The sequence below is a fragment of the Lampetra fluviatilis genome, chromosome 40 (genome assembly GCF_964198595.1).
Source record: "Lampetra fluviatilis chromosome 40, kcLamFluv1.1, whole genome shotgun sequence".
In the NCBI taxonomy this organism is placed as follows: Eukaryota; Metazoa; Chordata; class Hyperoartia; order Petromyzontiformes; family Petromyzontidae; genus Lampetra; species Lampetra fluviatilis.
Genome location: NC_136314.1, coordinates 5408790 through 5474265, shown reverse-complemented (window position 1 = coordinate 5474265; position 65476 = coordinate 5408790). Strand labels below are relative to the sequence as shown.

At 58.2% G+C, this 65476-nt stretch overlaps 3 protein-coding genes across 7 annotated transcripts; all 3 read left to right on the top strand.

Moving 5' to 3' along the window:
- The first annotated feature begins 6214 nt into the window (after positions 1-6214).
- LOC144946283 (uncharacterized) lies at positions 6215-12148 on the top strand. Its single transcript, XM_078875173.1, has 5 exons — positions 6215-6284; positions 7925-8308; positions 8902-8961; positions 9119-9308; positions 10491-12148. The coding sequence occupies exons 2-5, from the start codon at positions 8235-8237 to the stop codon at positions 10599-10601; spliced, it is 435 nt and encodes a 144-aa protein (XP_078731299.1). The 5' UTR covers positions 6215-6284; positions 7925-8234; the 3' UTR covers positions 10602-12148.
- Positions 12149-12862: 714 nt separating this feature from the next.
- Positions 12863-48873, top strand: COG5 (component of oligomeric golgi complex 5). Its single transcript, XM_078874954.1, has 22 exons — positions 12863-12948; positions 15493-15632; positions 16390-16447; positions 18805-18859; positions 20458-20527; positions 21033-21153; positions 34505-34635; positions 36282-36444; positions 37161-37276; positions 37711-37788; positions 38805-38886; positions 39717-39924; positions 41147-41308; positions 42086-42185; positions 42479-42589; positions 42869-42931; positions 43382-43485; positions 44280-44535; positions 44949-45025; positions 45674-45800; positions 46116-46195; positions 47666-48873. Exons 1-22 carry the CDS (start codon positions 12891-12893, stop codon positions 47781-47783), a joined length of 2478 nt encoding a protein of 825 aa, XP_078731080.1. The 5' UTR covers positions 12863-12890; the 3' UTR covers positions 47784-48873.
- An 850-nt stretch (positions 48874-49723) lies between these two features.
- On the top strand, positions 49724-59081 carry RPUSD3 (RNA pseudouridine synthase D3). Of its 5 annotated transcripts, none has more exons than XM_078874949.1 (9): positions 49724-49768; positions 51024-51294; positions 51863-51907; positions 52492-52597; positions 53428-53535; positions 56013-56097; positions 56537-56663; positions 57151-57290; positions 57462-59081. In XM_078874949.1, exons 1-9 carry the CDS (start codon positions 49727-49729, stop codon positions 57711-57713), a joined length of 1176 nt encoding a protein of 391 aa, XP_078731075.1. In that variant the 5' UTR covers positions 49724-49726; the 3' UTR covers positions 57714-59081. The 5 variants fall into 5 exon arrangements, with proteins under 5 accessions (XP_078731075.1, XP_078731079.1, XP_078731076.1 ...); XM_078874953.1 differs by having other exon boundaries at positions 57165-57290; positions 57462-57698; XM_078874950.1 differs by having other exon boundaries at positions 49743-49778.
- Positions 59082-65476: the final 6395 nt, after the last annotated feature.

Sequence of the window (65476 nt, the reverse complement as noted above, 5' to 3'; positions counted from 1 at the left end):
ACACACTGACACACTGACACACACTGACACACTGACACACACCGGCACACACTGACACACACCGGCACACACTGACACACACACACACGAGTGAAATGACACACACTGACACACACTGACACACACACCCGAGTGAAATGACACACACTGACACACACTGACACAATGACACACACACACCCGAGTGAAATGACACACACTGACACACACTGACACAATGACACACACACACACGAGTGAAATGACACACACTGACACACACTGACACACACACACACACACGAGTGAAATGACACACACTGACACACACTGACACACACACACACGAGTGAAATGACACACACTGACACACACACACACGAGTGAAATGACACACACTGACACACACTGACACACTGACACACACCGGCACACACTGACACACACACACTAGTGAAATGACACACACTGACACACTGACACACACACACACCCGAGTGAAATGACACACACTGACACACACTGACACACACACACACGAGTGAAATGACACACACTGACACACACACACCCGAGTGAAATGACACACACTGACACACACTGACACACACACCCGAGTGAAATGACACACAATGACACACTGACACACACACACTGACACACACTGACACACACACACACACACGAGTGAAATGACACACACTGACACACACTGACACACACACACACGAGTGAAATGACACACACTGACACACACACACACCCGAGTGAAATGACACACACTGACACACACTGACACACACACACACGAGTGAAATGACACACACTGACACACTGACACACACACACTGACACACACTGACACACACACACACACGAGTGAAATGACACACACTGACACACACACACCCGAGTGAAATGACACACACTGACACACACTGACACACACACCCGAGTGAAATGACACACAATGACACACTGACACACACACACTGACACACACACACACACACCCGAGTGAAATGACACACACACACACACTGACACACACACCCGAGTGAAATGACACACAATGACATACTGACACACACACACTGACACACACTGACACACACACACACCCGAGTGAAATGACACACAATGACATACTGACACACACACTGACACACACTGACACAATGACACACACTGACACAATGCCACACACCGGCACACCGACCCCCCCCCCATCCAGTCCGCGTCCCTGGCAACCCGCACCCCCCGCGGGCTCCGAGTGGAGGCGGCGATGGCGACTCCACGGGCCACCCCGCTGCTGCCTGCGTGAGGCACCATCATCAATCAACATCGTTAACATCACCACCACCACCACCACCAATATCGTTAACATCAGTTAACATCGTTAACATCACCACCACCATCAACATCGTTAACATAACCACCAACACCATCACCACCATCACCACCACCACCATCACCATCACCACCATCACCACCACCATCATCACCATCACCACCACCACCATCGTTAACATCGTTAACATCACCACCACCAACACCACCATCACCACCATCACCACCACCACCATCACCATCACCACCATCACCACCACCATCATCACCATCACCACCACCACCATCGTTAACATCGTTAACATCACCACCACCAACACCACCATCACCACCACCATCACCACCACCATCACCACCACCACCATCGTTAACATCGTTAACATCACCACCACCACCATCAACATCGTTAACATCGTTAACATCACCACCATCAACATCGTTAACATCGTTAACATCACCACCACCACCAATATTGTTAACATCACCACCACCAACATCGTTAACATCACCATCAACAGCATCACCACCACCATCAATCAACATCGTTAACATCACCACCACCATCAACATCGTTAACATCACCACCAACATCGTTAACATCACCACCACCAACGTTATCCACATCATTGACATCAACATCACTATAATCAACAACATTAATATCATCACCACCATCAACATCAGCATTATTATCAACATCACTATAACAATAATGACCATCATCACTACCATCATAAACATCACCATCAATATCATTACCATCATGACCATCAACATCACCACCACCATCATCAACATCATCATCAACTCCATCATCATCATCGTTGTCATCGCCACACTCACCACCACCACCTCACCCACTCTGGTTGTCAATCTGAGTTGTTGTCGTGGCATCAGTGGTGGTGGTGGTGTTGTTGCTAAGTGTTGTGTTATTAAGTGTTGTGTTATTAAGTGTTGTGTAGTAAAGTGTTGTGTTATTAAGTGTTTGTTAGATTGTGTTGTTGAGTTGAGTAGTTGTTAGATTGTGTTGTTGAGTTGAATAGTTGTTAGATTGTGTTGTTGAGTTGAGTAGTTGTTAGATTGTGTTGTTGAGTTGAGTAGTTAGATTGTGTTGTTGAGTTGAGTAGTTGTTAGATTGTGTTGTTGAGTTGAGTAGTTGTTAGATTGTGTTGTTGAGTTGAGTAGTTGTTAGATTGTGTTGTTGAGTTGAGTAGTTGTTAGATTGTGTTGTTGAGTTGAGTAGTTGTTAGATTGTGTTGTTGAGTTGAGTAGTTGTTAGATTGTGTTGTTGAGTTGAGTAGTTGTTAGATTGTGTTGTTGAGTTGAGTAGTTGTTAGATTGTGTTGTTGAGTTGAGTAGTTGTTAGATTGTGTTGTTGAGTTGAGTAGTTGTTAGATTGTGTTGTTGAGTTGAGTAGTTGTTAGATTGTGTTGTTGAGTTGAGTAGTTGTTAGATTGTGTTGTTGAGTTGCGTGAATTGGTTCTCGTTTGTAGAGACCATGGCCTCACGCAGAGTGCAAACCTTGCCCATCTCTATCAGCACCACCATCAGCACCATCAGCACCATCACCAGCACCACGATAAACACCATCAGCAACTGTGGTACACGCGGAGCGCGCGACTTGACGCGACAGGTAGGTCCCAACATCACCTGCACCGTGCACACCGTCACCCACACACCGTCACCCACACACCGTCACCCACACACCGTCACCCGCACCGTGCACACCGTCACCCACACACCGTCACCCGCTCACCGTCACCCACACACCGTCACCCGCACCGTGCACACCGTCACCCACACACCGTCACCCACACACCGTCACCCGCACCGTGCACACCGTCACCCGCACACCGTCACCCGCACACCGTCACCCGCACCGTGCACACCGTCACCCACACACCGTCACCCGCACCGTGCACACCGTCACCCACACACCGTCACCTGCACCGTGCACACCGTCACCTGCACCGTGCACACCGTCACCCACACACCGTCACCCGCACACCGTCACCCGCACACCGTCACCTGCACCGTGCACACCGTCACCCGCTCACCGTCACCCGCACACCGTCACCCACACACCGTCACCCGCACCGTGCACACCGTCACACGCACACCGTCACCTGCACCGTGCACACCGTCACCCACACACCGTCACCCACACACCGTCACCTGCACCGTGCACACCGTCACCCGCTCACCGTCACCCGCTCACCGTCACCCGCACACCGTCACCCGCTCACCGTCACCCACTCACCGTCACCTGCACCGTGCACACCGTCACCTGCCTCCCACGCCATCACTCGACGCCCGCACACCGTCGTCCATATCCATCACTCCGTGCACACACCGTCACGTGCTATGCTACCTCACCCCCATTGATGCTTCAGCGCTTGCTACATTCACTCCCTCGCTCGCTCAACGGCGACCAGTCGCCTCCCTGCCACTCTTCTATCGCTGCTGCTGCTGCTGCCGCCGCCATGGTCGCTGTTCCCGTGAACTCGGTCATTCCTCCACCCGTGTTGAGGACTCGGTCTGTACCAACCACTCGCTGCTTCGTGTAATCACCACACTGCAGGTCACAACACACTCACCCACTCACCACACTGCAGGTCACAACACACTCACCCACTCACCACACTGCAGGTCACAACACACTCACCCACTCACCACACTGCAGGTCACAACACACTCACTCACTCACCACACTGCAGGTCACAACACACTCACCCACTCACCACACTGCAGGTCACAACAACACACTCACCCACTCACCACACTGCAGGTCACAACAACACACTCACCCACTCACCACACTGCAGGTCACAACAACACACTCACCCACTCACCACACTGCAGGTCATATCAACACTCACCCACTCACCACACTGCAGGTCACAACACACTCACCCACTCACCACACTGCAGGTCACAACACACTCACCCACTCACCACACTGCAGGTCACAACAACACACTCACCCACTCACCACACTGCAGGTCACAACAACACACTCACCCACTCACCACACTGCAGGTCACAACAACACACTCACCCACTCACCACACTGCAGGTCACATCAACAACACCCACTCACCACACTGCAGGTCACAACAACACTCACTCACCGCACTGCAGCTCACAACAACACACTCACCCACTCACCACACTGCAGGTCACAACAACACTCACTCACCACACTGCAGGTCACAACACACTCACCCACTCACCACACTGCAGGTCACAACAACACTCACTCACCACACTGCAGGTCACAACACACTCACCCACTCACCACACTGCAGGTCACAACAACACACTCACCCACTCACCACACTGCAGGTCACAACAACACTCACCCACTCACCACACTGCAGGTCACAATAACACACTCACCCACCCACCACACTGCAGGTCACAACAACACACTCACCCACTCACCACACTGCAGGTCACAACAACACACTCACTCACCACACTGCAGCTCACAACAACACAGCCACTCACCACACTGCAGGTCACATCAACACTCACCCACTCACCACACTGCAGGTCACAACAACACACTCACTCACCGCACTGCAGGTCACAACAACACACTCACTCACCACACTGCAGGTCACAACAACACACTCACCCACTCACTCACCACACTGCAGGTCACATCAACACTCACTCACCGCACTGCAGGTCACAACAACACACTCACTCACCGCACTGCAGGTCACAACACACTCACTCACCACACTGCAGGTCACAACAACACACTCACCCACTCACTCACCACACTGCAGGTCACATCAACACTCACTCACCGCACTGCAGGTCACAACACACTCACTCACCACACTGCAGGTCACAACAACACACTCACCCACTCACTCACCACACTGCAGGTCACATCAACACTCACTCACCGCACTGCAGGTCACATCAACACTCACTCACCGCACTGCAGGTCACAACAACACTCACTCACCACACTGCAGGTCACAACACTTCTCTCTCTGCTTCTTTGCTCGTACTGCCCCACTTTGGAATTCCCCCCCCCCCCACACATTCTCTTAATAAGAATAACAACTTTGTTAATTCAACACGCGCGTTATCGTTGTCTTCTGCATTACAACTCTGATATAAATGCTCTTTATTGCTGGCCATTTTACGCATTTGGCCTTTGTATGTACTTATGTTGAACTTTTCGCACCGTACGTAGCCAAACGTGCTAGTCGGAGTTGCGCGGGAAGGACAACAAACTAAGCACACACACACAACAGCTGTGTTGTATAAATTCGTTTTCAACCCAGATTTAAAAAGTGCATAAATAGCTCCTGCGGCTTCTTCATTTCGGACGTTGTTCTACCACGTGTCAAGCATTCAGCCCTCCTCCATCAAGCCGTCCGCCCTGGTGACAGTACATCGCGTTCTTCTTGTTTTTGTGTTTTTTTCTTCTATGTCACGTGGGTTTTGTGGATTTCACGTTGGGATTATCTCCACCACAAAGGACAAAGATGCCCCAGGCAACCCTTCTCCTCCCTCATGGGGCAAGTGCTGTGAGGGGGGCAGCTGTTGACGCCGAAACGGTGCGGGGGTGGTGGCCGGCTCCACGCCCGGCCGTGTTTGTCTCCCCACTGCTGACATTTTGACACCACACCAGGTGTTCGTTTGAGGCTGACGCGACCTAGCGGAGGCCCCCAGGACCGGTGCAGATAATCACTGCCATTGATGTAGGCCGCGAGCGTGAGACGAACTTGGGTCGCCGGGTTCGCGGCGCAGCGCGCTAACCAAATGCACCCCCCCATCCCCCCACCACCCCCCCACCACCCCCCAACCCCCCACCATCCCCCCACCACCCCTCCACCACCCCCCACCACCCCCCCACTAGCCCGTCCCTCCAGGTGAGGTCATCAGGCGAAGAGACGCGGCGCCTCCCGTGGCTTGCAGGAGCCGTGCAGGTGAGCGTGGTGAGGAGGCGTGGTGAGGAGTGGTGGTGAGGAGGCGTGGTGAGGAGTGGTGAGGGGGCGTGGTGAAGAGGCGTGGTGAGAGTGGTGAGGGGGCGTGGTGAGGTGTGGGTGGTGAGGAGGCGTGGTGAGGAGTGGTGAGGGGGCGTGGTGAGGAGTGGGTGGTGAGGAGGCGTGGTGAGTGTGGTGGTGAGGAGGCGTGGTGAGGAGTGGTGAGGGGGCGTGGTGAGGAGGCGTGGTGAGGAGTGGTGAGGGGGGTGGTGAGGTGTGGTGGTGAGGAGGCGTGGTGAGGAGTGGTGAGGGGGCGTGGTGAGGAGGCGTGGTGAGGAGTGGTGAGGGGGCGTGGTGAGGTGTGGTGGTGAAGAGGCGTGGTGAGGAGTGGTGGTGAGGAGGCGTGGTGAGGAGTGGTGAGGGGGCGTGGTGAGGAGGCGTGGTGAGGAGTGGTTAGGGGGCGTGGTGAGGTGTGGTGGTGAGGAGGCGTGGTGAGGTGTGGTGGTGAGGAGGCGTGGTCAGGTGTGGTGGTGAGGAGGTGTGGTGAGGTGTGGTGGTGAGGAGGTGTGGTGAGGTGTGGTGGTGAGGAGGCGTGGTGAGGAGGCGTGGTGAGGTGTGGTGGTGAGCAGGCGTGGTGAGGTGTGGTGGTGAGGAGGTGTGGTGAGGTGTGGTGGTGAGGAGGCGTGGTGAGGTGTGGTGGTGAGGAGGCGTGGTGAGGTGTGGTGGTGAGGAGGCGTGGTGAGGAGGTGTGGCGCCACGCACAGTCACCACCATCATCGTCAGCAGGCGATGGCGTATCCCAGCGGTTCGAATCCGTTAGGCCGCTCCTAGTTAGCACTGCGATACAACCCCGTACAGGACTACTCCGCGCCGTCCTCCTCACTCGCTGCGTCAGTGGGAGTGAGTGGCAGGCCACCGCGTGGCGGTGGAGTCCTGCTCACGATGCTCCCAATTCAAAGGATGACGCCGCAAACCCCTTCAATCAGAATGACACACAGAGCAGCAGCGGTACTCACCGCCTTCTACCCGCCTGTGACACGCAGCGCCTCCTCAGGAAGAGGGCCATCCTCCAACAAAGCTGTCGACCCGCACGGGTCACTAGCCCGTATTCTTGTACAGAGAAATCTGAGTATTCAGGTCCGTACGGCGCACAGCCGTTTCAATACGGGCAATTTTATTGTCTATTTGTTTTTCTCTTGTGATGGAACTTTGTAGGATTGAGATTTATAAGGGCACGGGGTGACCAAGAAGGTCTGAATTGGTCTGCATTAAGATCGGACACTGATAATGGGTTGACAGGTGTGCTCCAACAGCGAGAGTGCCAATGTTACAATTGTTCGCATCATCAGCAGCGTCATCAGCAGCAGCAACCGCAGCTCCACTGTCATAAGCATCAACACAATCATCTCCATCGTTATCGCTCTCGTGGCCACCATTATCATCATCGCTACCATGATCATAGCTACCATCATCATCACCGCCATCAACATAATCATGACAACCATTCATCATGAGCATCGAATAAAGGCAAAGATCCCCCGTATAGCGTTAATAGACATGGGGCAAGTGTGTTAAGAAAGCAGCACCTATGATGGCCAGCACCACTCCCGGCCGCCTTTGTTCCCCCGCCCTCTCGTCCCCAGTCGTGCCCGCAGATGGAGTCCCCTCGTGGCCCCCTCGCCCTGCCAGCCCCCGGGCCCCCCCTGCTCATGTTGATGGGACCCGAGCCCCCCAAAGCCACCAAAAGGTCGCCCAAATCTTCCGAGCCCCCTAAGCCCCTCAGTCTCGCGATGCCTCCGGTGCCGACAGCGAGCCGCGGGGTTCCGCGTCCGCGAGCCCCCCGCGAAGTGCCCCCCGCCGTGGTCCCGGCCTTGCCCCCCACGGCCCCCCCCCCCCGGGCTGGGACCCCGCCTGAACCCCCTGCGGCCCCCGTGGGTGGCGCGGCGCACCGTGATGCTGGAGACGCGGGACGCGCACGCGCACAACGAGCAGCGCGCCACCTGCTGGAAGAGACGCGAGCACGACAGGTGAGGGGGGGGGCAGGTGAGGAGGGGGGGCAGAGGGGCGGCAGGTGAGGGGGGGGGGCAGGTGAGGGGGGGGCCAGGTGAGGGGGGGGCAGAGGGGCGGCAGGTGAGGGGGGGGCCAGGTGAGGGGGGGGGCCAGGTGAGGGGGGGGCAGAGGGGCGGCAGGTGAGGGGGGGGCAGAGGGGCCAGGTGAGGGGGGGGGGCCAGGTGAGGGGGGGGCCAGGTGAGGGGAGGGCAGAGGGGCGGCAGGTGAGGGGGGGGCAGAGGGGCGGCAGGTGAGGGGGGGGCCAGGTGAGGGGGGGGCAGAGGGGCGGCAGGTGAGGGGGGGGGCAGGTGAGGGGGGGGGCCAGGTGAGGGGGGGGCAGAGGGGCGGCAGGTGAGGGGGGTAAGTGTGGGGGGCGGGGAAGGGACCAGGTAACGTGGGCAGGTGAGGGGGGTTTGTGGGGGGCTGATGAAGAGGGCAAGTAAGGGGGGTAAGTGAGGGAGGGGTGGCAGGTGTAGGGGGGTTGGTGAGGCGGACAGGTGAGCTGGGCAGGTGAGCTGGGCAGGTGAGTGATCATGTGCTCACTCCCATTTGCCATTCACCCGTCCCCCAGGCAGCATCGCGGCTGGAGGAGACCGGTGTACGGGGAGCCGGGGGAGAAGGAGGAATACCGGTACCACGTGACCACCACCACCATCACCACGTGATCCTCACGAGATCACCATCACCACCACGTGACCCTCACCACCACAGTTTACTCTTTGGTGTCCCCGACGACATCTCAATGGTGTCTCTGTGGCATCCCCCCCACCCACGCTGAGGTCCTCCAGGAGGGAGATCCGCGAGTGGCTCAAGTCCCAGATGCGTGAGCGCGTGGCCCAGCGCGAGTCGGCGAGGGGCGAGGGGGCGGGCGAGCGGGCCCAGGCCGCCCTCGCCGAGAGCTGCGAGCGCCGAGCGGAGGAGCAGCGCGGCCGGGAGAGGCACGAGGCCTCCCGGGCCGTGAGGGACCACAACAAGAGGGTGGGGGCCGCCAGCGAGAGGGACGCGCGGACACGCACACGCACAGGGTGACACACAGACGGGCAGGGTGACACACAGATGGGCAGGGTGACACACAGACAGGGTGACACACAGACGGGCAGGAAGACACACAGACAGACAGGGAGACACACAGACGGGCAGGGAGACACACAGACGGGCAGGGTGACACACAGACAAGGTGACACACAGACATACAGGGTGACACACAGACGGGCAGGGAGACAGACGGGCAGGGTGACACACAGACAGAGTGACACGCACACGCACAGGGTGACACAGACGGGCAGGGTGACACAGATGGGCAGGGTGACACACGGACAGGGTGACACACAGACGGGCAGGGAGACACACAGACAGATAGGGTGACACATAGACGGGCAGGGAGACACACAGACGGGCAGGGTGACACACAGACAGGGTGACACACAGACAGACAGGGTGACACACAGACGGGCAGGGTGACACACAGACGGGCAGGGTGACACACAGACAGGGTGACACGCACACGCACAGGGTGACACACAGACGGGCAGGATGACACAGATGGGCAGGGTGACACACGGACAGGGTGACACACAGACGGGCAGGGAGACATACAGACAGATAGGGTGACACATAGACGGGCAGGGAGACACACAGACGGGCAGGGTGACACACAGACAGGGTGACACACAGACAGACAGGGTGACACACAGACGGGCAGGGAGACACAGACGGGCAGGGTGACACACAGACAGGGTGACACACAGACGGGCAGGGAGACACACAGACAGACAGGGAGACACACAGACAGACAGGGTGACACACAGACGGGCAGGGAGACACACAGACGGGCAGGGTGACACACAGACAGGGTGACACACAGACAGGGAGACACACAGACAGACAGGGTGACACACAGACGGGCAGGGTGACACACAGACGGGCAGGGTGACACGCACACGCACAGGGAGACACACAGACAGACAGGGAGACACACAGACAGACAGGGTGACACACAGACGGGCAGGGAGACACACAGACGGGCAGGGAGACACACAGACGGGCAGGGTGACACACACACAGACAGGGTGACACACACAGACAGGGTGACACACAGGCAGGCAGGTAATGTGTGTAATGTGTGGGGTGACCTGGGCGGGGGGGGGGGGTTCTGTGCAGGTGATGGAGCTGCGCTGGGAGGTGGAGCGGAGCGAGCGAGCGCGCGAGTGGAGCCTGGAGCGGGAGCTTCTCCAGATGCAGCCTCTCAACTGGAGCGGAACCCTCACCTAGCGGAGTCACAGCGTGAACCCTCGCCTAGCGGGGTCACGGCGTGAACCCTCGCCTAGAGGGGTCACGGCGTGAACCCTCGCCTAGCGGGGTCACGGCGTGAACCCTCGCCTAGCGGGGTCACGGCGTGAACCCTCGCCTAGCGGGGTCACGGCGTGAACCCTGACCTAGCGGGGTCACGGCGTGAACCCTCGCCTAGCGGGGTCACGGCGTGAACCCTCGCCTAGCGGGGTCACGGCGTGAACCCTCACCTAGCGGGGTCACGGCGTGAACCCTCGCCTAGCGGGGTCACGGCGTGAACCCTGACCTAGCGGGGTCACGGCGTGAACCCTCGCCTAGCGGGGTCACGGCGTGAACCCTCGCCTAGCGGGGTCACGGCGTGAACCCTCGCCTAGCGGGGTCACGGCGTGAACCCTCGCCTAGCGGGGTCACGGCGTGAACCCTGACCTAGCGGGGTCACGGCGTGAACCCTCGCCTAGCGGGGTCACGGCGTGAACCCTCGCCTAGCGGGGTCACGGCGTGAACCCTCGCCTAGCGGGGTCACGGCGTGAACCCTCGCCTAGCGGGGTCACGGCGTGAACCCTCTCCTAGCGGGGTCACGGCGTGAACCCTCTCCTAGCGGGGTCACAGCGGTCATTACTTAGATGGGTCCGTCAATTATAGGGGACCTACAGTTATCAGTAATGACAATGAATAATGACAATCATTTAGTAGATTTCATGTTGGTGCCATTCTCACGGAGGAGGGCGCTGCTGCGTGTAACACCGAGTGGTGATAGAATAAAGAGTTATTTGTGGCCAATTTTCTAATCTGTCAAATTGGGCGCACAGTGCGGCCGGTTCCTCGCTTTGAGAACACCTCGGGGCATTTGCTACGTCCACTGCGGTGAAGTGGACGGCTCGGATTCATCATGATCCGGCAGTAATAACCAGGGCGGCCTGCCCGGACCAACCAGCGCCGGGCGAGGCTGTGGGGCGACCAACCGCTGAGGGCTTCATCCAGCAGTGGGTTGGTCGTGGCTGCTGCTGCTGCTGCTGATGATGGCAATGATCATGATGCTTGTGGAAACATTGCAGTAATAATAGTAGTACGGTGGTGATGATGAAACTACAAATATATCGATACATCAATAAGAACGATGATTTTACAAAATAAATCACAACTTACTTGCTGCTGCTACTGCAGCAGCTGATGAGTTGGCAGCTGTGCACAAACACAAACAACAGCGAACACATTCGTGAATATGACTCACTGCACGTGGCCTCAAAATAAAATATAAATAGAGCAGGCGACTTTTCAGGCTCCTCTTCATGGCACTGAAACGCCACCTATTGTATCGATCCAGTATGTGTGTGTGTGTGCGTTTTACGGCCACGGTATTATCGACGTGTAGAGGAGCCGTGTGTGCTACTCGATGCAACTTCTCATCAAGATCGCGCAATGCGCGTGGTGATTCTGGGCACGGGAGACTTTGACATCGCTCGTGAATGTGCTGCCCTTGTAGAGTGAGTGGAGTGACGAGACGTTTCAATAAACCATCGATTCAAGAACGCAGTCGTCCAACGCAATGCGGGTTGTGTTGAACTTCTTTCGCACCGTACGCAGCCAACCGCGCTAATCGGAGGTTCTAAATAAATGCGGTTTCGATTTACAGTCGTAAAAGTGCATAGCGGCTTCCGAATATCGATATCAGCGAGGCTCGGAGATGATGATGATGTCTGCACTGACAGTGCTCATCATCATCATCTTGATTGCAGCACTGCAGGTGTCACGTGGTGATGTTGGCACAGCCCGGGGGGGGGGGGGGTGCACAGGTGGTGGCATCGGCCACTCATCTCAGTCAGGCGACCCGTGGCACCTGCTGGGTCCGCCACGTGACCTCCTGCCCAGCGGGCGTTCGACACGTCACGTGGCCTCAAGGTGCACGTAGCCTGGCCCAGGCGCCGTCGTGACGTCACCGCCACTTTGTGGCGAGTGGTGGTGTCGTGGTCAGCGGACTGCACTGCGAACCCGATGAACCCGGGTCGCGTGTGGACTTCGCCGCTGGGGAGACAAAGGCGGCCGGGCGTGGGGCCGGCCGGCCGCCCACCCCCTCGAGTGCCGTGCGGCCTTCACGGGCGCTGCTGCTCCTGCTCCTCGCTAACGGCACTTGCCCCCGACTGTTAAAGGCTACGCGGGGGACCTTTGTCTTTTGTTGACGATGTGGGTGATGATGACGTCATGCCGCGAGTGTTGACACTCGTGACGTCACGACCGGGGGGGGTCACGTGGGTGCCACGCGGAACAGGGGAGATGGCGGCGATGACGGCAGCCCCGGCCCAGAGCGGTGGAGTGCGGCTCCTGAGCGATGGTGATGCGCGCTGCCCTCACCGCTGCCCTCACCACGCTGCTGCTGCCCTCACAACGCTGCTGCTGCCCTCACCACGCTGCTGCTGCCCTCACCACGCTGCTGCTGCCCTCACCACGCTGCTGCTGCCCTCACCACGCTGCTGCTGCCCTCACCACGCTGCTGCTGCTGCCCTCACCACGCTGCTGCTGCCCTCACCACGCTGCTGCTGCTGCCCTCACCACGCTGCTGCTGCTGCCCTCACCACGCTGCTGCTGCTGCCCTCACCACGCTGCTGCTGCTGCTGCCCTCACCACGCTGCTGCTGCTGCCCTCACCACGCTGCTGCTGCTGCCCTCACCACGCTGCTGCTGCTGCCCTCACCACTCTGCTGCTGCTGCCCTCACCACGCTGCTGCTGCTGCCCTCACCACGCTGCTGCTGCTGCTGCCCTCACCACGCTGCTGCTCTGCCCTCACCACGCTGCTGCTGCTGCCCTCACCACGCTGCTGCTGCTGCCCTCACCACGCTGCTGCTGCTGCTGCTGCTGCCCTCACCACGCTGCTGCTCTGCCCTCACCACGCTGCTGCTGCTGCCCTCTCGCCGCGTTGGCCTCACTACTGCTCCCACTGCTGCTCTCACCTGCCCTCAAGGTTCTGCCCTCACAGCTGATGTCACTACTGCTCTCACTGTTATGACCTCCCGGCTGCCCTCACAGCTGATGTCACTACTGTCCTCACTGTTCTGACCTCCCGGCTGCCCTCACGGCGCTGCCCCCATTGATGCTGCCCCCCATTAATGCTGCCCTTACTGCCCTCCCCACGATGCCAGTAAGTTGACCACCCTCGCCACACGGGTTATGACGTCATGTCATCAATGACTTCCGATCGAGTCACCCCGCTCACTCTCACGGATTCTCTCTCCCTGATGAGGTCGCCACCATCGTCACCTCGTCGCCGTCCTGTGCTGCGTTCCCTTTGCCCCTCTCATCTCGTCGTGAACACGGCGCAACCCGCGGTCTCCTTGCTCCATCAACAACCATCGTCTCTGGCGCAGAACCACCCGTGACGTCTACGCAAGACAACACAAAGCAAACAATTCCCTGCCCTTCGCATATCTGTTCCTCCACATCAAATATAAACCTGATCTTTTAACACCATCCCATCAACCGCACAACCTTCGTTGGTGCTTAATAATTACAGCAGCAAGAGTCGGGCAAAGCGAAGCCTGCTGATGAGGCACTGAATGTCGAGACCGGTCCCACAGTTTGAGTTGAAGCAATGGTGCTTAAATGTGTTCCACGTGGAGGTACGGACGTGTGGTGCTTATGGACGTGTGCTGCCTATGCGAATATCAGCTTGTAACCCCCCGGCACTGTGGGGCCAGCAGCGAGGGTTGGTGAATCACACACAGACGCGGTGTGGAACTCCCTCCCGTCGGCGTCGAGGGGGGAGCCGTACCCCCGGCGCGCCAGGAGAGGGCGGCACAGCGACGCGGGGACGAATCTCCACCCCACATTGCAGATGAATGGTTACCACCCCCCCACCCCCTTCCGCGCCGGGGTTTACCCCGAGTGCTCCTGTTTCCATCTTCACGTGAAAGCCAAATGCAGCAGCATGAGCAGCAGGACCCTCCTGAAGCAGCAGCAGGAGCAGCAGCAGCAGGACCCTCCTGAAGCAGCAGCAGGAGCAGCAGGACCCTCCTGAAGCAGCAGCAGCAGCAGGAGCAGCAGCAGCAGGACCCTCCTGAAGAAGCAGCAGGAGCAGCAGCAGGAGCAGCAGCAGAACCCTCCTGAAGCAGCAGCAGCAGCAAGACCCTCCTGAAGAAGCAGCAGCAGCAGGAGCAGCAGCAGCAGGACCCTCCGGAAGAAGCAGCAGGAGCAGCAGCAGCAGGACCCTCCTGAAGCAGCAGCAGGAGCAGCAGGACCCTCCTGAAGCAGCATGACTCGAGAGAGTGGCTCCCCTGGATAGATTAGAAATAGAGCTTCATAGCTCATCGGATTCCTCCACTTCTAACTCATGATTCTGCGATGTGGAAGGGAATTGTCCGCTTTGTTTTGTTGCCCAATGCGTTGCGTCTCACGGATGACCCCGCTCGTGGGCGGTGGTCGTTACGGTGGTGGTGGTGATGGTGACAACGGTGGTAGTGACAATGGTGGTAGTGACTAGGGTGGTGGAGTGACGGTGGTGGTGGTGACGATGGTGGTGGTGGCGGTGGTGGCGGTGATGGTGGTGGTGTTGGTGAAGATGGTGACAGTGACGGTGGTGGTGGCGGTGTTGGTGACGGTGGTGGTGGCGGTGTTGGTGACGGTGGTGGTGGTGGTGGTGGCGGTGGTGGTGGCGGTGGTGGTGACGATGGTGACGGTGGTGGTGTTGGTGACGATGGTGGTGGTGGTGGTGATGGTGATGGTGACAACGGTGGTGTTGACAATGGTGGTAGTGACTAGGGTGGTGGTGGTGACGATTGTGACAGTGGTGGCGGTGGTGACGATGGTGTTGGTGACGGTGGTGGTGGTGACGGTGGTGGTGTTGGTGACGGCGGTGGTGGTGATGGTGGTGATCTCTGCGCAGACTCGTACCGCGACTTTGCCCACGAGGAGTTTGACGTGCGGGGCTACACGACCCGCGCGCTTCAGGGGGCCGACACGGCCTCGCAGCTCGCACGGCTCGCCCAGGGGGTGGCGCTGCTCGACGCCGAGTTGCGAGCACAGGTGAGGTGTGAGGGGGGGGGATAGGTGAGGGGGGGGTAGGTGAGGGGGGGATAGGTGTGAGGGGGGATAGGTGAGGGGTGGGGGGTAGGTGTGAGGGGGGATAGGTGAGGGGGGGGATAGGTGAGGGGGGAGAGGTGAGGGGGGGATAGGTGTGAGGGGGGATAGGTGAGAGGGGAGAGGTGAGTGGGGAAGAGGTGAGGGGGGAATAGGTGAGGGGGGGATAGGTGTGAGGGGGGGAGAGGTGAGGGGGGGAGAGGTGAGGGGGGGAGAGGTGTGAGGGGGATAGGTGAGGGGGGGGGGGTAGGTGTGAGGGGGGATAGGTGAGGGGGGGGATAGGTGAGGGGGGGGGTAGGTGTGAGGGGGGATAGGTGAGGGGGGGGATAGGCGAGGGGGGGGATAGGCGAGGGGGGGGACACGGCCTCGCAGCTCGCCCAGTGGGGTGGCGCTGCTGGGCGCCGAGTCGCGAGCACAGAGGCGAATCTTGAAACCTCCCAAGGAGGGGAGGGGATGGGGGGGCGAGGAGATGGGCGGGGGGGGGCCACATGGGACCCCCACCCCTGGATTAACCACTGCCTTGACCCGACCCGACCCGACCTTGCGTAACCCCGAGCAGACATTGCGTAACCCCGAGCTGACCTTACGTGACCCCGACACTTAGGTGACCCCGAGCTGACCTTGTGTAACCCCGAGCTGACCTTACGTGACCCCGACACTTGCGTGACCCCGAGCTGACCTTAACTCTCTGGCTGTGTTGCAGGTGTCCGATCGGCATGAGGACCTCTTGGCCCAAGCCACTGGAATTGAGTCCCTGGAGGGTGAGCTCACGCTCCACACGACTCGCGGGGATTGGCCCAATGGGGTTGTACATACAGTATATACAGTACAGGTATACTTACAAAGACAAAGATCTGCCGTGTAGCCTTAACAGACTGTCGGGGCAAGTGCTGTTAGCGAGTAGCACCTATGAAGGCCGGCACGGCACGCGGGTGGGTGGGTGGCCAGCACCACGCCGCATCAGGTACACACATATATGCAACCACCTCTCGAACACTGCACAGCAGCCGTGGACTTATTAGGTATGGGAGTCAATGGGACTCTATTTTCATTTATGGGTCTCTATGTGAGTCAATGGGACTCTATTTTCATTTATGGGTCTCTATGTGAGTCAATGGGACTCTATTTTCATTTATGGGTCTCTATGTGAGTCAATGGGACTCTATATGAGTCTTTATGTGAGGTGAGGGGTGGGGGGAGGTGAGGGGTGAGGGGAGGTGCGGGGCGTGGGGAGGTGAGGGGCGTGGGGAGGTGAGGGGCGTGGGGAGGTGAGGGGGTGGGGGGAGGTGAGGGGTGGGTGGAGGTCGGTGGCGGGGGGAGGTGAGGGGCGTGGGGAGGTGAGGGGCGTGGGGAGGTGCGAGGCGTAGGGAGGTCAGTGGCGGGGGGAGGTGAGGGGCGGGGGGAGGTGAGGGGCGTGGGGAGGTGAGGGGCGGGGGGAGGTGAGGGGGCGTGGGGAGGTGAGGGGCGGGGGGAGGTGAGGGGCGTGGGGAGGTGAGGGGCGTGGGGAGGTGAGGGGCGTGGGGAGGTGAGGGGCGTGGGGAGGTGAGGGGTGGGGGGAGGTGAGGGGTGGGTGGAGGTCGGTGGCGGGGGGGAGGTGAGGGGCGTGGGGAGGTGAGGGGCGTGGGGAGGTGCGAGGCGTAGGGAGGTCAGTGGCGGGGGGAGGTGAGGGGCGGGGGGAGGTGAAGGGGCGTGGGGAGGTGAGAGGCGGGGGGGAGGTGAGGGGCGTGGGGAGGTGAGGGGCGGGGGGAGGTGAGGGGCGGGGGGAGGTGAGGGGCGTGGGGAGGTGAGGGGCGGGGGGAGGTGAGGGGCGTGGGGAGGTGAGGGGCGGGGGGAGGTGAGGGGCGGGGGGAGGTGAGGGGCGGGGGGAGGTGAGGGGCGTGGGGAGGTGAGGGGCGGGGGGAGGTGAGGGGCGGGGGGAGGTGAGGGGCGGGGGGAGGTGAGGGGCGAGGGGAGGTGAGGGGCGTGGGGAGGTGAGGGGCGGGGGGAGGTGAGGGGCGGGGGGGAGGTGAGGGGCGGGGGGAGGTGAGGGGCGGGGGGAGGTGAGGGGCGGGGGGAGGTGAGGGGCGTGGGGAGGTGAGGGGCGGGGGGAGGTGAGGGGCGGGGGGAGGTGAGGGGCGGGGGAGGTGAGGGGCGTGGGGAGGTGAGGGGCGTGGGGAGGTGAGGGGCGGGGGGAGGTGAGGGGCGGGGGGAGGTGAGGGGCGTGGGGAGGTGAGGGGCGTGGGGAGGTGAGGGGCGGGGGGAGGTGAGGGGCGGGGGGAGGTGAGGGGCGGGGGGAGGTGAGGGGCGTGGGGAGGTGAGGGGCGGGGGGAGGTGAGGGGCGTGGGGAGGTGAGGGGCGGGGGGAGGTGAGGGGCGGGGGGAGGTGAGGGGCGTGGGGAGGTGAGGGGCGGGGGGAGGTGAGGGGCGGGGGGAGGTGAGGGGCGTGGGGAGGTGAGGGGCGTGGGGAGGTGAGGGGCTTGGGGAGGTGAGGGGCGGGGGGAGGTGAGGGGCGGGGGGAGGTGAGGGGCGGGGGGAGGTGAGGGGCGTGGGGAGGTGAGGGGCGAGGGGAGGTGAGGGGCGAGGGGAGGTGAGGGGCGTGGGGAGGTGAGGGGCGTGGGGAGGTGAGGGGCGAGGGGAGGTGAGGGGCTTGGGGAGGTGAGGGGTGAGGGGAGGTGAGGGGAGTGGGGAGGTGAGGGGTGAGGGGAGGTGAGGGGCGTGGGGAGATGAGGGGTGGGGGGGAGGTGAGGAGAGGTGAGGGGAGTGGGGAGGTGAGGGGCGTGGGGAGGTGAGGGGTGGGGGGAGGTGAGGGGCGGGGGGAGGTGAGGGGCGTGGGGAGGTGAGGGGTGGGGGGAGATGTGGGGAGGTGAGGGGAGTGAGGAGGTGAGGGGAGGTGAGGGGCATGAGGAGGTGAGGGGAGTGGGGAGGTGAGGGGAGTGAGGAGGTGAGGGGTGAGGGGAGGTGAGGGGTGAGGGGAGGTGAGGGGTGAGGGGAGGTGAGGGGCGTGGGGAGGTGAGGGGAGTGGGAAGGTGAGGGGAGTGAGGAGGTGAGGGGTGAGGGGAGGTGAGGGGCATGGGGAGGTGAGGGGTGAGTGGAGGTGTGTCTGTTGTTGCTTCATCCAAAGCTGTGTGCGATCGTTACAGGAGTGTTGCAGATGATGCAGGCCCGGATATCTGCTCTGCAGTCTGCAGTGGACAGGTGCTCGCAAATCATGGGGTACAACCCCACTCATCGTCAACGTCATCGTCAGCATCATCATCGTCGTCATTACGATCGTCATCACGAACATAATATTTGTTGCATTCATCATAATTGTGGTTGGCTATGTACGGTGCGAAAGAAGTTCAACATAAGTTCATAATTATAATTTTAATCACAACCATCATCACATCATAACACGCGCCATAATCACAACATCATCACATCATCATAACACACACCATAATCACAACCATCACATCATCATAACACACTATAATCACAACCATCACATCATCATAACACACACCATAATCACAACCATCACATCATCATAACACACACCATAATCACAACATCATCACATCATCATAACACACACCATAATCACAACCATCACATCATCATAACACACACCATAATCACAACCATCACATCATCATAACACACACCATAATCACAACCATCACATCATCATAACACACACCATAATCACAACCATCATCACATCATCATAACACACACCATCATCACAACCACCATCACATCATCATAACACACGCCATCATCACAACTACCATCACATCATCATAACACACACCATCATCACAACCATCACATCATCATAACACACACCGTAATCACAACCATCACATCATCATAACACACACCATAATCACAACCATCATCACATCATCATAACACACACCATCATCACAACCACCATCACATCATCATAACACACACCATAATCACAACCACCATCACATCATCATAACACACACCATCATCACAACCACCATCACATCATCATAACACACCGTAATCACAACCATCACATCATCATAACACACACCATAATCACAACCATCATCACATCATCATAACACACGCCATCGTCACAACCACCATCACATCATCATAACACACGCCATAATCACAACCACCATCACATCATCATAACACACACCATCATCACAACCACCATCACATCATCATAACACACACCATCATCACAACCATTATGGTTGTCTCCATCTCAAGCATTGACCTCCGTCACCAATGCTGTTATCACCGGACTTGATCTTCCAGACTGGCTGTTTTGTCTCGCCTACTCACCCACTGATTCGTTCACCCACCCACTCGTCCACTGATCCATTCACTCACCCAACACACTCACCCACTCACTTAATCAATCACTCACTCACCCACTCAGTCACCCACTGTCGCTGTATCTCTGTCTAGGTGTGTCTGTGTACAGCTCTATCTGAACGTATTTGTTAGGGGAGCGGTGACACAGTGGTGAGTACACTGCGTTACGAACCCGGCTGCTCAGAGTTTGATTCCTGCTCACGGGCAAAATCGGTGAAGAATACTGTATCTGAAACGGTCTTGGGCCTCCTCGAGGTCAACTCAGCCTTTACTGAATACCCGTTGCGGTGTGTAAACATCAGCATTGGGGAGGAAAAGGTGACCGGCATAGTGCTGGCCACACCACCACCGTGTGTGCCGCGCAGGCCTTCATAGGTGCTCGCTAGCAGCACTTGTCCCAACAGGCTGTTAAGGTTATATGGGGGATGTTTGTCTTTGTGGTTCAGGATACGTGTGAAGATTGTTGAACCATACAACAAGATCGTGGCACGTACCGCACAGCTGGCCCGGCTGCAGGTGAGGACCCTCACCACACTGCTCGCCACTCTCACGCGCACCACTCATGCTCGCCACCACTGAAGCTACCACTTATCCGACGACTCAGCACGATGTTCACCCTGGCACTCAAAGTACGACTCGCCACTCACACTGCCAATTGTCCTACCACTCGCCCCAGTACTCACATTTGTGCACGTGTGTGTTCGCGTGTACGCGTGTGTGCGTATGTGTGGGGAGCGGTGGTGCAGTGGTTATGGCGTTGCACTACCAACCCGGCAACCTGAGTTCAATTCCCGCTCACGGTCAACAACAGTGGCAGATATCTGAACTGGTTATTTTCCTTCCCGGGGGTCAACTCAGCCTTAAATAAGTGCTAGGGAGACAAAGATGGCCGGGCACGGTTGCATGCCACACCGCCCGCTTGTGCGCCGTGCCGGCCTTCGCAGGCGCCGCTCGCTAACGGTACTTGCCCCGACAGCCTGTGCGCGCTACACAGGGAACCTTTGTCTGTGCGTGCCCGCAGGCCGCGTGTGACCTGCTGCGCCGGATCATCCGCATCCTCTACTTGAGCAAGCGGTTGCAGGCACAGCTGCAGGGCGGCTCCCGCGAGATCAGCAAGGCAGCACAGTCCCTCAACGAGCTCGGTGAGTGGGACCCGTATACTCGCACAGAGACCCATAGACTCACATAGAGACTCGTGTACTCACACAGAGACCCATAGACTCACATAGAGACCCATAGACTCACACAGAGACCCGTGTACTCACAGAAAGACCCAGAGACTCACACAGAGACCCATAGACTCACATAGAGACTCGTGTACTCACACAGAGACCCATAGACTCACATAGAGACTCGTGTACTCACACAGAGACCCATAGACTCACATAGAGACCCATAGACTCACACAGAGACCCGTGTACTCACAGAAAGACCCAGAGACTCACACAGAGACCCATAGACTCACATAGAGACTCGTGTACTCACACAGAGACCCATAGACTCACATAGAGACCCGTGTACTCACACAGAGACCCATAGACTCACATAGAGACCCGTGTACTCACACAGAGACCCATAGACTCACATAGAGACCTGTGTACTCACACAGAGACCCATAGACTCACATAGAGACCTGTGTACTCACACAGAGACCCATAGATTCACATAGAGATCCGTGTACTCACACAGAGACCCATAGACTCACATTGAGACCTGTGTACTCACACAGAGACCCATAGACTCACATAGAGACCTGTGTACTCACACAGAGACCCATAGATTCACATAGAGATCCGTGTACTCACACAGAGACCCATAGACTCACATAGAGACCTGTGTACTCACACAGAGACCCATAGACTCACATAGAGACCTGTGTACTCACACAGAGACCCATAGATTCACATAGAGATCCGTGTACTCACACAGAGACCCATAGACTCACATTGAGACCTGTGTACTCACACAGAGACCCATAGACTCACGTAGAGACCCATAGACTCACATAGAGACCAGTGTACTCACAGAAAGACCCAGAGACTCACATGGAGACTCAACAAATCGCCTACACTACCGCTGACTACACCACTCACTACACCACTCACACTACTATTCACCTTACTGCTCTAACTACCACGCACCACTCATACTCACACTACCACTCACCACACACTTACATTTTTGCATATTTGTACACATGTGTATACGTACACATTTGTGAAGTGGTGTAGTGGTTAGCGCGCTGTGTTACTCAGACAAGCTACCTGAGTTCAGTTCCCGTTGACTACACCAGTGACGATTATCTGAACCAGGTCCTGGGCCTCCCCTAGGTCGACTCAGCCTCAAATGAGTTCCTTGTGCGGTGTGTAATCATCGCCGCTGTGGAGACGGATGATTGTGCCACCCACCTCCTCGTGTGCCGTACCGGCCTTCATCGGTGCTCGCCAACAGCACTGTCTCCATCCTTCTGTTGAGGCTATACAGGGATCTTTGCATGCACATGCATGGGTGTGCGTGTGCTGCACTTGCCCCAATCATCTGTCAAAAACCTCCACAGGGGATCTTCTTTCGTGAGTGCCGGAACGCAGGTGTGTATGTGTGTGCTACGTATGTACGCATGTACTGGTGTACGTGTGTATGTACGGTTGTGCACGTACGGGAGGGAGTCGTGGCGCAGTGATTAGCGCTTCATGCTACCAACTAGCGCGACCCGAGTTCGGTTCCCGCTCGCCGCCAACATCATTGACTCATGTCTGCACCAGTCCTGGGCCTTTCCTATTTCGACTAAGCCTGAGGTGAGTACCTGGTGCAGTGTGTAATATTTCAGCACTGGGGAGACAAAGACGGCCGGGTGTGGTATTTGCCACCCACCCCCTCGTGTCTCATGTTGGCCTTAATAGGTGCTCGCTAACAGCACTTGCCCCAACAGACCGTTAAGGCTACACGGGGGATCTTTGTGTGTGTGTGGGGTGGGGTAGATTAGGGTTTGTCTTGGTAACGCGCTGAGCTGCTGTTGCTGGGGCTGACATTCCCCCATGGTACCAGCTGGAAAAAAGCATCGCCATGGCAACCGGCCGATTTTTAACGAGCCGAGGGCCTACCCCCCTCTCCCTGGGGGGAAGATGAATTGGACTCATCGCTGCGCCAACCCCCCAACTCTCTCTCCTCTCTCGTCGCTATCCCCCGCACCCCTACACCCCCACCCCCCTTGGAACGTCCGACATCGCCGGTTCTTCCTGTGCCCGGTCGCGCTCACCTTGAGCCGTCGTCCTCTAGCGGCTGTTGTTCACCCAACCCACCCTTCCCTGGTCAGGGACCTCTGACCCTAGGTGACCGTCATGGACATTAAAGATCCCGTGACGTCGTTCGCAAGAGTAGGCCCAACGTGTGCCACCTGCGTCACGGTCCAAATTATTCAACTTACAAAAAAATTTTGCTGCAAATATCTCAAACACACCAGCGGTCATCGGACCCTACTACTGACAGACTCGTGCACGCGCGTAGGCCAGATGCCCAGTCACCTTGTGCTGCACAGGGGCAGCTGCCGTTGGAGGGGGGTGCCCCTTTCGAGCGCGTCGAGGTGAGACGCGAGCCGTGTGGAGCGCGCCAGACACGCGACCTCCCGTCTGCCGCGCGACCCTCGGTGCCGCGCGGCGTTTCATCTCTGACCCTTGAAAGACACGTGGCCCCTGCAACGACGCCTGACCTTTAATCTCTCTTGACCCTTTGACACGTGACCCTTAAGACACATGACACCCTAATCTCGACCCTTTTACCCTGAAAGACACACAACCCGTCGCACTTGAACATCTCTTGAGCCTTAAGTGGCGCGTGACCCCCCGCTACCCCCAAGTGCCCCCCCTGACCGCGGCGTAGCGCTGCGTCCACTGCGGTGGACGGCTCGGGCTCACACGGCCACTGTGGGACGGTCGTCATATTTGCGGGGCTTCTGTTGCCTCGCATTAAACCAAAATTGCCTTGGGGAGGTGGGGGGCGGTACTTTTCTTTTTAACAATTCATGCATGACGGAGGTTAACCTCCGCCATCTAAATTCATTTTATTTTCTTCCTTTGAAAATCATAATTACATCCCGAACGCGCTGCCGTTCCCGCTGCCGCCGCACTACTACACAGCCAAATGCAGCTGCTAATCTCCTAAGTGACCAATGTTATGGTTCATAACTTTCTACCAATTGCCTGAGAACGCCGGCTCTCACTGGCAGCGAAACGTCGGTGCCCAGTAGTTAAATGTCGCGAGTGCATTGCTCCCCAACAACATCGATGGTGATGATGGTGGTGAAGCGGTAGTCAATCGATCAATTGACGGCGTTCGTCTATTCTCATCTTGACCTTGACGGCAGCGACAGGATCTTCAGGAGCTAAGTGCCGATGTGGAGTTCTGCTGTTGGCCACAGCGAGAGGCCTTCGGCAGAGAGAGAGAGAGTTCGTGTCGTGTCGCTGTTCCTCCTCCATTGAAGAAGCGCAGACCACAGTTGCTTACCGCACAGTCCAAAGTTCGGGTTGTACGGCCACAATCGCACTCCCTCGGCTCTTGTTTTAATTGTCCCTTCATGAAGGAGATGCGAGCGGCCGCCTGTGGTTCTGATGCGGTTGATGGTCGCACCAGCAGCAGCGGTGTGCTCAAGGAGGAGGAATGTGAAAGCGAGGAGGTGTGCGGTGTTTGGCTCTGGAACGATGTGTTGATCCTGGACGTCCACGTTGTCCCACGCTCGTCGCCAGCAGCGTCCTTCCCCACCTGGGCGAGGTTCCAAGATGGTGGCAGCAGCAGCAGCGGCAGCGGCGGAGCTGGAGCCGTTGACGGCGTGAGCAAGGGCCATTCTTGAGGTCTTGGTTGATGGTGGTTATAGGGGGTTGTCGGTGGTTGATGGTGGTTGTAGGTTGTGGTCGGTGGTTGATGGTTGTTGTAAGTGGTTGATGATGATAATTGGTTTTTTACCCTTCTATCTGGCAACAAAACTTACACCTTTTTTTACAAGGAGTCATGTTTGCATATACCACAATACCTGCAGTCATAATGCAAACAAAAAACACAACTCTGATAATGTATGCACTGTCCTTGAAGTTGATTGGTCCACACCCGAGACAGCTTTCCTTAGAGCCTAGTCTCACATGGGTTGGACCAGATGACGCCAAAAGGCTTGATGATGGTTGTAGGTGGTGGTAGGTGGTTGATGGTTGTTGTAAGTGGTTGATGGTGGTTGTAGGTGGTTGATGGTTGTTGTAAGTGGTTGATGGTGGTGGTAGGTGGTTGATGGTTGTTGTAAGTGGTTGATGGTGGTTGTAGGTGGTTGATGGTTGTTGTAAGTGGTTGATGGTGGTTGTAGGTGGTTGATGGTTGTTGTAAGTGGTTGATGGTGGTTGTAGGTGGTTGATGGTTGTTGTAAGTGGTTGATGGTGGTTGTAGGTGGTTGATGGTTGTTGTAAGTGGTTGATGGTGGTTGTAGGTGGTTGATGGTTGTTGTAAGTGGTTGATGGTGGTTGTAGGTGGTTGATGGTTGTTGTAAGTGGTTGATGGTGGTTGTAGGTGGTTGATGGTTGTTGTAAGTGGTTGATGGTGGTTGTAGGTGGTTGATGGTTGTTGTAAGTGGTTGTAGGTGGTGGTAGGTGGTTGATGGTTGTTGTAGGTGGTTGATGGTGGTTGTAGGTGGTGGTAGGTGGTTGATGGTTGTTGTAGGTGGTTGATGGTGGTTGTAGGTGGTGGTAGGTGGTTGATGGTTGTTGTAAGTGGTTGATGGTGGTTGTGGGTGGTAGTTGTTTTTGGCAGAACGACTTAATTAATTGGCTGTGTCAGGTGGAGGAGGGTTTACGACACAAACGTTACCTGTCTTATTATTATTTGGAACTGGGAGGGAGCAGTGGAGAGCAGCCCCCCAGAAGATGACATGACAGAACTACTCGTGAGATCGCTCTCAATCTACCCACCACTATCATCGTCGCACTCGCTCGCAAGGCGTTTCAACCGCTCGCGGATCGTGACTCGCAGCGGCGACCTGTGGTAGTCGCTCGTCGTGGCCATTGGCAGCGGCTGCTTGATAATCACCCTTGGGTGGTGACTCGGAGTGTAGGTTTGTGTGTTGAACTTCTTTTCCACCGCACCTCGCCAACTGTGGCTACGAGCGGTATCCAGCATCGCGGTCACTGTTGTCGGCGGCCTTCACTCTCGCGTGGTGACGACCTCGGTGACGCAGCGCTCCGTCGTGTCGCTGAGCTGCGTGACCTCGACCCGGAGGCGCGCGAGGGCGCGACCCCCGCGCAACACCCCCGGCCCGGGGTCGGGGGTCGCGTGCCGCCCGGGGCTCGCGCCGACGCCCGCCCTCCCCCTCGGCCCCTCCCCTTCCTCCTCCCCCTCCTCCTCCACGCCGTCGGGAAGACCCCTCTCCGCCCGCCAGCCCGGCGCCCTCCCGGCGCCGTCCAACATGCGGCGCCGCCACCGGCGGAACCGAGGCCGGGCGGCGCCGGCGTCGGGGCCGGCCGGGCGCCGGCAGAGGGCGGCGGCGATGGCCTCGCGCACGCCCTGCCGCGTGAAGCCGTAGAGCGCCGGGTGCAACGCCGCGGTGGCGTAGGCGAGGGCCAGAAGCGCCGGCCTCACCCGCAGCGCCAGCGCCAGCCCCTCGTCGCCGTCGGCGCCGCCCGCCGTCGCGGCGAGCACGAGGTTGAGCGTCTGCACGGGCGCCCAGCAGCCGGCGAAGGAGCCGACGATGGCGAGCGAGGTGCGCAGCACGCGGCGCTTACGCGCGCGGCGCTCGCGGTGCCGCCGCACGGCGCGCTTGATGGCGAGCACCACCGCTACCGACGCGTGCACGCCCATGGGCGCCGGCTTGACCGCCGGCTCCAACGTCGGCGCCGCAGGGGTCCGCGCCGTCGGCTTGGCGCCGCCCGCGCCGTGCAGCCCCGACGCGAAGCGGAAGCGCAGCGCGCGCACGATCTTGCCGTACGTGAGCAGCATGGCGCCGGTCGCCAGCAGAAAAACCGGCGCCTGGGGAACGAGGTGGTCGAAGCGCAGGCGTATCTCGGAGCCGCGACCCCCGCTACGCCCAGAGCCGGCTCCGTCGATGCTGTCGTTACCGATGTTGGTGCCGGCGTTTGGGCCGCGTCGGTTGGGCTGCTGCAGGATCCAGTCGGGTCGCATGAGCGGGCAGGCGAAGGCGGCGGCAGACAGCGCCCAGAGGGAGGCGAGCACGGCTCCAGCGCGACGCGGCGTGAGGAGGCGGCTGGTGGGGCGCACGCCCATGTCGTAGCGGTCGAGCGTCACCAGCAGCACGCCCGTCGACGTGGCGACGCCCGCGAAACTGGCGCACGCCTCGTGCAGCGCGTACAGGTCGCCGGCGCCGCCGCCCGGTCGCCGGTCCCGTTGCTGACGCCCGTCCTCCTCCGGTGCGACGGGGTTCTCGGTTTCATTTTTGGCGCCGGCGCCAGTAGGTCCGGGGGCCGACGAGGAGGCGATACTCTGGCCGGTCCTGACGTGCGCCGTCCCCCGCCCCGCGGCGTGACCTCCGCGGGGCTCCGTCGGCGGCGCCGGCGGCTTCTCCGCAGCCCGACGGGGCGACGCCGGGAATCGCCGCCGGAGCATCGCCGGCCGACGCGATCGCGTCCCGGTCGACCCCGGGGCCGGTCGGCGTCGGCGGCGGCACCCCAGGGTAGAACGGCACGGACGCCAGCCCGGGCAACAGCGTAGGCACCGGCAGCAGCAACGCGGCCGCGGCCACGGGGGCGCAGGCGACGCTGATGAGCAAGTCCAGCGCGTGCACGCTCGCCGTCACCATGACGCTCACGCTCACCGCCGATCCCCTCCCGCCCACGCCGGCGCCCCCCCCACGAGGCGCCGCCCGCCGACGGCCCCCTCCGTCGCGCCGAGCGGGCCCCGTCCCTCGTGCCGGCGCGGCAGCGGCCGCAGGCTCCGCCGACCGCCAGCACCAGCACGTTGCAGGACAGCCCCAGCACGGCCTCGAGAACCAGCAGGGCGGCCACTCCGGCGCGCAACCACAGCGGCCACGGCTCCTCCATGTCGGGGGCGCCGGCCGCGGCGCCAGGGAGGGACCGTCGAGTGGCGCGTAAAGCGGACGGCGCCGTCGCTCGTGCAGCCGCTAGTCCCGTCGACGGCACCGATGCTCGTGAAGTCGATGGGGCGGTCGTCGTCGCGCTTTCACGCGGTCAGCCGAGGGTCGTTCCGTCCGTCATCTCGGTCGCCCGTGCAGTCGCTAGCACGGTCGGCCCTGCAGTCAGCCATTCTTTCAGGTCTTTCTTGAGCCATTCCTTGAGTGGTTCTCTCAGTCACTGCTCCCTTCAAGCCCTGCGCAAGGAGGGAGAGGGGTGGCCCGTGTACTGGGGACACGCCGAGTGTGGTGAGGCTCGTGTGTGTGTGCGCGTGAGACGGGGGATGGGTGTGGCCTGACCTCCTCCCTGCTCTTCCTCCCCGCTGTGGGGTGAAGGGCGGCTGTGAGAGGTGGTGGTGGTGCCGAGCGTGGGTCGTGTGCATTGTGTGTGTGTGGTGTGTGGAGTCTGGCACGGAGAGTGCGGACGCACATCCTGACATGCGGAAATCATGCACACGGACACACGGCGAAGACAGAGATCCCCCCCGTCCATCGAGTGAACAAGTGTTGTTAGCGAGCACCTGTGAAGGCCGGGATGGTACACGAAGGGGTGGTATGGCCAGAACCACGCACAGCCATCTTTGTCTCCCCAGTGCTGATGTTACGTGCCGCACATGGTACTCGTTTAAGGCTGAGTCGACCTAGAGGGTGCCCAGAATTGGGTCAGATGATCACTAATGCTGGCTATGAATTGGAAGTGAACTCGGTGCGCCGAGTTTATAGCGCAGTGCATTCACCACGACACTCGCTCCTCGTCCACGCACACACGCACACGCGTAACACATACACATACACGCTTACACGCGTAGAAATACACACAGACGTAGCTACACGCTTGCATGTACACTCGCGCAACGCATCCAGATGCAGCCTCGTACATGGACCGACACTTGCACAGACAAAGACAAAGCACACACACCACACTCACCTGAACACGCACTCACCAGCATACACACACCACACTCACCAGCATACACACACCACACTCACCAGCATACACACACCACACTCACCAGCATACACACACCACACTCACCAGCACACACACACCACACTCACCAGCATACACACACCACACTCACCAGCATACACACACCACACTCACCAGCATACACACACCACACTCACCTGTACACGCACCAGCATACACACACCACACTCATCTGTACACACATCAGCATACACACACCACACTCACCAGCATACACACACCACACTCACCTGTACACACACCACACTCACCAGCATACACACACCACACTCACCAGCATACACACACCACACTCACCAGCACACACACACCACACTCACCAGCATACACACACCACACTCACCAGCATACACACACCACACTCACCAGCATACACACACCACACTCACCAGCATACACACCCCACACGAACCAGCATACACACACCACACTCACCTGTACACGCACCAGCATATACACACCACACTCACCAGCATACACACTCCACACTCACCAGCATACACACACCACACTCACCTGTACACACACCACACTCACCAGCATTCACACACCACACTCACCAGCATACACACACCACACTCACCAGCATACACACACCACACACTCCACACTCACCTGTACACACACCACGCACACCACACTCACCTGTACACACACCACACCCACCAGCACACACACACCACACTCACCCGCATACACACACCACACACTCCACACTCACCTGTACACACACCACACTCACCAGCACACACACACCACACTCACCAGCACACACACACCACACTCACCAGCACACACACACCACACTCACCTGTACACACACCACACTCACCAGCACACACACACCACACTCACCAGCACACACACACCACACTCACCAGCACACACACACCACACTCACCAGCACACACACACCACACTCACCAGCATACACACACCACACTCACCAGCACACACACACCACACTCACCAGCACACACACACCACACTCACCAGCATACACACACCACACTCACCAGCATACACACACCACACTCACCAGCACACACACACCACACTCACCAGCACACACACACCACACTCACCAGCACACACACACCACACTCACCAGCATACACACACCACACTCACCAGCACACACACACCACACTCACCAGCACACACACACCACACTCACCAGCACACACACACCACACTCACCAGCACACACACACCACACTCACCAGCACACACACACCACACTCACCAGCATACACACACCACACTCACCAGCATACACACACCACACGCACCAGCATACACACACCACACTCACCAGCACACACACCACACTCACCAGCATACACACACCACACTCACCAGCATACACACACCACACACACCACACTCACCTGTACACACACCACACTCACCTGTACACACACACCACACTCACCACACTCACCTGTACACACACCACACTCACCTGTACACACACCACACTCACCTGTACACACACCACACTCACCTGTACACACACCACACTCACCTGTACACACACCACACTCACCTGTACACACACCACACTCACCTGTACACACACCACACTCACCTGTACACGCACTCACCTGTATGGCATCGCGTCGGAGTTCCGCGTCGCCCACGCTGGCCTGCCGCTCCACTCTCCCTCTCACGCTGTCCACTCTCTCCAACTCTGTCTGCGAGGCTGCCTCTCTGATGATGTCGCTCTCTCTCCTCGCTCTTCCCTATCGCGCCCTCCTTCACGGCTCTCTCTCTCTGATTATCTCTCTCCCCTGCCTTTCCTGCTCCCCGTGCTGTCGTGAGCTGAGTCTGCACTGCTCGGAGACTCCCCTCACTCGCCCTCCCCTCTCCCCTCGCTCGCCCCCCCCCCTCACTCCCCCCCCTCACTCCCCCCCTCCTCCCTCTAGCTGTCTGTCACTCGTCGCACTCCCTTCCCAATTACTCACTCCCTCCTCACTCCCTCCTCACTCCCTTCACTCTCCCCTCTGCACCCCCCCCTCTCCCTTCCCAATTACTCACTCCCTCCTCACTCCCTCCTCACTCCCTTCACTCTCCCCTCTGCACCCCCCTCTCTCCCTTCCCAATTACTCACTCCCTTCCTCACTCCCTCCTCACTCCCTTCACTCTCCCCTCTGCACCCCCCCTCTCCCTTCCCAATTACTCACTCCCTCCTCACTCCCTTCACTCTCCCCTCTGCACCCCCCCCCCTCTCTCCCTTCGCGCTCCCCTCTGCACCCCCCCCCTCTCCCTTCGTTCTCCCCTCTGCACACCCCCCCTCTCCCTTCGCTCTCCCCTCTGCACACCCCCCCCCTCTCCCTTCGTTCTCCCCTCTGCACACCCCCCCTCTCCCTTCGCGCTCCCCTCTGCACCCCCCCCCTCTCCCTTCGTTCTCCCCTCTGCACACCCCCCCTCTCCCTTCGTTCTCTCCTCTGCACACCCCCCCTCTCCCTTCGCGCTCCCCTCTGCACCCCCCCCCCCTCTCCCTTCGTTCTCCCCTCTGCACACCCCCCCCCTCTCCCTTCGTTCTCCCCTCTGCACACCCCCCCTCTCCCTTCGCTCTCCCCTCTGCACACCCCCCCCTCTCTCCCTTCGCTCTCCCCTCTGCACCCCCCCCTCTCCCTTCGCTCTCCCCTCTGCACCCCCCCCCCCTCTCCCTTCAATCTCCCCTCTGCACCCCCCCCCTCTCCCTTCGCTCTCCCCTCTGCACACCCCCCCCTCTCCCTTCGTTCTCCCCTCTGCACACCCCCCCTCTCCCTTCGCTCTCCCCTCTGCACACCCCCCCCCTCTCTCCCTTCGCTCTCCCCTCTGCACCCCCCCCTCTCCCTTCGCTCTCCCCTCTGCACCCCCCCCCCCTCTCCCTTCAATCTCCCCTCTGCACCCCCCCCTCTCTCCCTTTGCTCTCCCCTCTGCACACCCCCCCCCTCTCCTTTCAATCTCCCCTCTGCACCCCCCCCTCTCCCTTCGCTCTCCCCTCTGCACCCCCCCCCCCTCTCCCTTCAATCTCCCCTCTGCACCCCCCCCTCTCTCCCTTCGCTCTCCCCTCTGCACACCCCCCCCCTCTCCTTTCAATCTCCCCTCTGCACCCCCCCCCTCTCTCCCTTTGCTCTCCCCTCTGCACACCCCCCCCCTCTCCCTTCAATCTCCCCTCTGCACCCCCCCCCTCTCTCCCTTTGCTCTCCCCTCTGCACACCCCCCCCCTCTCCCTTCAATCTCCCCTCTGCACCCCCCCCCTCTCCCTTCGCTCTCCCCTCTGCACACCCCCCCCCTCTCTTCCTTCGCTCTCCCCTCTGCACACCCCCCCCCTCTCTCCCTTCGCTCTCCCCTCTGCACACCCCCCTCTCTCCCCGTGCTCTCTGTGAGGACCAAACTCTCTGGGGAGAGTCTCTATGGGGGCCGAGGAAGTGGGGCCAGGTGGGGAGTGTTGGAAGGAGCTCTCTGTAGGGTGTGTGTAGTGTGTGTGTGTAGACTGTGTGGTGTGTGTAGTGTGTGTGTGGTGTGTGTGGACTCTGTGTGTGGGGTGTGTGTGTACCCTGTGTGTGGTGTGTGTAGACTCTGTGTGGTGTGTGTGTAGTGTGTGTGTGGTGTGTGTGGACTCTGTGTGTGGTGTGTGTGTGTACCCTGTGTGTGGTGTGTGTAGACCCTGTGTGTGGTGTGTGTGTGCACACTGTGTTTGTGTGTGTACACTGTGTGTGGTGTGTATGTACACCCTGTGTGTGTGTGTAGACACTGTGCGGTCTGTGTGTGTGTAGACCCTGTGTGTGCTGCGTGTGTGCGTGTGGTGTGTGTGTGGTGTGTGTGTACCCTGTGTAGGGTGTGTGTGTAGACTCTGTGTGTGGTGTGTGTGTACACTATGTGTGCTGCGTGTGTACACTGTGTGTGCTGCGTGTGTAGACTCTGTGTGGTGTGTGTACCCTGTGTGTGTGTGTAGACTCTGTGTGGTGTGTGTGTAGACCCTGTGTGTGCTGCGTGTGTGCTGCGTGTGGTGTGCGAGTGTAGACAGGAGTAGTTCACTGCACGCGGAGGCCCCTGTCCAGCCGGCGTTAGGCTGTTAATTGAAGGCCGCTGTGGTCGATGCTGGGCAGTGGCCTAACGAGGTCACACGTGGCACTGAACCCCCGGGGAGGGGCAAGTGTGGTACACTGTATGATTGTGTGCATGTTATGTGTTTGTATAAAAAAGACTGTTGCTTTTCACAATGCCATACGGAAGAAGAAGAAGATCTGTGTTTGTGTATATATATAGCTGTGTTTGTATATATATATCTGTGTTTGTGTATATATATCTGTGTTTGTGTATATCTGGGGAACCGTGGTGCAGTGGTTAACGCACCGCGCTACGAACCCGGCGATCCGTGTTTGATTCCCGCTCACGGTCACCTACACCAGTGACGATTGTCTGAACCGGTCCTGGGCATCCCCTAGGTCGACTCAGCCTTAAATTAGTACCTAGTGTGGTGTGTAAACATCACCACTGGGGAGACAAAGGGGGTCGGGCGTGGTGCTGACCACGCATCCCCTCTTGTGCCATGCCAGCGTTCATGGGTGCTACTCGCAAACAGCACAGTCTGTCGGCGGTAGGAGGGATCTTTGTGTGTGTATATATCTGTTGGCGGTAGGAGGGATCTTTGTGTGTGTATATATCTGTCGGCTGTAGGAGGGATCTTTGTGTGTGTATATATCTGTCGGCTGTAGGAGGGATCTTTGTGTGTGTATATATCTGGTGGGGAGCAGGAGGCAAGGGCTTAGCGCCGTTTACAGCCCTGAGCTAGTGGTGGAAATTCAACATTCATATGGCGGGGGGTGGGCCCATCCATAGAGCCATCACTGTTGACTTCCCCACAAAGCGGAGGGATGAAGGGCACGAGTTTGGCCCCCCGACCAGCAGTTGAGCTTTTGCAACCTTCCGCTTGCGAGCGGCTCGCTTCACCCGAGGCCGGGGTCGAGAAGAAGTCCTCCTCTGCATTCAGTCTCTCATCGATGGCCCCGAGCACCCTGGCGCCGGATCGTCTCGAAAGATTTCCAGTTTCCCGGCGTCAAACTCAAACCCGCGCTGTGCGGGGCTAAGGCGGCGGTGGCGATGTATTCTAATGAGGCGGTTATGCTAATGAGGGAGAAGAGAAGCGGGTTTCCACGGCGCGTCGGCCGCCCCGGCGATGCTATTAATAGCGCCACGGCAGCCGCTGCGTGGCTGATTAATGTAACTGGAACATGCGGCTTGCGAACTCGCTGTGCCGCCAACTCGGCAAGATGAGCTCGATTCCCGTGCCGCGGCCGGAGCGGTGAGCGATGCGCTTGACGGATCATCGCCTTGGTGCGCCGCGTCGGCCTTGATAGGCGCTCGCTAATGTCGCCGTGCTCTCTGTGTGCAGACTACCTGTGCCAGGGTGTGGACCTGTCAGGGGTGGAGGTGATCGCGGGCGACCTGGTGTTCATCGCGAGGGCGCGCGGGGAGGTGGAGGCCCAGGGCTCCAGGCTGCTGCAGCAGGGCATGGAGACCCAGGTGCGTGTGAACTGTGCCCACGTCACGCCGCACCTCCCCCAGCTCCTGGAGCATGGAGCGGTGAGAGACGGAGAGAGACACAGGGAGAGAAAGAGGTGCAGATTGAGGGACAGACACAGCAAAACACAGAGACGGCAAAAGAGACAGATAGAGACAGACGGCGAGATAGAGACTGCATTTGACGCCATGGGGGGCTGCACGGAGTCGGATGTGCAGTCTCCAACCCTCATCCTATACAACGCTATCACTCTGGCCTCTCTCCTATTGTAGTTCGTGTTATGAAGACAACTTGGTAGAGGAATGCGTTGGCGCGAGTCTACGACGCTATTTCACCGAGAGCGATTTCCGTCATGGCCGTCGAGATTTGTTTTGACCCAGTGGAAAAATAATTAACTCGGAAATTCCTGAAAACAGCCGCGTCCCATTCCAGCAGGGACGGAGCGAGCATCCCAGTGGAGCGGCCTGGGTACGCGTTGGCATGGTTACCGAGCAGGGCCCCCGAACGTACCGATGCATCCTCGTGTGTGTGCGCGTGTGTGTGTGTGAGCGCGTGTGTGTGCGTGTGTGTGTGTGAGCGCGTGTGTGTGTGTGAGCGTGTGTGTGTGCGTGTGTGTGTGTGTGAGCGCGTGTGTGTGTGTGAGCGTGTGTGTGTGCGTGTGTGTGTGTGTGAACGCGTGGGAGCGGTAGTGTAGCGGTTAGCTTGCTACGAACCTGGCGACGCGGGTTCGATTCCCGCTCACGACCAACATCGGTGACGATTATCTGAACAGGTCCTGGGCCTCCCCTAGGTCGACTCAGCCGCAAATGAGTACCCGGTGCGATGTGTAAACATCGCCACTAGGGAGACAAAGGCGGCCGGGCGTGATGTTGGCCACCCACCCCTTGTGTGCCGTGCCGGCCTTCATAGGTGCTCGCTAACAACACTTGCCCCTACAGTCTGTTGCAGGCTATACGGGCATCTTTGTTTTGTGAGCGCCCCAATAGGTCCCCGCTTCTCCCCGGTGTCCACCTTGCCTGATGTCCACCCTCCCCAGTGTGGTGGCCACCTCTCCCCGGTGTCCACCTTGCCTGATGTGTTCCACTGTTGATCTGGAGGAGCGGGGGTGGTGGTGGGGGTCGGCGGTGGATGTGCGGCGCCGCCGTTAACGCAATTAGAGGCCATTATGGATCGATTGGGGCGCCTTGTTAGGGCCACAGCCCAACCATGGGGCGCTCGTTAGGGTTCGACACCAACGCACAGGGGAGGTCGCGCGCTCGTGTGTGGGTGTGTGTGTGTGTGCGTGCGTGCGTGCGTATGCATATCTGTGTGTGTGCGGTGGCGCAGTGGTGTAGCAGCACTGCACTACGAACTTGGCGAATCGAGTTCGATTGCAGCTCATGGCCAACATCGGTGACGATTATCTAAACCGGTCCTGGGCCTCAGCTAGGTCGCCTCAGCCTCGTCTTGTAAACATCGCCACTCGGGAGACAAAGGCGGCCGGGCGTGGTGCTGGCCACCCACCCCCTCTTGTGCCGTGCCGTCCTTCGTAGGTTCTACTCGCTAACAGCACTTGCCCCTACAGTCTGTTGAGGCAATACGGGAGGGGGGGATCTTTGTCCTTCTGTACGTATACGTGTGCGCGTGCGTGCGCGTGTCTCCCCACCAGAACCCCACGCAGGTGGGCACGGCGCTGCAGGTGTTCCACAACCTGGGCGGGCTGGCCACCACGGTGGGGCGCGTCCTGGAGTCGGCACGCGCCACGCTGCACGAGCAGACGCGCCGAGCGCTGGACGCGCGCGCCCTCAGCCAGGCCGTGGGGGGCTCACGCGGTGAGGGGGGCGGCGAGGCAGGGCCGAGATGAGTGGGAGGAGTGCGTGTGTGCGGCGGGCATGGTGGCGGTGCAAGGTGAGCGAGTGAAAGTGAATGCAGGAAGCGCGGTGAGCGGACGAGGGTGAGTGGGTACAGACGGGCGAGTGGGTGGGTGGGTGTGGTGAGGCTGGAGGGGGCATACAGGGTGACGGTGGGCGAGGGGGAAGTTGACGGGTGTGGGGAGAGTGGGGTGAGTGGAGGGAAAGGTGAGGGGGGTGGTGATGAGTGTTGAAGGGGGCGTGCGGGGTCAAGGGCAACGGAGGTGATCCGAAGGCGTCTGTTTTCACGCCCGTTATAACCCCCCGGTCTCACGCACACAGATGCAATTACCATCGACCACTGCGCGTGCAAGCGCGTCTTTGTGTGGGGCAGCGGAGCGGTGGTTAGCGCTACGCTGCGCCACGAACCCGGCGACCCGAGTTTGATTCCCGCTCACGGTCAGCACCAATGACAATTATCTGAACCGGTCCTGGGCCTCCTCTAGGTCGACTCGGCCTCAAATAAGTTCCCGGTTCAGCGTGTAAACATCGGCGTTGTGGAGACAAAGGGGGCCCGGGCGTGGCGCTGGCTACCCACCCCCTCGTGCGCCGTCCCAGCCTTCATAGGTTGCTCACTAACAGCACTTTCCCCAAAAAGTCTATGGAAGCTACACGGGGGATCTTTGTCTGTGTGCCAGGCTCGGCTCCGGGCCGCACCTCCATGGTCGCCCCCGGCAACTCGGCCGCGTTCCGTGCAGCTCTGTGGACCAACGTGGAGCGGCTCATGGACCACGTGTTCTCAGCCTGCACCCAGGTAGCTTGCTGTCCACCCTCACTGCTGTCCACCCTCGCTGGTGTCCACCGATGCTGGTGTGTGTGTGCGCGTGTCTTTGTGTGCACGTCTGTGGAGAGCGGTGGCGCAGCGATTAGCACGCTGAGCTACGGAGCCGGCGGCCCGAGTTTGAATCCCGCTCACGGCCAATGCCGGTGACGATGATCCGAACCGGTCCTGGGCCTTCCCTAGGTCGACTCAGCCTCAAATTTTTACCTGTGGCGGTGTGTAGATATCGCCAATGGAGAGACAAGTAAACATAGCCAATGGGGAGACAAAGGCGGCTGGGTGCGGTGTTAGCCACCCACCCCCTCGTGCGCCGTGCCGGCCTTCGTTGGTACTCCTCACTAACTCCACTTTCCCAACAGCCTGCTGAAGGCTACATGGGGGATCTCTGTTCTTTTGTGGGGGTGTAGGTGCAGCACCTGGAGAAGGTTTTGGCAAAAAAACGAGACCCAATCACCCACGTGGGCTTCCTGGATGAGCTGGCAAAGGTCACGCAGAGCACACACAACACACAACACACACACAACACACACACAACACACACACAGAACACACAGAACACACAGAACACACAACTCACACACACCACACACACCACACACACACAACACACACACCACACACACACAACACACACAACACACACATAACACACAACACACACACAACACACGCACAACACACGCACAACACACACAACACACACAAAACAAACACACACACCACACACACACCACACACACACACAACACACAACACACACACAACACACACACCACACACACACACCACACACACAACATACACACAGCACACACACAGCACACACACACAACACACACACACACAACACACACACACAGCACACACACACAACACACACACACAGCACACACACAACACACACACACAGCACACACACAACACATACACTTGCTGAACACACACCCAGAGCACAAACACATCCTGCTGAACACGCCCCAGATTACATTACTGTGTGCTGTCACGTGTTGCTTTAGTGTGTAGTGTGTGTGTGGTGCGCGTGTGTGGTGCGTATGTGGTGTGTGTCCTACATGTTGACATGTGCTGTGTGTGTTGATGTTTGGTGTGCTTTGATGTATGTGTTGATTTTTGTTCATACGTGTGTTGACGTGTGTTTACGTGTGTGTGTGGTGTGTGTGGTGTGTGGGGTGTGTGGTGTGTGTGTGGGGTGTATGGTGTGTGTGTGTGGTGTGTGTGTGTGGTGTGTGGGGTGTGTGTGTGTAGTGTGTGTGTGGTGTGTGTGTGTGTGGTGTGTGGGGTGTGTGTGGTGTGTGGTGTGTGTGTGTGTGTGTGGTGTGTGTGTGTGGTGTGTGGGGTGTGTGTGTGGGGTGTGTGTGTGTGTGGGGTGTGTGGTGTGTGTGTGGTGTGTGTGTGTGGGGTGTGTGGTGTGTGTGTGGTGTGTGTGTGGTGTGTGTGTGTGTGGTGGCGTGTTGACGCGATGGTTTGGGTTGTGTGTGAGCAGGAGGGCCAGGCTGACATCCTGGTCTCGTTCTGGGCATCAGTGACGCAAATGCTCAGCACCGAACTCCAGAAGGCAGCCAGTGGTGAGGTCACAGCCCTCGCTCACCCCTCACTCACCCCTCACTCACCTCTCACTCACCCCTCACTCACCCCTCACTCACCCCTCACTCACCCCTCACTCACCTCTCACCCACTTTTCACTCACCCCTCACTCACCCCTCACTCACCCCTCACTCACCCCTCACTCACCCCTCACTCACCTCTCACTCACCCCTCACTCACCCCTCACTCACCCCTCACTCACCCCTCACTCACCCCTCACTCACCCCTCACTCACCTCTCACCCACTCCTCACTCACCCCTCACTCACCCCTCACTCACCCCTCACTCACCCCTCACTCACCCCTCACTCACCCCTCACTCACCTCTCACTCACCCCTCACTCACCCCTCACTCACCCCTCACTCACCCCTCACTCACCCCTCACTCACCCCTCACTCACCCCTCACTCACCCCTCACTCACCCCTCACTCACCTCTCACCCACTCCTCACTCACCCCTCACTCACCCCTCACTCACCCCTCACTCACCCCTCACTCACCCCTCACTCACCTCTCACCCACTCCTCACTCACCCCTCACTCACCCCTCACTCACCTCTCACCCACTCCTCACTCACCCCTCACTCACCCCTCACTCACCCCTCACTCACCTCTCACTCACCCCTCACTCACCTCTCACTCACCCCTCACTCACCTCTCACTCACCTCTCACCCACTCCTCACTCACCCCTCACTCACCCCTCACTCACCTCTCACTCACCTCCCATTCACCTCCCATTCACCTCTCACTCACCTCCCGCTCATCTCTCCTCCTGCGTACCCCCCGGCCCCCCTGCCCTGCCGCCCCCGTAGACTCGGGCCCTGTGCGCCAGGCTTTGGAGGGCGAGTACCCCAAACTGCTGCGCCACTGCAGCGAGCTGTGGCGCCGGCTGCAGGCCCCCCCCGGGGCCCCCCACTATGCGCGGCCCCCCCAGGCTTCTGGTCGGCCCGGCGACGGCGCTGCCACGGAGGGGGATGACGCGACGGACGGCGCGGAACGTGCCGCCACGCGCGCTCACGAGTGAGGGCGTGCACCGAGCCTGGCGCGAGAGCTGGCGTCGTTGTACTGTATTGTATGTGTGTATGTACTCGTGTGTGTGTGTGTGGGTATGTGTGTGTGTGGGTGTGTGTGTGTGTGGGTATGTGTGTGTGTGGGTATGTGTGGGTGTGTGTGGGTGTGTGTGTGTGTGTGGGTATGTGTGTGTGTGGGTATGTGTGGGTATGTGTGGGTGTGTGTGGGTGTGTGTGTGTGTGTGGGTATGTGTGTGTGTGGGTATGTGTGGGTGTGTGTGGGTGTGTGTGGGTGTGTGTGTGGGTATGTGTGGGTGTGTGTGTGTGGGTGTGTGTGGGTGTGTGGGTATGTGTGGGTATGTGTGGGTGTGTGTGTGGGTATGTGTGTGGGTATGTGTGGGTGTGTGTGTGTGTGGGTATGTGTGGGTGTGTATGGGTATGTGTGTGTTGTTCTGCGTGGGTATGTGTGTGTGGGTATGTGTGGGTATGTGTGGGTATGTGTGGGTATGTGTGGGTATGTGTGTGGGTATGTGTGTGTGTGTGGGTATGTGTGGGTGTGGGTATGTGTGGGTGTGTGTTTGTGGGTGTGTGTGGGTATGTGTGGGTGTGTGTGTGTGGGTATGTGTGGGTATGTGGGTGTGTGTGTGGGTATGTGTGGGTATGTGTGGGTGTGTGTGTGGGTATGTGTGTGGGTATGTGTGGGTGTGTGTGTGTGGGTATGTGTGGGTGTGTGTGGGTATGTGTGTGTTGTTCTGCGTGGGTATGTGTGTGTGGGTATGTGTGGGTGTGTGGGTATGTGTGGGTGTGTGTGGATATGTGTGTGTTGTTCTGCGTGGGTATGTGTGTGTGGGTATGTTTGGGTGTGTGTGTGTGGGTATGTGTGGGTGTGTGTGTGGGTGTGTGTGGGTATGTGTGTGTGTGTGTGGAGCAGTAGTGTCGCGCTTAGCGTGCTGCGCTACGAACCCAGCGACCCGAGTTCGATTCCCGCTCATGGCCAACTCCACACTGACGATTATATATAATCGTCCTGGGCCTCCCCTAGGTCGATTGAGCCTCAAATGAGTACCTGGTGCAGTGGGTAAAAACTGGGGAGACAAAGACGGCCGGACACGGTGTTGGCCTCCGACCCCCGAGTTCGCCTTGCCGGCCTTCAAAGGTGCCGCTCGCAACTAGCACTTGCCCCATCGTTCTGTTAAAGGCTACATGGTGGACATTTGCCTTTGTGCCCACAGCCCCGAGCAGCACCTGCGCACGTGCGTGCGTCCGTTCGAGGCCACGTACCTTGAAAAGTCGCTCTCGCGCCTCTTCGACCCGGTCAACCTCGGCTTCCCGCCGGGGGCGCGGGGCCCCCCCTCCCTCGACGAGGTGGACTCCCTCGTCCGCATCATCTCCAGGTGCCTCCCCTCTCCCCTCCGCTCCCACCCCCCACCACACCCCCCACCACACCCCCCACCACACCCCCCACCACACCCCCCACCACACCTCGCGCACTACTGCCGAGCTGGGCGTGACGCCGTGTGTGCCGCCCCCACAGTGAGCTGTGTGTGACGCCGCGTGTCGCCACGTGTGTGACGCCCCCACAGTGAGCTGTGTGTGACGCCGCGTGTCACCTCGTGTGTGCCGCCCCCACAGTGAGCTGTGTGTGACGCCGCGTGTCGCCACGTGTGTGACGCCCCCACAGTGAGCTGTGTGTGACGCCGCGTGTCACCTCGTGTGTGCCGCCCCCACAGTGAGCTGTGTGTGACGCCGCGTGTCGCCACGTGTGTGACGCCCCCACAGTGAGCTGTGTGTGACGCCGCGTGTCACCTCGTGTGTGACGCCCCCACAGTGAGCTGTGTGTGACGCCGCCTGTCGCCTCGTGTGTGACGCCCCCACAGTGAGCTGTGTGTGACGCCGCCTGTCGCCACGTGTGTGACGCCCCCACAGTGAGCTGTGTGTGACGCCGCCTGTCGCCTCGTGTGTGACGCCCCCACAGTGAGCTGTGTGTGACGCCGCCTGTCGCCACGTGTGTGACGCCCCCACAGTGAGCTGTGTGTGACGCCGCGTGTCGCCTCGTGTGTGACGCCCCTACAGTGAGCTGTGTGTGACGCCGCGTGTCGCCTCGTGTGTGACGCCCCTACAGTGAGCTGAGTGTGACGCCGCGTGTCACCTCGTATGTGCCGCCCCCACAGTGAGCTGGGTGTGACATCGGTGGACGGAGATCTGAGCTCTGCTGTGGCCAGAAATGTTGCCAAGACGCTGCAGCTGTTTGCTGCCAAATCCGAACAGTTGGTGAGACGCACGCACACTCGCACGTACACTCACACCCGTACACTCACGCACGTACACTCACGCACGTACACGCACGCCCGTATGCACACACACAAAAAACAAAGACACGCACACATAAAGACAAAGACACGCACAAGGACAAATGAATGCACACACGTACAAATACACGCACGCATACGCGCACACAGGCATACATGGATACACAATCACAGGGACACATAGACGTCTACGTACGTGTGTGTTTTTTACATGTGTGTGCGTGTGTGCCTGTGTGTGCCCGTGTGCGTACTCAGCTGTGCACGCAGGGCGAGGGCAGCCAGGTGATCGGGCCCATGACAGACGGGCAGAGACGCAACGTGGCCCTCGTCAACGCCCTTCACCACCTGCACACCTCCACCATCAAGGTGCTCACCACCCTCGCCACTCACTCACTCACTCACCCTTCACACACTCATTCACCTCTGCACGTACACACTCACATATCCACACACACTCGCCTATCTACTCACTCGCTCAATGCATCCACAAAAGCGAAGACAAAGATCCCCTGTGTAGCAAGACCTTCCTGCAAACAAAACTTTGGACTCGGTGTAGTCCTGGATAAATAAATAAGTGTATATATATCATTATGAATGTATATAAATAATGTATACCGGATACCTCCTTGTGCTCGTGTGCTGCAGGTGTTGTCTGGTATTAATGCCTTGCCCCCAGCTGCCATGGAGGCCATTCAGGAAAGCCTGCAGGTGAGGCCTAATACGTCATGGCCATGTTTGCCATGCGTGCACGTGTACACGCGTACACGTGTACACGCGTGTACGTGTGCACGTGTGTGCGTGTGTACGTGTACACGCGTGTACGTGTGAGTGAGGAGCAATTGCACAGCGGTTAGCTGTCAATGTGTCTGGTGTGTGCTGCATCCCTGCACGCTGTGCGTCTGGGTATGTGACCCTCTCTCTCTCCACACGCACGCACGCACACACACGCGCGTGCACACACGCATACAAATGCACACACGCGCGTGCGCACACACGCATACAAATGTACACACGCGCGTGCACACACGCATACAAATGCACACACGCGCGCGTGCACACACACGCATACAAATGTACACACACACGCATACAAATGTACACACACGCGTGCGCACACACGCATCCAAATGCACACACACGCGTGCACGCATTTCCCAGGTGGTAGAGCAGCTGATGGAGAGCACCTTGCGCCCTCAGCTGCAGTCATTCCAGGACGCCGTGGAGGCCATTCTGCTCACGATGCACCAAGAGGACTTCTCAGGGTGGGTGTGTGCAGCCCACGGCGTGCGTGCGTGCATGTGCGTGTCGTGGACACAGACAAACATCCCCTGTATAGCCCCAGCTGGCTGTTTGGGGCAAGTGCCATTAGCTTGCACCTGTGACGGGCAACAGGGCAGACTCGGGGGTGGGTGGCTCGTACCATGCCCAGCCATCTTTGTCTCGCCAGTGCTGATGTTTAAACACCGCATCAGTTGCTCGTTTAAGGCTGAGTCGACCTAGAAGAGGCCCAGAAGCGGTTGAGATATTCATCACCGGTGTGAGTGGCAGTGCTTTGTCTTCGTGCCGTGGGAAGCTCGGTAAGCCGAGTTCCATTCCCACCCACGGCCAACATCTAAATGCAGACATCAGCACTGGGGAGTGTACGTGCTGGCCACCCACACGCCCCCTTGTGTGCTGTGCCGCCCTTCGTCGGTGATCGATAATTGCAACGTGCCCCAACAAAAGTGTGCTTGAGGCCACACGCGGAATCTTCGTTTTGTTGTTTGGATGTGTAAGCGTCCGGGTCCGTGCTATGTGTGCGTCTGCACGTGCGTGTGCCCGTGTTCGTGCGCGCACGTGTGTGCGGTGTGTGTTTGTGTGTGGCCGGAACGGCGGTGCAGTGGTGTTGGCGCACTGTGCAACATCCCGTTCGAGGCCTCACGGGCCATCTTCGGCTATTTGTCCGTATTCCCCATTCCTGTACGGACGCGGGGACGTACCCCACCCGCTTGCCCACCCGCTGACCTGTCTGGCCTCGCGTCCACGGTGCTGCGCGCGTTTGTCCGTCTCCACGCAGGTCCGGCGGTGCCGGCCCCGGTCCCGGCGCCGGCGCCCCCGACGCGGCGCCGTGCTCGCTCTACATGCGCGAGCTCCAGGGCTTCGTGAGCCGCGCCGTCTCAGACTACTTCGGCCCCTGGGCGTGCGCCGCGCTGACGAGCCGCGCCCTGGAGGCGGCGGCAGCACGCGCCGTGCGCTTGTTCGTGCGCCACGCCAGTCTGGTGCGGCCGCTCGGCGAAGCCGGCAAGATGCGGCTGGCGGCCGACTGCGCCCAGGTAAAGAGCCGGCTGGCCGGCTGGCCGGCTGGCGCCACTTCCCGAACGGTTCCTCCATCCTCGTTCCGCCACCGGCGCTGCATCTCCCACGTCTGCCACTTCCTCGCCTCCCCTCGTCCCTCGCCTCCCCACGTTTGTCACGACTCTCTACTCCCCTCCGCACACTCTCCTACCTCTCATTTCACTCTCCGGCTGCCAAGGCTTCCCATCAAATCCCCCAATCACCCTTCGATCAATGGGAGATTGCTCATTCTCCTCTGCTGCCCCCGTAGGTCGTTGGGTGCAGTGTTAGCCGATGAATCTTGTATAAGTCTACGTCACTCTTATCTCCTGTGCTATCGTTTGTGCTGTCGCTGGCTGCTTTGCGTTATTAGCTGTCCGTGCGAGTGCTCAGCCACTGCCTGCCCCCACAGATGGAGCTGGCGGTAGCTCCGTTGTGCCGACGAGTGTCAGACCTGGGAAAGCCGTACCGCCTGCTCCGCTCATTCAGGTACCCACGCACTTCAACACACACCCCGTCATACAACAACAACAACAACCGCCATTCGCCACTAAGTGGCGGTGACGTCACCACGACGCTTGTGCCAGGCCATGTGCACCTTGAGGCCACGTGAAGTGTCGAACGCCCGCTGGCAGGAGGTCACGGGGCAGACCCAGGTGCCACAGGTAGACTGACTGAGATGACTGGCTGATGCACCACCTGTGCCCCCTACTGTGCCAACTTGCTGTGCTTTAGCCACCCGGCGCTCCGCTCGTTGTTGTGAGCATCGCTCCTCCGCCCTCCGTTGTTGTTGGAGGGCGACTGCCTCCAACTACCCAGTAGCGTCCTTCACGAGCCTCCTCCACTGAGGCCGATCTTGACACCGCTGGTACCGGTCATCGGCAAGTCCACTCAGCTCCACGTCCTCCTGTACCATCCGGCCGAACAAAAGCTGTTTAGGCATGCGGTGGCTGGACACGCGGGCTACGTGACCCAGCCAACGCATCCTTGCCTGCCGGAGGAGCTCACCGACACACACACACACCAACGCACCGTCACACACCAACGCACACCATCGCACAACAAGTTCGTACCCGTGTGCGTACCCGCGTGTTTACCCGTGCGTACCCGTGCGGGTACCCATGTGCATGCCCGCAGGCCACTGCTGTTCCAGACAAGCGAGCACGTGGCGGCCAGCCCTGCGCTGGGGGAGCTGGTGCCGCACGGCACCGCGCTGCACCTGCTCTTCGCTCGCGCGCCGCCCGACATGCCCTCTCCTCACCAGGCATGTTGTCTGCCTCCCTCAACTCGGCATTTAGCGCGCTGAGCCACGAACCCAGCGACCCGAGTTCGTTTCCCGCTCACGGCCGACGCCGATGACGAATATCTGAACCGGTCCCAGGCCTCCCCTGGGTCAACTCTGCCTTAAATGAGTGGTACAGTGTATAAACATTGCCACTAGGAGACAAAGGCAGCCGGGTGTGGTGCTGGTCACCCACCCCCTGAATTGCCCTGCCAGCCTTGAATAGGTGCTACTCGCATTGAGCCCTTAACATTCTGTTCAAGGCTAAATGGATGAACCTCTCGTTTCCACTTCCAGAGGGTGGACTGGTCCGTGGCTCGGTACTCGCAGTGGATGGACGACCACCCGAGCCAAAGGGACCGACTCACCTTCATCAGGTGCCCCCCCACCCCCTCTGCCCCCCCACCCCTTCCCATGCAACTGTATCGCGTTTTGCTGTACCTCTGACGTGTGACTCACGGTGGAGGGAGCACAGGTGGAGCATCCGCCGGTCATTTCGGCCAGTCAACCCCGTGGCACGTGCAGGGTCGGTCCCACGACCTTCCCAGCGGCGAGCCTCCCCGTTCATGGGGCGGCCTCCAAGTGCCCCCAGCCTGCCACAAGCCACGCGGTGACGTCACCGCCACTTGGTGGCGAACGGCGGCTGCTGTCGTTGTTGTTGTTGCGTGTCCATGTGTTTGTACTCGTGTTGTTAAAATCTCTTTTTCGAGCTTTGTGGGGACATCACCTCTATGGCTGCTGCTGCTGTTGTCAATGTGACTATCACGGGATGACCGTAACATTTTGCTCGGTGGACTGCGCCGAAAACCTGGCGACCGAGGTTCGATTCCCCGGCCACAACTATTGCGCTGCGTCAGTAGCGCAATTTCTTCAGCTTTGAATGAGTACCTGATGTCGAACCGTAAATATCGGCAATGGCGGGGAGACAAAGGTGGCTGGGAGTAGTGCTGGCCACTGGTGTGCCTTCATAGGTGCTCGCTAATAGCCCCAATAGGCTGTGAAGGCTACACGGGGGATCTTTGTCTCTATAACACCCCTGGTCTTGTTGGCAGGTGGGTGGCTTTTGCACTGACCTTCTAAAACTAATTATTTCCAGCTCGCTAGGGTATGAATCACACTAATGAAGTGCACAGGACAGAGAGCACTCTCAAACACAGTTGTGCATTTCATTATCGTGTATTCCTGTTTGCCCGTGTGTATCATCTGCACTGCAATGTTTACTCGCTCCTTCCACGGAGGAGAAGCAAAACGACACGAACGACCTCCCTCCTGAAGCCCTCTCGTCATGGGCGGCAGACCATCACATTTGGCACTTGGCTCCTGAACACCTTGCTGCTGCCATCATGCGCAAGATGAGAATTGCGTTCGTTCTGCAATCTTTTCCAGACGGATAATTATTTCAAATTCCGGTTTGTGCTGGTGCCGCGAGATGTTGCCGAGCTCGGGCCCAAAGGACGAAAACGTCAAGCGACCAGCAACAAACAGCACTATCAAAGTTGTGATTTTATAGGATTTGACCAGGTTTTTTTTTTTATTGAGCGAGGTTATTATTAGAAAGGAGACGATGCTGTACGAGTAACGAATTGGCACGTTCTGTTTACGTGACAACCCTCACTAATTGGCTGTGTCGGGTGGTGGCAGGTTTAACGACACATGTATATGTACACGATCTAACCCAAAAAACCTATATAATGGATATTGGTCGCGAAAGCGTATGTATTAAACTGAAGGTATTAATAATGCCGTGACTGACCGTATGACTGATTGACTGACCGTATCACTGACAGTGTGACTGAGTGACTAACCATGTCACTGACTTTGTCACTGTGTGTGTGTGCGTGTCCTAGGGGGGCCTTGGAGGCATACGTACAGGGCGTGCGTGCCAAGGACGGGAGGGAGTTTGCTCCCGTCTACCCAGCCATGCTGCAGCTGCTGCAGAACGGCCTAGCTGCTGCTGCCACCTAAGGGGGGCAACCAGGGGAAATACCGGGGAAAATACCGGGGACACGATGGGACGGGGAGACATTGAACGCTGGGGATCAACGGTGTGGTGCGCGACTACGCGGGGTAGTGTTGGGGCGTGCCCGGTGATGCCGGGACACACTAGCACAGGGACGACACGAGTTCACGTGGACACACGAGTTCACGTGGACACACGAGTTCACGTGGACGACACGAGTTCACGTGGACGCACGCGGGGACACGGGTGGGGACAAGGGTGATGCACACAGGAGGACAGAGAGACACGCACATGGAAGGAAGAGACTGGGGTCACGCTTGGGGAGACGATGGGACGTGTGGACACACAGCGTTGTACACAAAACCTCACGGTGGAAACATTTAGATATGCCACTTGAGCAAATCAATGTGTGCCATGCCGGCCTTAATGGTTGCTCGCTAACGGCTCTTTGAAGGGTTGACCATGGAGCGATTGTGTGAATCTTGGGTTGTATCAGTTGAGCATTGCTGGCGAAGTGGCCATCTGCATTGAACCCAGAGGTCAGAGTTCAATTCCGAAGTCACGGATATCTGAAGCTGTCTTCTAATCAACACCGAGTACAATGCGTAAGCATCAGCACTGGGGAGACGAAGTCAGCCGCTGTGTGCGTGTCGTTGACTGCACCCGTGCCTTTGTCAATTGTGCTGGACTTAATAGGTGCTCGCTAACGCTGCATGCATCGATAGTCTGTAAAGGCTGCACTGGGGAAGTTTGTTTATGTGTGTGATGACGGAGGCTGAACAATACAAATCATCACGTTACAGTGAATGCTGTCCCCCATAAACAAAATACAAAGACAAACATGAAAACAAACTGAAATTGTGCACCACTGGTGGTGTGCCCCTCTACCTTGTGCAGTAGCAGCAGCTGTGAGCTATTTGCCCACTCTCATAACGGGGTTCTTGCGCCGATTGCTGTTTGCTTTGTTGCTGCACTTTGTGTTTGGTTTTGTCATTTTAACGACCCTGGTCCCTCTTAAAGAAATGAGACTCTGCTGCCCTGGTCTGTTGAGTTCTCACCTGGTTCAACAAAATAAACTTTAAACTTGGAACTTAATTTGGAGCTTTCGTGACTGCAGGAATTACTCTTTGGTTCTTTCGGTAAAGTCACGTATAAAGATAAAATAATAAATTAAATACTAGCATACGACGTTTCGATTGCAACACAAGCAATCATCATCAGGTATAAATGAAATATAAACAAATTACGTTCAGGAAGAACGTAATCAACCAGGTAGGGTGTTGACTGTTATGTTATCCGACTCTGTTGTATTACATTACATTTCTAAGTATACTAAATTTGTGTGTCTATTTAATTTATACCTGATGATGATTGCTTGTGTTGCAATCGAAACGTCGTATGCTAGTATTTTATTTATTATTTTATCTTTATACGTGACTTTAAACTTGGCCTCAGTCAATCGGAATCATTTACCCACTCACCAACACAGCCTCACCCTGTACAACCCACTCATAACTCAACCCACCCCACACACACCACTCACCCCACACACATGCCACCCTTCCATCGACTCATTCACCAACTCAACGTTAACTCACCCACCCGTTCACTCGCGCAAATCGCACTCATCCTGGTCTCCCGAGTTCTCAGCTGGTCAAACAATCAACTTCAGACTTTAAATCCGCGACATTTCGGGAGGCACCTGGGACACGCGGCCCCCGAGCTGGCAGCCACTCCCACTTTTATATAGCCCCGCCCGCCGCGTCGCTAGCACCGCCCATGCAGCGAGTGGATTGGCTGGTTATTGGGTTGCCGCGCCCCCTTGCTGCAAGGCCCCGCCCCCTTGCTGGAAGGCCCCGCCCCCTTGCTGTAAGGCCCGCCCAACAGGCGGTTGGGGGGGCGTGGACGAGCGGGTGCCACGACCTCCAACTTCAGGAAGAGCGCGCGCATGCGCAGTAGGGATTGTAGTCCACGCGCAGGGACACGTGAGGTGAGGGCGGGTGAGTGTGAGAGAGAGTGTGAGGTGAGGGCGGGTGAGTGTGAGGGAGAGTGTGAGGTGAGGGAGGGTGAGTGTGAGAGAGAGTGTGAGGTGAGGAGGGTGAGTGTGAGGTGAGGGGGGGGAGTGTGAGGTGAGGGGGGGGAGTGTGAGGTGAGGGAGGGTGAGTGTGAGGTGAGGGGGGAGAGTGTGAGAGAGTGTGAGGTGAGGGCGGGTGAGTGTGAGGGAGAGTGTGAGGTGAGGGAGGGTGAGTGTGAGAGAGAGTGTGAGGTGAGGAGGGTGAGTGAGAGAGAGAGTGTGAGGTGAGGGGGGAGAGTGTGAGAGAGTGTGAGGTGAGGGGGAGTGAATGAGAGAGTGTGAGGGGGGGGTGAGTGTGAGAGAGTGGAAGGTGAGGGGGGTGAGTGTGAGAGAGAGAGTGGAAGGTGAGGGGGGTGAGTGTGAGAGAGAGAGTGGAAGGTGAGGGGGGTGAGTGTGAAGGAGTGTGAGGTGAGGGGGGTGAGTGTGAGAGAGAGTGTGAGGTGAGTGTGAGAGAGTGTGAGGTGAGGGTGAGAGAGTGTGAGGTGAGGGCGGGTGAGTATGAGAGAGTGGAAGGTGAGGGGGGGTGAGTGTGAGGTGAGGGGGGTGAGTGTGAGAGATAGTGTGAGGTGAGGGCGGGTGAGTGTGAGAGAGTGGAAGGTGAGGGGGGTGAGTGTGAGGGAGGGTGAGTGTGAGGTGAGGCGGGTGAGTGTGAGAGAGAGTGTGAGGTGAGGGCGGGTGAGTGTGAGAGAGTGGAAGGTGAGGGGGGTGAGTGTGAGGGAGAGTGTGAGGTGAGGGAGGGTGAGTGTGAGGTGAGGGGGGGTGAGTGTGAGGTGAGGGGGGTGAGTGTGAGAGAGAGTGTGAGGTGAGGGGGAGTGAGTGAGAGAGAGTGTGAGGTGAGGGGGGTGAGTGTGAGAGAGAGTGTGAGGTGAGTGTGAGAGAGTGTGAGGTGAGGGGGGGTGAGTGTGAGAGAGAGTGTGAGGTGAGGGGGGTGAGTGTGAGGGTGTAAGGTGAGGGTGTGTGCTGTAGAGCGTTGGGTAAGTGTTGTGCACAGCGCTGCGTCACCGTGTGTTCTGTTGATGTGGTTACGTTGATGTTTTTACTAATTGCCACTTGGTTAGTGCAGGGTATGGCTATCGTGTCCGTGTGAGCATGGTGCTGGCCCCAATCGGCCAGCAGTAGATAGACCACACGGCGGACTGATGAAGGTGACGAATCTCCCGTCTCCCACCAGACAATGCCGTCCCCGGCGCTGGGCGCCCGCCGTGCTGCGAGGTTCGCGACGGCGCTGCGCCTCCGGGCCTTCGTGGGGACGCGGGACCCCCTCGCCGCGAGGGAGACCCCGGCGGTCTCATGGGCCCTGGCGAAGAAAGCCGAGCCCTTCTGGAGGCCTCGGGTGCCGGGGCGGGAGAGCGTGCTGCGGGCGCCGGGAGTGAGCGATCCGGCGAAGATGAGCCGCGAGCAGCTGCTGGAAGCCCTGGTGGCGGCGGTGGTTTACCGGAAAGGTGCCACAACGGCCACAACGGCCACAGCGGCCACACTCGCGCGTGAAGACGCAGGTCCCCCAACCATCCCGTGTAGCCTTGACAGACTGTTGGGGCAAGTGCTGTTAGCGAGCACCTAGAGAAGGCCGGGCACGGCACACAGCACTACGCCCGGGACACATTTGTCTCACCAGTGCTGATATTTAAGCACCGCATCGGGTGCTCGTTCAAGGCCGAGTCGACCGAAGAGAGGCCCGGAAGCGGTTGAGATATTCACCGGCGGTGTGAGGTGTGAGCGGCAATCAAACACACCGCACTACCGGGTACTCGTTTTAAGCGCAGTCGACCCAGGGGAGGCCCGGGACCGGTTTGTGTGACTGGTGTTGGCCGTGAGTGGGAATCGAACTCGGTTGCCAGGTTCATAGCGCAGCGCGCTAACCACTACACCACACACACACACGCACACACACACAGGTGAACACAGGTGCGGGCAGGCAACTCGTGAGAAAGCTGTGCCATCATCGACACTCACCATTTACTTCCCCCCCCCACCCACGTCTGCCCCCCCACCTCCCATGTCCCTTTCCAGATCCCATCCTGGCGATTTGTAAACCTGCCGGGCTCGGCGTGCACGGTGAGGCTCCTCAATTTGCCCCTTGACCAAGGGCAGGGCAAGGAAGGGCAGGGCAAGGAAGGGCAGGGCAAGGAAGGGCAGGGCACGGAAGGGCAGGGCAAGGAAGGGCAGGGCAAGGAAGGGCAGGGGGGTAAATAAACCAGGACAGGTCAGCTCGACCCTGTGGCTCCCAATGGGTCATGCATGTGATGGTCACCTGACCCTACCCCCCCCCCCCCCGGACGCCCTTATGTGTGTGTGTGATTTACTCCCACATGCATGAACACTGATTCATTGGCTGAAAACATCTGAATATATAGAGGACAGCAGAGCGTTGGGCAATTGTTGGGAGTGCCGGCTCACCTGGCTGCTGCCTTCCCGCTCGTCTGTGGTTCCTCGGTGACTGCGAGAGAAGCAGTTTGCATGAATGATGACTAGACATGTTTTATAAGCAAGTATTCTGATTATACAAACCATAAACATTCACACACAGGTGTGCTCATTGCGCGGTACATGGCGGAGGTGTGTTTGGGCCTATATATGTGCTTGCTAACAGCACTGTCCCCAGAAGTCAGCGTGGGCTACACGGGGGTGTCTTTGTACAGAGTCCCAGACGGTGCCTGAACAGCTGGCGCTGGAGTCTCTGCTGCCTGAGCTGGCCCGACTGTTGGGGGTGTCTCCCGATCTGCACCTGGTGAAGGCGCCCAGCAGGTGAGGGTCACCAAATCATGGGTGGTGGGGAGGATGGAAATTAGCGCTGCCTCACCCGCCCGTCTGTGGTTCCTCCTCCGCGTGCCTCCGAGTCTTCTTTCTTCGAGACCGAGGAGCGGATAGCGTGTGGCGCCGCCGCGTTACAGGTTGACATTTATTATACGTGCTGTGTGCGTGTGCCCGTGCGTGTGTGCCCGTGTGTGTGTGCCCGTGCGTGTGTGCCCGTCTGTGCCCGTGCATGTGTGCCCGTCTGTGTGTGCCCGTCTGTGTGTGCCCGTCTGTGTGTGCCCGTGCGTGTGTGCCCGTGTGTGTGTGCCCGTCTGTGTGTGCCCGTGTGTGTGTGCCCGTCTGTGTGTGCCCGTCTGTGTGTGCCCGTGTGTGTGTGCCCGTCTGTGTGTGCCCGTGCGTGTGTGCCCGTGTGTGTGTGCCCGTGCGTGTGTGCCCGTGCGTGTGTGCCCGTGCGTGTGTGCCCGTGCGTGTGTGCCCGTGCGTGTGTGCCCGTGCGTGTGTGCCCGTCTGTGTGTGCCCGTTCGTGTGTGCCCGTGCGTGTGTGCCCGTGCGTGTGTGCCCGTGCGTGTGTGCCCGTGCGTGTGTGCCCGTGCGTGTGTGCCCGTGTGTGTGTGCCCGTCTGTGTGTGCCCGTCTGTGTGTGCCCGTGCGTGTGTGCCCGTGTGTGTTTGCCCGTGTGTGTGTGCCCGTGTGTGTGTGCCCGTGCGTGTGTGCCCGTGCGTGTGTGCCCGTGCGTGTGTGCCCGTGCGTGTGTGCCCGTGCGTGTGTGCCCGTGCGTGTGTGCCCGTGTGTGTGTGCCCGTCTGTGTGTGTGCCCACACAGGGACGTGTCCGGCGTGGTGCTGCTCTCCGTGTGCCACCACACCACCAAGGAGCTGGAGGCCGCGTTCTCTCGCTTGCGCCGTGCCAGGGAGCCCATCAGCACCTACTGGTAGCTCCTGGGGGGCACCTACTGGTAGTGTCCAGCGGGGACACCTACTGGTAGCTCCTGGGGGACACCTACTGGTAGCTCCAAGGGACACCTACTGGTAGCTCCTGGGGGACACCTACTGGTAGTGCCCAGGGGGACACCTACTGGTAGCTCCTGGGAAACACCTACTGGTAGCTCCTGGGAGACATACTGGTAGCTCCTGGGGGACACCTACTAGTAGCTCCTGGGGGACACCTACTGGTAGCTCCTGGGGGACACCTACTGGTAGCTCCAGGGGGACACCTACTGGTAGCTCCTGGGAGACACGTACTGGTAGCTCCTGGGGGACACCTACTGGTAGCTCCTGGGGGACACCTACTGGTAGCTCCAGGGGACACCTACTGGTAGCTCCAGGGGACACCTACTGGTAGCTCCTGGGAGACACCTACTGGTAGCTCCTGGGGGACACCTACTGGTAGCTCCAGGGGACACCTACTGGTAGCTCCTGGGGGACACCTACTGGTAGCTCCAGGGGACACCTACTGGTAGCTCCAGGGGACACCTACTGGTAGCTCCAGGGGACACCTACTGGTAGCTCCTGGGGGACACCTACTGGTAGCTCCAGGGGACACGTACTGGTAGCTCCTGGGGGACACCTACTGGTAGCTCCTGGGGGACACCTACTGGTAGCTCCAGGGGACACCTACTGGTAGCTCCAGGGGACACCTACTGGTAGCTCCTGGGAGACACCTACTGGTAGCTCCTGGGGGACACCTACTGGTAGCTCCAGGGGACACCTACTGGTAGCTCCTGGGGGACACCTACTGGTAGCTCCAGGGGACACCTACTGGTAGCTCCAGGGGACACCTACTGGTAGCTCCTGGGAGACACCTACTGGTAGCTCCTGGGGGACACATACTGGTAGCTCCTGGGGGACACCTACTGGTAGGTCCAGGGAGACAACTACTGGTAGCTCCTGGGGGACACATACTGGTAGCTCCAGGGGGACACCTACTGGTAGCTCCTGGGGGACACCTACTGGTAGCTCCAGGGGACACCTACTGGTAGCTCCTGGGGGACACCTATTGGTAGCTCCTGGGAGACAGCTACTGGTAGCTCCTGGGGGACACCTACTGGTAGCTCCAGGGGGAGATCTACTGGTAGCTCCTGGGGGACACCTACTGGTAGCTCCTGGGGGACACCTACTGGTAGCTCCTGGGGGACACCTACTGGTAGCTGCAGGGAGACACCTACTAGTAGCTCCTGGGGGACACCTACTGGTAGATCCTGGGAGACACCTACTGGTAGTGCCCAGGGGACACCTACTGGCAGTGCCCAGGGGACACCTACTGGTAGTGCCCAGGGGACACCTACTGGCAGTTCCCAGAGAACACCTACTGGTAGCTCCAGGGAGACACCTACTGGTAGCTCCTGGGAGACACCTACTGGTAGCTCCAGGGAGACACCTACTGGTAGTGCCCAGGGGACACCTACTGGTAGTGTCCAGAGAACACCATGGTAGCCGCGAAAATATTATTATGACAATACTGGTTTACCCAGGAAGGTCTTGCTGAGTCTCAAGACTTCTTCAGGAGGGTCCTGCCAAGCTTGCGTAGCAGGAGGCGATGATGTTACTGCTGCTGCTGCTGCGTGTGACCCCAATGGGTATCTTGGTTGTCATTTTTCAGCATTGGGATGTTTTTACCGACATCGGTTCCACGGTGCATTCTTTTTATTTTAGCTATGGGAGGAAACTGAGAAACCTGGAGGAACCCCATGCACAACAGGGGGAGAGAACATACACGCTTCACAAGAAGGGCATCCGACGGGATCGATTTCACGATATGTCGATGTTATCGCGATTGCATCTCTAATTTGTATAGCATTGTCTGTGTGCTTTGGGACTCCTGCCGTGGTGCCATGGTTACCGCACTGCCAGCACACGGCAGTTGAAACGGTGGTGCAGGTTTATAAAATCACTGCTCCCTCTGGTCCACCCAGCGGCCCCAGCGGTACAAATGGGGCGCGCCGTGCTCGACCTGCAGGTGGTGGGGTAAAGTGTGGGTACTCCCGCCGTTTTGAACGTGTCACACCAGCATGGAAGAGTCTGCGAAAAATGTCCTGGTGGAAGCCTTTCCACTAGCGGTGGGGTGAGCGAAAAATTGCAGGGCTGCGCCTTTGTGTGCAAGTCTGTGTGGGGAATAGAAGTGTAGCGGATAGTGCACCGATGTACGAACCCAGGGACCTGAGCTTGATTCCCGCTAATGGCCAATATGAGTGACGGATATCTGAACCGGTGCTGGGCCTGCTACGGTGTGTAAACATCAGCACTGGGGAGACAAAGGCGGCTGGGTGTGGTGCTGGCCAACCACCCCTTCACGGGTGTGTACAGTATCGGCCTAAATAGATGCTACTTACTAACAGCGCTTGCCCCAAACAGCCTGTTGACGGCTACATTGGGGATCTGTGTGTGTCTGCGTGCGCGTACACGGTAACAGGGCCGTGACGGTCGGCACTCCCGAGCGCGGGGAGGGCGACATCGACGTTCCGCTGGCGGCTCGCCAGATTGGCGATCACCTGCTGGTGGGTGCCGGACAGGCGCGTTGTGAATCCACCGCCGCCGCCGTCAGTTTGGGCCACCGTTCTTTTGTCACCACTGTGGTGATGTCGGGAGTCCTGGACAGCTTGCTCCTACTGTTGTTTTTTTGTACGTGGATACAGGCCAAAAGCACATTGGGCAAGGTTGTAAGAAACCATGGGCAGACACCCTAAGCTGGGGGGGGGGGTGGTGGTGGTCATGCTGCTTTAATCGTATTTGTACCCCAGGCTTCGATTAATGTCGAGTATAGTATCCTGACCCCGTCTCATGCCGACATTCACTGGCATCGTGGCCAGCAAGTGGCCGACAAGCACCGGTGAGCGGTCGGTTCAGCGAGGGGGCGGGGGGGCGGGCGGGCGGGTGGGGAAGCAGGCGAGCGAGCAGGCGGTCGAGCAAGCGAGTGTCGATGTGTCTTGCGAGTAGGTTGTTCCAGTCCCACACCCAACCAAGGCCAGTCTGACGAGGCGGGAGGTGAAGAAAGCGCTGACGCGCTACCGCGTGCTGTGCTCTGCGGCTGACTGCGCGCTTGTGGAGTTGCGGCCTGTTACCGGTACACACCGCCTGCACACACAGAAAAATACCCCCCCCCCCTCGCATAGCCTCAACAGCTTAGGCAAGTGCTGTTACCAAGCACCTATGATGGCCGGCACAGCACATGAGGAGTTAGGCCCAGGACCGGTTCAAATATTGGTCACCGGTGTTGGCCATGAGCGGGAATTCAATTTGGGTCTCCGGGTTCAGAGCGCAGTGCGCTAACATTACGCCACCATCGCTCCACCCACACTAACATGCTCAACAGCATCGAGAGCCGCCATTCACCACTAAGTCGTAGAGACGTTGCCACAGCGCCTGCACCAGGCTAGGTGCGTTTTGGGGCTACATGAAGTGTAAAATGCTCACTTCTGGCAGGAGGTCACGGGACAGACCCAGGTGCCATGAGTTGACTGGCTGAGAGGACTGGCAGATGCACCCGTGCTCCCCTCTGCACCACCTCGCTGCGTTCTAACCGCCCGGTGCTCCGCTCGGCGTGCACGTAGCGTTCCGGGACCAGCTGCGCGTGCACCTCACCATGGCACTGTGCGTTGCCGTGGGCGACCACGTGTACAGCGGGCGTGTCGGACGTGTGCTGGGCGTTCGCGTGCCCGTCGCCCCGGAGACCGCCCTGCCCCGGACTCAGGTACCCAGCAGGCACCGCGAAATACGCCTCCCAGCATGCACCTGGAGACACACCTCCCAGCATGCACCACGAGACGTTTCCCAGCGTTCCCACCGTGGAAAACCGACCGGAGTGCTTAACGCTGCTGTGCCGGCCGGTGTTGTGCCCACCCCCTGCCTCCTTGCGCCGCAGGTTCTAGACGAAGAAGTCCTGTGCAGGATGCACGTGTCCCAGCCACAGGTCCACCGCCTGCCGCTCCACCTGCACCTGGCCGCGATGCACCTGCCGCGCTACGGCCCCGCCCAGGAGGGCGCATGGCCCACCGAGGGCCCCTGGGCCAACTGGTTTGGGGGTGACATCATCCGGGCGCCAGCCCCGCCATACTTCCTGCGCACGATGGAGCTGCTGGGGCTGGAGGGGGGCGGCGCGAGTGGGGAGGGGTGATCAGTGGAGGGGAGCACTTGTGACGGGGTGTGGGTGGTTCGTATCGGTGGTACAATGGTTAGCGTGCCACGCTACGAACCCACTGGACGACCCGGGTTCAATTCCAGCTCACGACCAATAACAGCGGTGAGTATTTGAACCAGTCCTGGGCATCCCCTAAATCGAGGACCTGGTACGGTGTGTAAACATCACCAGCCCCAGCTGCCCGTTAGTCTCTCCCGTGTGGCCACCCCCACTCTGAACCCCTCCCCCCTGAACCTCTTCCCTCTCCCCCCTCCCCTCTTCCCCCTCCCCTCTTCCCCCTCCCCCCTCCCCTCTCCCCCCTCCCCTCTCCATAAAGTACAGCGATCCCTCGCCGCAGTGCTGTCCTTTATACCTTTACACTTGGTGAAAGTGCACTGCAATTGCCGCACAATACCACGACAGGTTGCCCTTCATCATGGACCGTAAGGGTCGAGCTGGTGGTGAAGGTGAGCGGAACGTAAAGACGGCAAGGAAAGGTTTTTTGTCTTGAGAGAGAAGAGTTGCTCGATTGTCTAACCCTCCCTCCCCTAACAACATCGTCAACGTTGTCTGGACTTCGCTATCAATACTAAATGTAATTAAAAGTGTTTTTGTCCACTTAATAGTAAAGGTATTTTAGTGCATACAGTGCTGTACATTGTTTCTCAAGTTTACTGAAAGCATAGGATGCCTAGTTGTCGGCTTCGACGGAAATTCGGGTCGCCTCGCAGCGAACCGTGCCGTCAATTTCACCACGGTCCGGGAAAAGCGCCTCGATCCTGCCGGCAAATTTGGTGGGGAGGGGGTGGTCGAAGCGGAATGAGGGCAGCCTTCATTCATCACCATCGCTCGTCGACGAGCAGTGCCCGATTATCTTCGTAGCAAAAGTAGCTACACACGCTACAGGCCCCGCACGTTCAAGGGTTTTGCGCTAAATGCTCTCAAGCTATCAATTCCGGTTCAGTGATTCTGCGCTTGCTCTATTACTATAGTACTATACTGCCTTCAACTGTTATGAACGACTGGGTGTTTCAGGTTAGCGATTTGTCGTATTATCTGGCTGTATAGCTAATAAAATAAATTACTTTACTATGCAAGTAAAAAATGTATATGTTTTAATGTGTTTTTATTTTATTTTGGGCCCCTTCATAACATATGCTACTGGCCCCGCACTCGCTTAGTCGGGCACTGTCGACGAGACACGCGACCTATGGTGGCCACGCGGCCTTGGCACCACCGTGTGGCCACGGCGGAAATGCGAGGTGGTGTCCGTGGGTTGTCGTGAGTTGGTTTCTTGGCTTTGGTTTTTTTACGTAAATATTTTGACAGTATTATTGTTATTTACTGTTCGTTATTCATGAGATATTCACCACGACTTGCGCGCCCGTGTGTGTTTATTTGAGTGCATTTGTTTTATTGATGACAAATTTACAAAGATGTTGAACACACCTGCCCAACCCCCTATCAGTGCCCTACCTTGTTACAGACCAATTCCAGACCATCTTGGTCACCCCGTGCCCTTATAAAACTCAACGTGCATCATAAAAAGTCCCATCGCAAGAGAGAAACACAAACAAAACAAAGATTGTTTCCCCCGTATTGAGACGGCTGTACGCCGTATGGACCTGAAAACTAGATTTCCCTGTACAAGAACGCGGGGTAAACCGTGTGGGTTGACAGCTATTTGGATTTTACGGCACTTTGCTGAAGTGGCTTTTCTCGCCGTTATAAATCACGGCGCAACTTTCTCAAAACACCGGACCGCGAATCCAACCCACCGCCAGCAAAATCATTAATTATAATTATGAACTGTAATGAATTTACTGCGTCCACGCATCATTAACGGAGCACGCGTGGATAATGATCGATTTCGCTGCCCCAATGTCCAATTGCATCGTCTGCGCAGCGCACTGCGCGCCACTCGAGTGGCGCTTTTCGGGAGCGCGTCGCGACAGCGGCCGGCGTCAAGAGTCAACGCCACCAGGGCCACCGCTATTAACATTTACTACACACGCGTGTGTGGTGGTACACACACACGCGTATGTGGTGGTAAACACGACTCTGGTTTTACCTTCGTGTATACATACATAGTATAACGATAGTTACTGCGTACGAAAGTGCGCGCGCAGTTACTCCCAGAGCAATGAGGCTCATCTCACGTTGAGTGGAATCTGAGATCCTGGCCATTGCCCCGCGTCTCTCTCCTCGCCGATCGAGGTTTGGAGGAGGCGAGAGACGAGGGGGAGAGGGGCAGTCGGTAGGAGAGGAAACGAAGAAGGGGAGGGGAGGGTCGCTACCCCCTACCCCCCTTCCACCACAGCCTGCAAGGGTCAGGGTCGAGCCGCAGCGGCGCCTAGGAAACAACGAAGGCTTCGAAGAGAGACCGAGAGGCCTACGACCACCACCGCCGCCACGGTGAGCCGAGTGGGGGCTGTGCCGAGATTCTGAGTTGCCGAGGCGTCCGCTTGGTTCACGCTCCCTCCCACTCGCCCTGGTGAGCGCCCTGGTGAGCGCCGTGGTGAGCGCCGTGGTGAGCGCGGCTCAAGGTGGATGAGTCGGTGAGGGGTTGGTGAGCGTTGCGTATCGGTGGTGGGTGTTGGGTGAGGTGGTTGGTGAGCTTCGTGAGGGAGCGAATGGAGGTGGTGGTTTGGTGGGTGCCGTGAGCAGCCGCTCCAAATCGCGGTGGCGGTGAAGCGCATCGCTCGCCCCGAGGGGGGTGGGGGGGGGTGAGCGCTGTGAGCAGCCGCGTTGGCATCGTCGCAGCCATCGCGTCGACGATCATCGACAAGATTCCGCGACAACTGCGGCGAGCGGTAGAGACGTCTCAAGTAACGGGTCGAGTGGGGGAGGGGGTTGGAGGGTGGGGGTGTAGTTGTGTCGGCCTCGTTAGCGCCCTCTCGGGCCGCGCCGTCACCTGTGCAGCCAGGTGCGACAGGTGTGACAGGTGAGGGTCAGAGTCGGGGACGAGGTGGTGAGTGTTGGTGAGTGGTAGTGGTCAGGAGGTGTAGTGTTGGTGGTGAGTGGTAGTGGTGGTGGTGGTGAGGAGGTGTAGTGGTGGTGGTGAGGAGGTGTAGTGGTGGTGGTGAGTGGTAGTGGTCAGGAGGTGTAGTGTTGGTGGTGAGTGGTGTTGGGTTGTAGTGTAGAATGGTGGCGAGACGCGTGTTCAAGTGCCCGCGTCGGGCGTCAGGAGCCACAGCGGTGATTGGCTTCAAGTTCACCTGTAGAGTGCACCTGTAGAGTTCACCTGTAGAGTGCACCTGTAGAGTTCACCTGTAGAGTTCACCTGTAGAGTTCACCTGTAGAGTTCACCTGTAGAGTGCGACGTTAATCAACGAGGGGGATAAACGGGCTCGGACTTCTAGTGGGGGGCCGAAAGAGAACCGCGTAGATGGGGCGATGTCAGCAATACATTTCCACGTGATAAGACTTTATGTTGAAACCAGATTTCAGAGATGATTGGCTCACAGGGTAATTATAAATAAACTGAACTGAAACCGAACTATCATTTGTGGCCAAGTCGCTTCTGAAACTTAAGTTTAATATACTCTTTGGTTTTTTCGGTAAATTAAATAAAATAAGAATTTATTTTTATTGTTTACCCACGTGACTTTACCGAAAAAACCAAAGATTATGAATCCTTGCAGTCACGAAAACTTCAAATGTAAGTTTAATATCTCAGTGGGCTTTACCTGGTGAGATACAAAATAGTTTAGTTTAATTTGTATATTTATATTTTAAGTGATTTGTTTACTTTTCCTGGACCTTGCACTCCTTTCGTGTTTTTGTATTGTTTGTCGTAACGTTTTGACCTGCCCTGACTGAACATCTGTGAAAAAGAGCTTTATAGATGATCTGATTCCTCTCCAATATAAATACAGATTCTTATTCTGAGGTAAATTGTGTCATAATGGTGGCCGGTGGTCAAGAACAACGTCGGAGTGGCAGCTCAGGAACGGAATGCGTCCGGGAGGAGGTCGAGCGGGGAAATGGAGCGGTGACATGGGGTCCGTGTGCGGGCGCTGGGCTCTATCATCACGTCGCACGATCGCGAGAGGCCTTCATCCAGCAGTGGATTCATTGTGGCCGATGACGTTAACGGATGGATATTGGAGTGGCTCAGTGTGAGGTGTGAGATGTGGCCATTCAATTGGCAGCGCGGTCGATAGCCTGTGCGAGGGTTTCGCAGTCACATTCTGTGTCGTTCCTCGCGATGTTAAAGCATAATCTTTTGCATTAACTGGTAACCGAATGGGCAGAAAATCGGTAACAACCTGTTACCATTTTGCCGCGGGTCGTGTGTGGAGGGTAAAGTGTTGGTACTCCCACCTCTTTCAAGACGTCTCGTCAGCAAGGAAGAGTAGGCCATGTGCACCGCTACATTTTGACTGAGAAACGATGGCCAAACATACTATGGCCGCTGTGCGGTTCAATTGGCGCATTTATTCATTCCGAAATTTCCACTGACCGGTTGCCCTTTAACAGCCCCAGTTATTTCTCATCTTCCTGAGGCATTGACAGAGACCCCCCCCCACCCCTGGCGGCCTTTAACAGACTGTTGGGGCAAGTGGTGTTCGCGAGTAGCACCTGTGAAGGTCGACATGGGTGGGCAACATCCTGCCCGGTTGCGAATTGACCTCGGGGGGAGGTCCAGGACCGGTAAACATCGTCGTCGCTGGTGTTGGCCATGAGTGGGAATCGAACTCGGGTGGCCGTGTATGTTGCGCAACATGCAACCCGCTGCGCTACCGCTCCCCACTGTGGTTTTGTTTCCGGGTGGTTTTAGGCCTGGACGTTCTTCCGCGAGGTCAACAACGAGGCGCATGTTTGTTTGGTACCTCAGCATTATCCCATCATCCTGTTAGCATCAGCAGGCTGGAGTGGTTGACGCTGCGGCCGGATTGGAGAGGGAGGTGGAGCTGTCGGCGAGTGATCCCCCGAGTGACGGTGCTCCAGCCTCTAGCCTGGATGCTCCAGGCCCCTTCCTCCTACGCCAATGCCACTGACCTTCCGTGCCCGACTGACATTAACTCACACGGGCAGCCGCCGAAACGCGGAGAGTTTCCGCTGCGACCACCACTTCAAGGTTAATCATTCTGGTTCTGCGATAAGACGATACTGCCCTGCGCTATGTCACCGTATGAGCTCGGTTTCCCAGTGGGGCAGAGAGAATGCAAGTGGCAGAGCATTCGCTCCTCAACTGGAGAATGAGCTGTTCAGGTCTGTATGGGAGGCGTTCTGCTGTTTTAAAGTCCATTTGAAAACATCTTTGTAGGATGTAGTATTCACACTCTTGTAAATAATGTGTCATTCCTTGTTACTGCTTTTAAGTATTTTTGCTTCCTGTGTATTTCACGGCAAGCCTAGCGCTACACATCTGCTGCTGCTACTGCAGCTGCAGAATTGAAGCGGGAGTGTGCGGGGAGGGAGGCAGGCAGGGAGGCAGGGCCCGGCGGACACGTTGTTGCCAGGCAGCGGCGAGGCGAGAGATGAGCTCTGGGCCGGGCTCATCCCCGCGTGTATCCCGCGTGTATCCCCCCCACGTGCACCGCAAAGTCGAGCAGTCGCCACCAGCAGCAGTATGCGCTTAGCGGCCGTGGCGGTGATCGGGCATCGCCCGCCAAAGACCCTGGCCGTTCCAAGGACTTAGCCGTGACCTTTTCCCTTTTCATCGTCATCCTCCTCCTCCTCTTCGGACCTGATCTCTTACCCAGCACTGACCAGTTTAAGCAGCCCTGGGCTCAGGTTACGGCCACATTCTGGCAGCACTGCCTGTACCGGCGACTTGCACACACGCAGACGGGCTCGCGCCCCCCACGGTCGCTATTCAGGTGCGCCGTGCCGAGCGTGCCAGCCTCGCTCTGGCGCGTAAGACGAGCGGTGACTTGCGGGTACCCGAGGCGCCGTGTGGGTTGGGTGGCGGACACCCAGGGCGGCCTCTGGCTGTAGAGGCGGGAGGTGAGAGATTCATAAGGAGCGACGAGGTGGGCTTGGCACTCGCTCGCCAATCAACGCTGAGGACCTAGGAAGCCGTGGTTTGCCAGGCAGCAGCGCCACGGCGCCACCGTGGTGCCCGCCACGCACCGGACTCGGACTCTTCTAGCCACGTGACCGGCTGCCCTGCGCTGCCCTGCGCTGGCACCGAGGCGAACCGTGGGTTGGAAGCTGACCGGACCGGCGTGCGGGCAGCTGCGTGAGCAGGCGGACAGCGAGGATGTTGCTTGCCGGAGGGCATTGCCGCTACTGCTTGGCAGGTACGGTCACATGACCCACTGCCTGTCGCATGATCACAACTTGAACACCGCCTGCCGCCCCGTCAATGTGCGTACCAAGATGGAAATGGATCGAACATGAAGCTGACCGCAGTTATTGTTGTTTGCTTATTTCGTATAATCAGTAAGAAGTCAGATAGACCAGGCTGAGTGTAATTTACAGAGTGACATGGGTTACCAAACAATAACAACCAAATCGGAGAAAAGGCAACAGACCACGTTGCGGAAAAAATAAAAAACACTCCCGGAGGGGTAATGCTGGAGTAGAGAAAATGTGGGAAGTGAGTCGTGAAAACATCGTCTCTGAGTCCAGTTTCAGATCTCTTCGTCCTGTTGTAAATCAATTCTCGCACTCGTCTCCCGAGATGATGAGAAACTCGTGAGACGGAAAAGTGCGAGACCGATTGAAACGGATGATGGTCCACCACCCACTACGAGATGAGCGATAGCACTACGGGTACAAAAGATATTTCTAGACCGCAGAAGGCGTCATCGGTGTGATAATGACCCGTGTCTAACACGGTTCGCAATGAGCTCCGCTGTTCGCAATGAGCTCCACGGTTTTGTTGAGGTCTCCGCAGTCGCTTTTTCGCAGTCAGGCTTCATGAGATCTTACCACTTGTGGAGGTGGCGACCGGTTCTGTCACCACCGCGACTCCTGCGGATTCAATGGCTTCGCGTGCTCCCTTGTTTCCGATGGGGGGAGGTCGTCGGCATCACGCGACTGGTTAAGCGCTGGGATTCGCTATCGAACCTTCGTTTGGGACATTGCTGTGAGCCGAGAGTTGTCCCTGCTGTTCTTTCTGAGCCGATTGACGGGGACATTTGCCGTTTTCCACAGCGGCTTCCGAGGCAAGAGTTGCGGCCCTTTGAGTGATTTCGATGGCCACGGTGGCAGTGGCGTTGTTGTGTCTGTTCTCTGTCTACTCCATCGTTTTTGAACATCGTGGTTTTAACTTGATTTCATCGCGGATACTGAGCACAGGCCCAAATGCCCAAGATGCCAAGCCGCCAGCAACAAACAGCACTGTTTAAGTTGTAATAGATACGACTCGAAACGTTTCTTAAGTTGAGCAAGGTTATAAGAATTGTGGTCAAGAGGCGACGAGAGGGTGGATACGTGCGAGTGAAGAAGAACTCTAAAGTGTCTTGACCTGCAGTGTGGTGAGCGAGTGGGTGAATGAGTGCGTGAATGATGGGGTGAGTGAGTGCTTAATTCAGTGGATGAGTGTGGTGGTGGTTGCACAGTGTACACGTAGTGATGGTGGATGAGACCGAGTCCTCCACACGTGTGGGGGAACTTACAAGAGAACAGCAACGGTGGTGGTAGCGATATGACGGTGAGAAGGAGGCGAGTATTTGGTCTGGAATCGCTTTCTTACCGATTCATCATCTGAAACGCACCTTTATCCTGGCTCCTCAAGGTGTCCTGCGAAGTAGGAGGCGCGGTGTACATAATACATGACTGATGATGCCAATGGTCGTGGTCTG

Coding starts and splice junctions, on each gene's coding strand:
- LOC144946283 (XM_078875173.1), top strand. CDS start 8,235: ATGCTGGAGACGCGGGACGCGCACGCGCACAACGAGCAGCGCGCCACC. Junction 8,309..8,901: donor AAGAGACGCGAGCACGACAG/GTGAGGGGGGGG, acceptor CCCGTCCCCCAG/GCAGCATCGCGGCTGGAGGA. Junction 9,309..10,490: donor TGAGGGACCACAACAAGAGG/GTGGGGGCCGCC, acceptor GGTTCTGTGCAG/GTGATGGAGCTGCGCTGGGA.
- COG5 (XM_078874954.1), top strand. CDS start 12,891: ATGGCGGCGATGACGGCAGCCCCGGCCCAGAGCGGTGGAGTGCGGCTC. Junction 37,277..37,710: donor TGTTCTCAGCCTGCACCCAG/GTAGCTTGCTGT, acceptor GTGGGGGTGTAG/GTGCAGCACCTGGAGAAGGT. Junction 43,486..44,279: donor CACCAAGAGGACTTCTCAGG/GTGGGTGTGTGC, acceptor GTCTCCACGCAG/GTCCGGCGGTGCCGGCCCCG.
- RPUSD3 (XM_078874949.1), top strand. CDS start 49,727: ATGCGCAGTAGGGATTGTAGTCCACGCGCAGGGACACGTGAG. Junction 51,295..51,862: donor GGCGGTGGTTTACCGGAAAG/GTGCCACAACGG, acceptor GTCCCTTTCCAG/ATCCCATCCTGGCGATTTGT. Junction 57,291..57,461: donor CCGCCCTGCCCCGGACTCAG/GTACCCAGCAGG, acceptor CTTGCGCCGCAG/GTTCTAGACGAAGAAGTCCT.